Genomic DNA, 72,089 nt, shown 5'->3' on the forward strand with positions numbered 1-72,089 from the left:
AGCGTTTGATAGCCCCTAAGTAGGTCGATCCACATCTAGAATACATGCGACAATCTCAGGTCTAAGGACAAAGCGTATATGTTGTTTAAAGAGAGAACTACTTCTCGTGTTGGGTCAGTCCTAGCACATGTCTCCACATGTGTCCACATTATTAGTTCAACATCTCCATGTCCATGACTTGTGAAACATAGTCATCAACTAATACATGTGCTAGTCTAATATTCATGTGTGTCATCACATGAACTCCGACTAGGGACAACTTTAGAATAACCATACAAGTAAATAGTTTCACATACAATTCACATAATTGCAAATCAATTCAAGTAGCCTTCAATGGATATTCAATGAACACAACATACAAATCATGGATACAAATGGAATATCATCATCTCTATGATTGCCTCTAGGGCATACCTTCAACAGTCTCCCACTTGCACTAGAGTCAATCTAGAAGGTACCTAATACCCATAGCTCTTACATGCGCATCATGCTTAGCCTGCGGGAGTTGTTTTGTCAACGGATCAGAAATGTTCAGATCCGTGTGTATTTTGCATATCTTGATCTCACCCCGGTTAACGAAGTCTCGAATGAGATGAAATCGCCGCATTACGTGTTTGTTCTTCTGGTGGTTCCTTGGCTCCTTTGCTTGCACAATTGCCCCATTGTTATCACAGTAGAGATTCAATGGGCTGGACGCATTCGGGAACACACCAAGCTCAATGAGGAAATTCCTTATCCAAACACCTTCCTTCGCGGCTTCCAAAGCCGCGATGTACTCGGCTTCTGTCGTAGAATCGGCCACCGTCTCCTGCTTGGAACTCTTCCAACTAACAGCACCACCATTCAGCGTGAACACAAATCCTGATTGTGACTTTGAATCATCTCTGTCAGTTTGGAAACTAGCATCGGTGTAACCTGTTACAATGAGCTCCTCCTCACCTCCATAGACGAGGAACATATCTTTAGTCCTTCTCAAGTACTTAAGAATGTTTTTCACCGCTGTCCAGTGACTCTCACCTGGATCAGATTGGTGTCTGCTTGTCATACTTAGCGCATATGAAACATCTGGGCGAGTACTTATCATTGCATACATGATAGATCCAATAGCCGAGGCATATGGCACTCTACTCATGCGATCCCGCTCATCAGCAGTCGAAGGACACTGAGTCTTGCTGAGATGTATGCCATGTGACATAGGCAAGAACCCTTTCTTTGCCTCTTCCATGCTGAACCGCTTCAACACTTTGTCAATGTAAGTATCTTGGCTTAAACCTATAAGCCTTCTCGATCTATCTCTATAGATCTTAATGCCCAGAATATATGCCGATTCCCCTAAGTCCTTCATCGAAAAACTATTTTTCAGTGAAGTCTTTACGGACTCAAGCATAGGAATGTTATTTCCAATCAGTAATATGTCATCCACATATAAGATTAGAAATACTACAGAGCTCCCACTAACCTTCTTGTAAACACAAGACTCTTCTTCGTTCTTGGTGAAGTCAAACCCTTTGACCACTTCATCAAAACGAATGTTCCAACTCCTAGATGCTTGCTTCAATCCATAAATGGATCTCTGAAGCTTGCATACCTTTCCAGCATTTTTCGGATCGACAAAACCCTCGGGCTGTATCATATACACGTCCTCAGCTAGGTTTCCATTCAGGAAAGCTGTCTTGACATCCATCTTCCATATCTCATAATCGAAATATGCAGCTATAGCTAGAATAATCCAAATGGACTTAAGCATCACTACGGGCGAGAAGGTCTCGTCGTAGTCAACTCCTTGAACTTGTCGAAAACCTTTTGCGACAAGTCGTGCTTTATAGATGTGAACATTTCCATCCATGTCCTTTTTCTTCTTATAGATCCACTTGCACTCTATGGCTTTAACACCATCAGGCGGGTCAACCAAGTTCCAAACTTGATTGTCTCCCATGGACTCTATTTTGGATTGCATGGCATTCTGCCATTTTTTGGAGTCTGGGTCCATCATTGCTTCTGCATATGTCGCAGGCTCATCATTGTCCAACAATAATATTTCCCGCATTTCGCGGAGCCTTGCCGACCTTCGTGGTTGTGGCGGTGCTTCTCTTGCCATGGGTATCTCAACTTGTTCTGCTACGTTAGCATCACTCATTGATTCTTGCCTGATCGGCTCATCTTGAACTTCTTCAAGATGCACTGTCTTTCCACTCTTTTCTCCTTTGAGAAACTCTTTCTCTAGGAAACCCCGTTCCGAGCGACAAACACTTTGCCTTCTGATCGGTTGTAGAAATAATATCCCAAAGTTTCCTTTGGATATCCCACGAAAATGCACTTATCCGACTTGGGTGTGATCTTGTCCGACTGAAGTCGCTTGACAAACACTTCACATCCCCAAATCTTTAGAAAAGACAAACTAGGAACCTTTCCAGTCCATATCTCATATGGTGTCTTAACTACGGATTTAGATGGTACCCTATTAAGTGTGAAAGCTGCTGTTTGTAGAGCGTATCCCCAAAATGACAACAGTAGGTCCGACTGGCTCATCATTGATCGAACTATGTCTAACAAAGTTCGATTACGTCGCTCGGACACACCGTTTCTCTGAGGTGTTCCAGGCGGCGTAAGTTGTGGAACAATTCCGCAACTCTTTAGATGATTGCTAAACTCGTGGCTCAAATACTCGCCTCCACGATCAGATCGTAAGGCCTTAATTTTCTTGCCACGCTGATTTTCAACTTCATTCTAAAATTCCTTGAACTTTTCAAAGGTTTCAGACTTGTGCCTCATCAAGTAGACATAGCCATATCTACTAAAATCATCAGTGAAAGTTATGAAGTATTGGAATCCTCCTCTAGCCGTCGTGCTCATTGGTCCGCATACATCACTATGTACGAGTTCCAACAAGTCTACTGCTCTCTCAGGAAATCCTGTGAAAGGCGTCTTGGTCATCTTGCCTAGCAAGCAAGCCTCGCATGTCTCGTATGATTCAAAATCAAACGAAGTTAGAAGTCCATCAGAATGGAGCTTCTTCATGCGCTTTTCACTTATATGACCCAAACGACAATGCCACAAGTAGGTAGGACTCAAATCATTAGGCCGAGGCCTTTTAGCACTTACATTACAGACAGGTGAACCATCTAGATTTAAAACAAATAATCCATTCACAATGGGTGCAAAAGCCATAAACATATTATTCTTAGAGATCACACAACCATTATTTTCACTCGCAAATGAATAACCATCCTTCATCAAGCATGAAGGAGATAAAATGTTTCGACTTAAACTAGGAACAAAATTACAATTATTCAACTCCATAATAAATCCTGACGGGAGGTGGAGTTGCATCGTCCCGACGGTCAAAGCAGCAACTCTTGCATTATTGCCCACGCGGAAATCAACTTCTCCTCTTTCCACGCTTCTACTTCTTATCATTCCCTGCATCGAATTGCAAATATGAGCAACCGATCCGGTATCAAATACCCAAGAATTAATAATTGTATCAGCGAGAAATATGTTGTCTATAACATTAACAACAAGCGTACCTGAGGTAGAAGTACTCTTACTTCCGCCATTCTTCAACGAAGCTAGGTACTGCTTGCAGTTTCACTTCCAGTGACCAAGTTCATGACAGTAAAAGCACTCTTTATCTGGAGCAGGTCCAGCTTTAGCCTTGGGCGCTGGGTTTGGCTTGGACACTCCAGCCTTGCCCTTCTTCTTCCAAGAATTGCCCTTCTTCTTAAAGGTAGGCTTGTTCTGTACAGCCATCACATGGCTGGTACTAGCGATTTTCTTAATGTCTACCTCTGCTGTCTTGAGCATACCACACAGTTCATTCAGACCCTTCTCCGTCCCATGCATATGGTAGTTCGAGATGAAGTTCCCATAGCTAGGCGGAAGAGATGAAAGAATGAAGTCAGTGGCCAACTCTTTGCCCATTGGGAAGCCCAGCTTCTCCAATCGCTGAGTGTAACCAACCATCTTGATTACATGTGGTCCTACTGCTGCGCCTTCTGCTAACTTGCACTCCAGAAAGGCTTTGGACACATTGAACCTTTCAGTCCTAGCCTGTGTCTGGAACATGTCCTTGAGCACCACGATCATATCGTGTGCCTCATGATTTGTTTCGAACTGCATCGGCAGCTCGGGTTCCATGCAAGCAAGCATAAGGCAACTTACCTCAAGATTAGCATCAAATGCCTTCTTGTAAGCAGCCTTAACGGCAGCAGATGCATCATTAGCAGGTACTGGTGGTAGTGGGGTGTCTAGAACATCTTCCTTTTTCTCAGCCCTGAGAACAATTCTCAGGTTACGGATCCAATCCGAGTAGTTTGTTCCATTCAATTTGTCCTTCTCAAGGACCGAACGCAAAGCAAACGATGCGGTGGTGTTGCTAGGTGCCATTTAATCTACAACAAAAGTAATGCAAAATACACTAAGACAAACGTATCCATGATAGAGCAAATTACATTAAACTATTTTAACAGAATCTACTCCCACTAAAATCAATATCCCTCTATTGAAACTTAGTGATTCAGGATCCACAACTAACAAGTCTACTAGTGAGCTTTAGCATCACCGCTAGCAAACGAGGTAGATCGGTAAGCAACTTTTGCTAATCATATCACATATGACTCCTGTTGTTGGGTGACATCTCTATGTCTCGGCGCCCAACCTTTATGCCCCAAGGTCCTTAACCGTTAAGATAACCTTATTAAGCAAACCAACCCTTATGCGTGTAAGTGTCTGACACAAACCCGTCTAGTCAAGGAAAACTAGTGGCACCCTAATTTCATAGACCCACCACTAATTGTACAAGACATGGGACGGTGCAAGTTTTAGTTGGGAGGGCATACTAACTTAAACTTTGTGAGGGATCGTTCTACTTCTAACATTACAGCATGCAGAAAGTAAAACATAAACAGAATAGCATTCACACAGCTTGTGACACAGTATGGCCCGTTTTCATATGGTGATCTCCATCTCCATAGAACCTGTTCACCATGGTGATCTCCATCTCCATGTTCCATGTGCGCCATCCTCCTGGTGATGAGTCCTCCAAGAACTAGAGCATGCTATTACGCCTAATAGCTAGTAAAGAATCTAGTAATGAAGATTACATAGTTGCTTGGATCATCACAGATTGGTACGCAGACCATTAAATACAATAAAGTGTCAACACATATGGCTCCTGCCGTGTTGCCGTACGCGTGACACGCAGGTCACGAATGAGTTACACACATGCATCACATACACAAGGGGGCCATACTGATCACAAGATACATACATTCATCCTGCAAAACAGAGTTAGGCGTCCTAACGTTCCAAACTTCGGAGGCCCGAAATTCCATCTTCCAAGCCGAATTTGGGAAATCTAATCTTGCCGAAAACGGCAAAGCGATTGAAATTCATGTGTAACTTTTTCTGTAGATCAATTTTCGTAGAAAAATCGCCCCGATCCGAGATCGTACCGAAAAGTTACGGCTGATTTACCGAAGCATACGCATACGGCAAAATCCCGACCCCGGCAGTAGATCCCATCTACTATTGCACATCTAATGCGCCTGGCGTGTGACCCTGGATCTCGATTCGACCAATCATATTGATCTTCGCTCACTGCAACTGGATTTACGTGTATCACTTAACTCTGATGGCGGAAACCGACCGGTAGGAGTATGTCGTTACACTACCATTGCAGCAAGGGCACGAGACCAGGACATAGATCAAACAGAAAACTCGCATATCTCCATATGCACACATCCCGAATCCAAGACTAAGAAGCTACGGCTCTGATACTACTGTTGGGATACGAGGTAGGCTACACTAGCGCAATTCAAAATTTCTACCGCGTATAACCAGGAAGAACTACCGTATAAGGATCATGGGATTACCACTCGACGCACTACTGGTGCGGAAGATGTAGATATGCGTCGATGCAGTGAAGTTGATCATGTAGTCGTACGTAGTCGATCAACGTAGTCGTACGTAGTCGATCACGTCTAGCAGCTCCTCAGCAGCTCGTCCACGTGCAGCAAGATCGCCTCCGGTGCCGCGGCTCGTCGTCGGCTCGTCGTGGCTCGTCGGCGGCTCGTCCAAGTGCTGCAGGCGCAACACCTCCAAGGTATCCACATGTGCAGGGAGGAAGCGTCGCAAGCCGGACTGCTAGATCCGCGAGTTGCAACAGGCGAGGGCGTGGGAGGTGCGGCAGGTGTGTTTCGCCAAAAAGGTGTAAACCCTAGGGCGCCCCCACCCCTCTATTTATAGAGGTTCCTGACGGGCCTCTGGGTCCGACGCCCATTAGTACTTCTAAACCTAATCCAACTCGGATCTGATCCGAATTGGGCTTCCAGCCCCTTAAGTGTGTGACCCTATGGGTTCGGATACGTATAGACATGGCCCGAGTACTCCTACTCGGCCCAATAGTCGGTAGCGGCCTCTAGCAAGACGTGCCAACTCCTATACACACACGAAGATCATATCAGACGAACCATCACAACATAATATACATGCTATTCCCTTCGCCTCACGATATTTGATCTAGCTTCAAGCCGACCGCTCTTTCTCGATCCTGTGATTTGGAATCCCTTTGTAGGTTAACTCTTAACCGTATGTAGCATGGCCATGCATTTTCGGATCCGATCACTCGAGGGGCCCAGAGATATCACTCTCAATCAGAGAGGGGCAAATCCCATCTTGACTGACCATGTCTCATAGCATGCTTCTTGATAAACCCGAAAGCTACCTTTATAACTACCCTGTTACGGCGTAGCGTTTGATAGCCCCTAAGTAGGTCGATCCACATCTAGAATACATGCGACAATCTCAGGTCTAAGGACAAAGCGTATATGTTGTTTAAAGAGAGAACTACTTCTCGTGTTGGGTCAGTCCTAGCACATGTCTCCACATATGTCCACATTATTAGTTCAACATCTCCATGTCCATGACTTCTGAAACATAGTCATCAACTAATACATGTGCTAGTCTAATATTCATGTGTGTCCTCACATGAACTCCGACTAGGGACAACTTTAGAATAACCATACAAGTAAAGAGTTTCACATACAATTCACATAATTGCAAATCAATTCAAGTAGCCTTCAATGGATATTCAATGAACACAACATACAAATCATGGATACAAATGGAATATCATCATCTCTATGATTGCCTCTAGGGCATACCTTCAACACTCCTACTCGGCCCAATAGTCGGTAGCGGCCTCTAGCAAGACGTGCCAACTCCTATACGCACACGAAGATCATATCAGACGAACCATCACAACATAATAGACATGCTATTCCCTTTGCCTCACGATATTTGGTCTAGCTTCAAGCCGACCGCTCTTTCTCGATCCTGTGATTCTGAATCCCTTTGTAGGTTAACTCTTAACCGTACGTAGCATGGCCATGCATTTTCGGATCCGATCACTCGAGGGGCCCAGAGATATCACTCTCAATCAGAGAGGGGCAAATCCCATCTTGATTGACCATGTCTCATAGCATGCTTCTTGACAAACCCGAAAGCTACCTTTATAACTACCCTGTTACGGCGTAGCGTTTGATAGCCCCTAAGTAGGTCGATCCACATCTAGAATACATGCGACAATCTCAGGTCTAAGGACAAAGCGTATATGTTGTTTAAATAGAGAACAACTTCTCGTGTTGGGTCAGTCCTAGCACATGTTTCCACATGTGTCTACATTATTAGTTCAACATCTCCATGTCTATGACTTGTGAAACATAGTCATCAACTAATACATGTGCTAGTCTATTATTCATGTGTGTCCTCACATGAACTCCAACTAGGGACAACTTTAGAATAATCATACAAGTAAAGAGTTTCACTAACAATTCACATAATTGCAAATCAATTCAAGTAGCCTTCAATGGATATTCAATGAACACAACATACAAATCATGGATACAAATGGAATATCATCATCTCTATGATTGCCTCTAGGGCATACCTCCAACATCACCTGCTCGGATAAAACCACATTAGCAAATTTTGATTCAAAGGTGAAATAATTCTTTATCAAGATTGTATTTGATACATTTGATGAATTTGATGATCCACCATGATGTGTGTTCGTTGTCATTTTCATAAATACAGACGTGGATCAAAAAGAGTATTAAACACACATTGAAGGCATGAAGGACCAAAGAAGTTGATTAGGGGCCAAGTCAAGTATTCCCAACATCCTCCACCAGGCCACCACGTCACGTTTGACCCAAGGAACGAAACAGATCAAATCCAACATGTTTTGGGGCTGGATTCGAACTGCAACACTGTGCCAACTTGCAATGGTCGCCACGACCTCATCTAGACTCCGTTTTGGGTGTTCAAGTACTCTTTGGAATCTTTATGAAGTCTATTTTTATATGGATCTAGACTCATATTCATATATTTTCTGAGGTGGCCGCAATGATCAAATTATTACTGAGAGGTTTTTCTGTCAAAGGTGCCGCGTCGCCTTATTTTGGCCCAATGGGCCTTTTATCAAGTTGGGTCCAATAAGGACGTGTCCTAGGGTTGGAGCAAGACACCAGGACCCCCCTGGTCATCCTCCTAGGTATTAATAAGGATTAGAACCACCACAAACAGATGGGGTTTTGTTTTGTTGAAAGTTTAGCCATTGCTACTTCCTTGTAGACGCGTGTGTCGACTAGACCATCCGTTCTACTCGATTCAAAACCCTAACTTTGTGAGTTCAGATTGGTTTTTCTCTCCATATTTGCAATTGAGTTGCTTGTTCTACTTGTTCTTGCTTGTTCCTCGATTGCTTGCAGGAATTACCCTAGTGGTTGGTTGATCGTGCTCCACAAGATCACGACAACCATTGGAGGTGGTGTATCGGTTGCCAAGGCGCAGCATCCTTGGATGTTTGTAGTCGGGCCATGAACATCATCTTCATCCCCAAATCGAGCATCCACCTTCTCTCATCGAAAGATCGGGATTCTACCCTAATGGGTTCCTATCAGTCTATCCTACTTATTTGCAAGCTCTCATCTCTCAAAGGTCACTCAATTATATGGTGGAGCTTGGGTATGGCTAGCTAGAATCAACACTTATATTATCGAATTAAGAAAACTCTCTAATGATTGCCTACCTTCCGAGCCAATGATCATAAGAATATCGATATAATGTGAGGTTTTCAAGGATGAGAAGATATAGAACAGTGGACATGTGCAAAGGCAAACATGGTTGGAATGAAAATCCATTCCAAAAATAAGTTCATCTTTTCTTTGCACCTATCTTGATCTTCATGACAATAAAAACTCCTCCTTTATGTCTTTCTCTCTTTTCCTATTATTTCTTTTTATTTTTCTTAATACTTTTCTTTCCTTCCTTCCTTCCTTCTTTCTTTCTTTCTTTATTTATTTTTAATCTATTCTCCGAACCTCCTTTGAACACCACACCATAAAAATTAGTTTTAGATCCTTCCATAGGCCTTCCAAAAATTAGCTCCGCGAAAACAGAGGCAAAGGAGCCCTAGGCCAATCGGTCTGGAGGGGACCAGGCCGATTGGCTTGGTGTCTCCCTTCCTCCCTTCTGGCTCTTCTTTCTGGTGAAGCTTCCTTATCTTGTATGTTTCCTTATTTTTCATACTACTTGACTAGAAATGGAACATATATGTGTAAATTGGGTCATGTCCAAGGAATAGGTAATAAAATTGAGAGATATTTGGTTCGGGTTTAGGAATTTAGTAGAGCACATGATTGTTCCATTGAAGAACTCTCATTATTGAATATTAACAAGGCTAGCAATCAGATATGGTAAAAGGATATGATCAATGATCAGAATTAAAGCAAACCAAGAGAGAGCGATCCTAACTCAATTCAAAGCATCAACTCTACTTATGGTAGTACGAACAAATCTTTTCAGGCATTGGGTAGGATAAATAATAACTCTCAACCTAGTTAAAGAACATGATCAATCTTATTTGTAGAGATTTTAGATAAGTAATAAAATTTTAAATCACCTCCAAATCAAGCCTTACTCATAGAGCATAATCAAAACCAAAGCACTAGATCATCATGAAGCATGGGTATTGCATAAATCAATTACTAAACTCCACAACTAAGATTTAGAATTCAAGATAATGCTCATGATCCAAAGTTGCAAAGATGAAAGACTAGCAAGCTAAGGTAGACACTAAAAACACTAGCACGATCCTCAAATTTTATTCATGCTTCTTTCACAAAGACGCTAAAGACGCTCGTAAGTCTTCCCAAAAGCTTAAGACTACTACTTTATCTACTTTTGATTAAAATAAAAATAGTAATTTAGATTCTCACATGACTCTACTCCATCAAACTAGATCCAAAAACTCTTTACAAGTGGCTTCACCCCCTCTCTCCCATGCTTAAAATCTACGACGTCCTTGTCGTAACCACATGAAGTACAAAGAGAAAGACGCTCATAAATGCACTAGTGATGCTGCCCGCACTGCTTGCACACGAGATGGTTGCTGCTTCCTTCTCCATGCGCCTTGTTTTTCCTCATGTTGCCGTACATCCCGAAGAGCTTCCTCACATTCCTTTGCAAGAACTTGGAGTCACCCTTCTGATGACAATCATTATCTTCTACTCTTTGATCCAGAGCTTGCAAGGCTTGCATGATGTTGTCGACAGCGTCGAAGAGGTAGTGGATGTTCTTTCTACAAGTGGTGCAACACGTACGATCATGCTCCTCCGGTTCCATCCCGTCGTCTTCTAGATCCTTCTCTTTGCCCCTGTCTTGACGGCGGTCCTTTTGCTCCTTGCTTTTCTTCATCTCATCAGCCCAATCCCAGTACATGTTGGCATCATCTTCGTCATCATGGCCTGCAGCACCTCATGATCCGGGGCTCCTATCGTCCTTCCAATCGCTATCACCTCCATAGTCAACTGGCGAGTAGTCGGGCATCTTCTCCATGTAGCTCTTGCACTTGATCCCGAGGAGCCGTGCTAAACGCCTTGTGGGAGCAACGACGGCCTCCTTCTTCTTCTTTGTTGCTTCATCATCACTCGAGAGGATGATGAACTCGTGATCCGTGAGCTTTCGAGATGGTGCCTTGCCTTCAACGCTGATGCAAGCGTTACGAGTGGTTTTTGGCGGAGTTTTGGGACCCCACTCGCACCTCTTGGTTTCCATGTGAAGGGCGACAGTGGCGGTGGCCAAGCTCCAGGACGTCGCCATTGCACTTTTTTTCTAGTTTGGTGGATCTGAATTGCTTGTGTAGATGCGAAACTCGAGCTCCAATTGGCCTCATTATATAAATACACACATTTCTAAAATCTTTCTCGCCCCTTCTCACAAAAAATCACTTCCATATTCTGTCATTACCAAAGATGGGAAAGGGGGAACCGAATCAGAGTCAAAAACACCCCAGGCCGATTAGCCTGGGGTCACTGGGCTGATCAGCCCAGAGGGTTTTTGGCCCTCTGACCTCCGCTCTTTCTTGGCAACACGTTCTTATAAAAATACATCTAATTTTTCAAGTCCCACAAAAAATTTGAAAGAAAAATAACAGAATTTAAGATAGAGTATGTATAAGGTACCTATTTTAGTGTCATCAGGCTTGACGTGGTCGTTCTTCCTCCATGGTCTAGACGTCAACATAATTGATAGGCACAACGTTTGGTTCCAAGAATACCTTTAGCCGCTGTCCATTTACAATATATCGATCTCACTTGATGTCCATGATTGTTACTGCTCAGGTAGGTGACACAGAATGAACCACGTATGGTCTGTCCCACTTGCTCATCAATTTTCCCTTACCCAAAAAGTTTAAACCTGGAGTTGAACAATAACACTTTATCCCCTTCTTTCAATTACTTCTTGTGAAGCCTTTTATCGAACCATCTCTTTATTCTTTTCTTGTAAATGCTTGCACTATGATAAGCTTTAAGCCTCATCTCTTCCAATTCACTTATTTGAATCCTTCTTTTTACTCTCGCAGCATCAACATTCATCTCTTTTATGGCCCAATAAGCTTTACATTCAAGTTCAATGGAAAGATGACATGTTTTTCCAAAGATGAATTGATATGGGGTCATACCTATAGGTGTTTTATGAGCTGTCTTGTCTGCCCATAGTGCTCTATCTAGTTTCTTTGACAAGCATTCCCTCCTTTGACTATGGTCTTTTTCAATATATCTTTGAGCTGCTTATTCGAATTTTTTGCTTGGCCGTTTGTTTGAGGATGATAAGCTGTAGACACTTTATTGTCAATCCCCAATTTCTTCAAACATTTGCCAAAATCATTTCCTGTGAAATGCGATGCTCTATCACTTATCAATATTCTAGGCACTCCATACGCAGGAAATATCATCGTCTTGATCATGTGAATTGATTCCTATGTTGATGCCTTACGACATGGAATAACTTCCCCATTTAGACACATAATCAACCATAACCAGGATGTGTTCATACCCATGTGAATTTAAGAATGGTCCCATGAAGTCTATACCCCAAATATCGAATAGATCCACTTGCAAATTATAGTTCAAAGGCATAGAGTTTCTAGATGAAATATCGCCTGTTCTTTAGCATTCTGGGCAAGTAGCAACGAATCTCTTTGCATCTTCATGCATCTCTAGCCAATAAAATCTGCTTGCCCATACTTTTTCTTGAGTCCTGAAGTGTCCACAATGTCCTCCATATTCTGGTGAATAATATTTTCTAAGTACCGTTTCTCTTTCTTCTCTAGGAATGCATCTTCTCAATACTCCGTCTACTCCATACCTATATAGAAATGGTGCAGACCAATAGTATTTCTTACTTTCAGCTATAATTTTTCTTCTTTCATTCTATCCAAGTGATGCAAAGGCGCCCTTTTGATCGCTCTGATAATCCCATGCATCCAATCATCCTTGTCAAGTATTCTGTATAAATGGTCATCTCTCATTTGATCTTCAATTGGCTACTTCCCATCATCTTGTTGGTACATCCTTAACAAAGTGGTCAGCTACCACATTTTCTGATCCCTTTTTATCTCTGATTTTGACATCAAACTCTTATAGTAACAATATCCAACGAATTAGACGTGGTTTAGCATCTTTCTTAGTCAAAAGATATTTAATTGCAGCATGGTTGGTGTACAAAATCACCTTAGAGTTCACAATATATGATCCGAATTTCTCAAAAGCAAATACTACAACAAGCAATTCCTTCTCAGTAGTTGCATAGTAAATTGTGTGTACCTTTCCTTCTTTTCTTTGTCCAAGGACTGCTCCAACAGCATGATCACTCGCATTGTACATTATCTCAAAAGGTAGATTCCAATCCAGAGGTTGAATTATGGGCACGCTAATAAGCGATTACTTTAAGGTTCTGAAAGCATGGAGACAGTCTTCATTAAATTCAAAGCTCATGTCTTTAATGGTTTTGTTATCTTCGAGAAATCCTTAATAAATCTTCTGTAGAATCCGGCATGTCCGAGAAAGCTTCTTAATGACTAGATGTCTGTTGGAGGAGGTAACTGCTCCATAATTTCAATCTTTACTTTATCAACTTTTATCCCTCTCTCTGAGATGACATGCCCCAGCACTATTCCTTATTTCACCATAAAGTGGCACTTCTCCCAGTTCGGGACTAGATCAATTTCTCCACATCGTGTAAGAACTTTATCAAGATTCTCCAAGCAATTATCGAAGCAAGTGCCATGTACTGAGAAGTCATCCATAAATACCTCCATAATGTTTTCAATAAAATCTGAGAATATAGCCATCATGTAGCATTGAAATGATGCGAGCGCATTGCATAGACAAAAAAGGCATTCTTCTATAAGTGAAAGTTTCATAGGGACAGGTGAACGTGATCTTGTGTTGATCATCCGAATGTATAGGAATTTGAAAGAACCTAGAATATCTGTCAAGATAGCAAAAGTGAGAGTGCTTTGCTAACCTTTCAAACATTTCATCAATGACAGGCAAAGGGAAGTGATCCTTCCTAGTTTCCTTGTTCAACTTTTGATAGTCAATACACATCCTCCATCCTATCATTGTCCTCTGGGGAATTAACTCATTCTTCTCATTTGTCACAACAGCCAATCCTCCTTTCTTTGGCACGCAATGCACTGGGCTCACCCATTCACTGTGTGGTACTGGATAGATTATTCCAGTGTTAAGCAATTTGATCACCTCCTTCTTTACTACATTGTGTGTAGCATGGCTCAATCTTCTCTGGTTCTCCACAACTAGCTTGTATTGATCTTCTAATTATATTTGATTAGTATAGAAGGTTGGACTGATTCCTTTCAAGTCTTTGATCGTATATCCAATCACTTTCTGATGTTTTCTTAATAAATTTAGCACCTTCCTAGTTTCTTCTTTGCTCAACTCATCGCTGACAATGACTGGATACGTCTTGTTGTTCCCTAGATATTCATATTTTAATCCCTTGGGTATTGGCTTTTGCTCAACATTTGGTTCTTGAGACTCTTATTGCTCTAATTCTCCAATGTCTTTGAATTTTTCTGCTTCCAAATTTCCATATTGCGGTGATAATGCTTCAGTTGCTTCTCCCAATTCATCATCTTGTCCATCCTCATTGTTTTCCATTGCCCTTAGTAGAGGATCCCTAAAATTTTCATCAAAGCATACACTCTCTACTTCCTCATTATCAGGAAGCAGAGGTAGGATTTGTCAAGAAGCAGGCAGAAAATTATAAGTGTATTTAGCACTGTTAAGATTAATCATTACTTTGCCCTTCCCCACATCAAGTACAGCATTAACCAACTTAAGAAAAGGTCTATCAATGATTACATCATCATATTCATCATGGCAAGAATCAATAACAAAGAAGTTGGTTGGTATAACTTAACCCAAGATAGCAACATCTAGATCTCTAAGCACACCTAAAGGTTTGGTTGTTCTACCATCTCCCATGATTAAATTTATCGGGGTCTGTAAAGTTTTACTATAAAACTCATGATAAAGTTTCAAAGACATAACACTTATATGTGCTTCGATATCTCAAAGCGCTTTGTAGATGATCTCCCCATTAATCATGCAATTGATACGTGGTGTAGGCAAAGATTCTCCTTCACTTGATCATCCCCAGTCGCATATACTTTTCCCAATCTAGCAAATGGTGATGCCTTAGGCTTCACTGCCATGATTCTCTTCACTTCTGTGACATAGTCTGGGTCTACTTCTTCTTCACTAAAGAGTTTTTGAATTATCACTCTAGTTGTCTCCTTGTCAAGCACATAGCCAATGTTCTTCTCTGGTGGAAAATCTATCTCAACAGCTCTAGCCAACCCTTTTTGATTTGGATGTGGTCTATGCTTATCAAATATTTCACTGAAGTCAATAGGAATCCAATCGATTTGTTCAAACTCTCGCAGGGGCTTTGCATTCTCCAAGCTTTGAGCTTCTGATATTTTGTGTTTGTCATATTTGATGCATCGAGTAGGTTCCTCTTTTATGTGTGCTATTTCTTCCTCTTTTTGCACCACAGGTTCTTCTCTTGCATCCTCCTAGAGTTCTTTTCTAAATATGCCAGCAAGCTTATGTTCTTGATTTTCTTACTCTTGCGCTATGGATTGATAACTATCCCATTCTCTGTTTATGGCTGCTCCTCTACTGATCTTCTGCAATAATTGAGCGGCCTCCCTGAGTGTTTTCTCCATAAGATCTCCTCCTGCACACATTTGAACAAACTTTCGGCATTTTTGAGTTAGTGAAAAATAGAATGTATGCAACAACACATCTGTAGAGAAGTAGATGGGAAAAATCACACACCCCAATGAGGGGGATGACTCTGTATATATATTGCCAATATGGCTTGGAGTACAAGGAAAAGATAAATACATCCTAATATACACATATACTTCCTAATACCCGCCTGCAGTTGAAGCAAGAGGATCACGGACGCACAGACTGGACCTAAACTTAGTGAACAAAGGAGTCGGCAGGCCCTTCATCATGATGTCCGCGAACTGATGAGAGAATGGCACATGAAGAACCTGGACCTCACCCAACGCCACCTTCTCATGGACGAAGTGAATATCAATCTCGATGTGCTTCGTACGTCGATGATGCACTGGGTTGGCTGTCATATAGGTAGCGCTCATGTTGTCACAATAGACAACATTGGGCGAAGCAAGCGGGACATGAAGCTCTTGAAGAAGTTGACGTAGCCAGCAACACTCTGCCACAGCATGAGCCACAGCACGGTACTCCGCCTCAGCACTGGAATGAGACACCGTGGTCTGGCGCTTGGAGGACCAAGACACCAGGTTGTCACCGAGGTAGACGCAGAAGCTGGAGGTGGATCATCAAGAGTCCGGGCAGCCAGGGCAGTCGGCGTCATTGTAGCTAGTCAGATATTGAACAGAGCTGATGTTGATGTGAAGCTCGGAGGAGAGCGTGCCCTTCACATAGTGCAGGATGTGCTTGATTAGGGCCATGTGGGGTTCACGCAGGTCATGCATGAAGAGGCACACCTGCTGAACCGCATACGCCAGGTCAAGTCGAGTCGGAGTGAGGTAATAAAGAGCCCCAGCAAGACTCTAATACTCAGAGCCATCCTGGAGCTTGGCGCCGTCGTGTGCCAAAAGTTTGGCATGAGTGTCAACGGGAGTCGCGGTAGAATAACACTCAGCCATGCCGGCACGTTGAAGAAGATCCAGGGTGTACTGTTACTGAGACAGGAACAGGCCCTGGGAGGAACACGTGACAGAGATGCCGAGGAAGTGGTGCAGGTCACCAAGATCCGTCATGGCAAACTCGGAGTGAAGACACCCCATGATGTGCTGAAGAAGAGTCGAGGACAAGGCGGTCAGGACAATGTCGTCGACGTAAAGCAGCAGGTAAGTGAGCCTCGGTCCCACTTTGTAGATAAAAAGGGAGGTGTCAGAGGTGGAGGCGACGAAGCCAAGCTAACAAAGGAAGGAGTGAACCTCTGGTACCACGCCCGCGGGGCCTGTTTGAGTCCATACAAGGACTTATGCAGGAGATAGACATTATCGAGGGTGGCGGGGTCGACGAAGCTGGGAGGCTGCTGGTAGTAGATAGTCTTTGTGGGGTGTCCATGATGGAACGCATTCTTCATGTCCAGTTGGTGGATCGGCCAAGCACGAGAAGTGGCGATGCTGGGGATGGTTCATATCGTCGCCGGTTTGACAACCGGACTGAAGGTCTTGTCGTAGTCGATGCCATGAACCATCCAGCGCACCTTGTGCTGAGCGAGGGACCCAGCAACATGGAACTTATGCCAGAAGATCCACTTGCCCGACATGACATTGGCACCGAGCGGCTGCGGGACGAGGTGCCAGGTGTTGTTGTCGATGAGGGCCTGGAACTCGTCAACCATGGCTGCACGCCAATTGGCGTTAGCCAGAGCACTGTGATAGTTCGCTGGAATCGGAGAGGGTGGAGAAGAAGTCGAGGCTGTCATGCCCTAGTAGTGGACCTGCTTGATTGCCTCAGTCACAGACCGAGTGACAGGGAGCAGAGGGGCAGGTGGCGACGAGGAGGGCGCAGGAGGCGCTAGGGCCTCGGGCACGAGGTACGGGGGGGGAGGGGGAGGGGGACCGTGGGCGCTCGCTCGACCAGTCGGAGCGCTCACCAGTGCGGTCGGGGCGCTCACCCGACTAGTCGGAGCTCTTGCCAGTGCGGTCGAGGCGCTTGTCTGTGCGGTCGGGGTGCTCGCCGGGACGGTCGGGGTGCTCACCCGACCGGTCGAAGCATTCACCGGTGAAGGATAGAGCGACGTCTCGTCCGCAAACGGAGCGGGGTACACGATCGATCCACATACCAAGATGGTGGGGTCGTTGTCAGTGAGTTCCTACAAAACAACAGGTGAGGGCTGCGGCTGCTCGACATCCGAGGATGGAGCGACTGAGGTGGGAGTAGGAGCATTGGAGGGTCTGGACAATAGGAAGCAAAGCTGCGATAGGTGAGTGGGGTGGGAGGAGAAGGGGAAAATGGACTGTAGAAGACAACATGGCAAGAAATGATGACTCGATGAGTGGACAAGTCAAGGCAACGGTACCCCTTGTGAGAGGAGGGATAACTGAGGAAGACACGGGCTGTGGAACGAGCAGCAAGCTTGTGGCATGCCGTGGCTAAGAGGTTAGGGTAGCAAAGACAATCGAATACATGTAAGTGAGAGTGCTCGGGAGGCTAGAAATAGAGGAGGCGGTAGGGAATGTCATTCTGAACGGTAGAGCAGGGGCGCCAGTTCAGAAGATAGGTGGCGGTGGCGAGCACCTCGACCCAGTATGGGGTGGCCATGGAGGCGTGAATGAGCAAGGTGCGAGTCATGTTATTAAGGGTGCGTAGGACACGCTCGGCTTTCCCATTTTTGGGAAGTATAGGGACATGAGAGGTGCAAGTGGATACCTTGAGAAGTTAAAAAAGATGTGAGAGGCTTATTGACAAACTCGGTCCCATTGTCAGATTGGACGCTTCGAACGGGAAGACTAAACTACGTATGAGCATAGGCACAAAAGGTAATGATGGGTGAGGTGACTTCAGACTTGTGAACTAGAGGAAACGTCCAACAAAAATGCGTGAAGTCGTCCAAAATGACTAGGTAGTAGCGATAACCAGAAACGCTAGCAACGGGAGAAGTCCAAACATCACAGTGAATTAACTCAAAAGGAGTAGAGCCGTGAGAGCTAGAATGTGAGAAAGGTAACCGCACATGTTTCCCTAACTGACATGAATGACATAGAGTGTGATTGTCTTTATTATAGGCAATAGATGAAGTCTATCTAAGCGTAGCTATGGTGGCAGGATCAGGATGACCAAGATGGAGATGCCACAAACAGGAGGAGATGGCGAGGCCGGCGTGGGGGCGCTGCAAAGCTGGCTGCTGGAGGCATGGTGTAAAGGTCGCCGGCGCTATTGCAGCGAAGGATCACGCATGTGGTCAAAAAATCCTTGACAGAAACCAAAAGCATCAAACTCTATGGTGCATTTATTGTGCTTAGTAAACTGACGAACAAAAATCAGATTACGAATTAAAGAAGGGACAATAAGGACATTGTTAAGACAAAAGTGGGAGGTGGGGGTGGTGAGGGTGGAATTGCCTTGGCACGTGATGGGAAGGGTGTGACCGTTATCGATAGTAATGGAGGAGTGAGAGGAAGGAAGGTGGGAAAGAAGAATACCGTCCAAAGATGACATGTGGCCGAAAGCTTCTGAGTCAACGACCCAGCTGCCGTTCTGTAGTGCCATCTGTTTCAAGATGGCAACCACACCCACCTGGTCCCAGGTTGGCGCCTGAGGGAGCGCCTGAATGGGGGCATAGGCGACGTGGGCCTGCGGAGGGGCGTCGAGGAGGCCAGGGGCACCGGCGCGCCAACCCCTACCGCCCTGACTACCGGCTTGCTAGAAGCCCATAGCGTCGTAGGAGCCAGCCCTCGGACTGAAGCAGAACCACAGGCCGGTGGGCCATGGGGGCCCGCCGTCGTGAGAGCTGCCGCCCTTCTTCTGCTGCCACTTCTTCTTGCTGCCGACGCTAGGCTGGACAGAACCGAATGACGGGCGACACCCGCCCGTACAGCCAGAGGAGGAAGACGATGAGGAGTTCCCAGCGAGGAGGATGGTGGAGTTGGAGATCTTCTCCTCTTTGGTGAGGCGAAGTTCCTTCAAGGTGAGCATGTCGTGCGCCTGGGAGAAGGACGGGAAGCCAGCGGTGGAAGGTGCGATGTCATCAGCGGTGTTGGAGAAGCATGGGTTGTGGCCGTGGAGGAGGTTCAGGACAAGCTGAGAGTTCTGAATGAGATGGCCAACATCATGAAGGGCGTCGGCGAGAGTCTTCATGTGGCTGCAGTATTCGGCGATGGAGTAGTTTCCTTGCGTCATGGAGTGGAAGTCGTGGCTGAGGAAGATCGCCCGGGACTGCTTGTTGGCGCGAAATAGTCCCTCGATGGCGAGCCAGAGTTCCCAGGCGGCTTGGGCATCGTCGATCATGGTGAGGTCGAGGATGGAATCGTTGGCGGGGCTGAAGAACCAGGAGCGGACGCAGAATCCGCTTGATCTTAATCGGGGTCCTAGGGACGAGGAGCCACCATGCCGTCGATGTGCGATCGGAGGCCGAACTTGCTGCACATAGACTTGAAGAAGGACGCCCATCTGGAGTAGACGTTGGACTTCATCGTCAGTGTCATGGGAACGTGAGACTTGACGGAGATGGTGGCGTAGGGGTGGACGGCGGGCGGTGGTGCCGGGTACAGGATGAAGCCGCCACCGCTGTTTTCGGGTGCGTTGCCGACAGGAAGAGCTTGGGGTGCGCCGCCAGAGGAGCCGCCGGTGCCAGGTGGAGGCACGGAAGCACTGCCGTTGGCAACAAGAGACGGAACAGGACGCGGCACAAGGGGAGCAGAAGGAGCTGTAGTGTTGTTGAACATAGAGGAGTCGGCGGAGGAGAGGGTGGCCATGGCGCAAGACACGGAGGGGGCACGCCAGTCAGGAAGGTGCAGTAGAGGGGGGTGGCGGCAGCATAGCAGGGGGCGTCACCTAGGGTTTTGCATGGGGCAGGAGGAGGCGTAGGGAGAGGAGAGGAGGCCCACGATCTAATCTCATGATACCATGTAGAGAAGTAGATGGGAAACACCACACACACCAATGAGGGGGGTTACCTCTATATATATTGCCAATATAGCTTGGAGTACAAGGAAAGGATAAATACATCCTAATATACAAATATACTTCATAATAACATCACCTGAGAATCCAAGCTTAGGTCCTTATTCGAGTAGTCTGTTAAATCTTTTCTAAGCTTGATCTATTCCTTCATCTTCTCCTTGCACGAACATGATCACTTCCTTCCGAAGGTTTTGAACTTTGCTCATAGAGAAAAATCTCCCACAAAACTTTGTCATTAGTGTCTCCCAATTCCTCTTCGCATCGAAAGAAGCTTCTACATACCATCGTTTTGCTTCACCTGCAAGTGAAAATAGGAACAGATTCCAGCTGAACCAAGTTAATGGAATTCGTCTTGTTGTAGCGTGTTGCAAAGCATCGTGAATCACTCAATGTCTCTGTATGGATTATCAGTCTCCACTCCTTGGAAAGGATTGCTCTTAGCCATGTTGATTATTCCTTTATTCAGATTGTACTCCTTGGCTGCAAGCACTAAGTCAGATTTCTGCATGTCGAATTGATTGGTTAATGGGATTGCATAGTCCGTCAGCGACTTTTCTCCTTCCTCCTTGTAGTGATTGATTACAGCCCTTCGTGGCCCTTCTGGTCCTCTCCTTCCTTGTGCTGGCTTCCCTCGACGACCGATGTCCAAATATCCATTAAGCTCTTTATACAAACCCCCTTGATTATGTCGTATTTCCTGCCAAAATACAATATGATCCAAAATACAACACATGCAATAATGGGGTTATTTCAGGTTTCAAGTGGCGGGTTAGTATAGGAATAAGCATGAAAACACTAGTTAAAGGGCACTAAAAGTGTGTGAATAATGAGCGTCAATAGCCCCATAGGAGTAAGGTAAAAGGTAAGATCAATGCTAACTTATTCAATTTTTGGTAGAATATTTTCTTGTAAGCTTGCATAAGTTAGGAATACAACATAGTAGCAACTCCAGATCAACCAACCTAAGTCTTAGCATTTTCTCGACGAGCAAAGGGCCAGCTTGGGGGAGTTGTTGATGATCGTTAAGTACCAAATATGACCATCAATATACTAAAGAAAAAAAGAGGATTGGCATTTCTTACATGTATATTTGGTTTCGAATAATGTAATTCCACTTGTCCTTGGAGAATATTTGGTTGCAGGTGAAATAATACAAAGGAAGGAGAAAGCACACTCTATGGAGCAAAGAAACACACTTATAACCAATGGGAAGTTGCCACGTGTGCATCCCATGGATTCAAAGGCTCACAAACTACCACAACAGCCTCAATCCATCGGATAACGCACACAACCACCATTGGGACCCACCAGGCAGTCACGTGGAGAAACGCAGTTGCGAGGCGGGCTCACAAGGGGTTGGCCAAACCACCCTTGCCTCCTCTCATCTCCAGCTTCCGCCCTTGCCCCTCCATCGGTTATGGGATATTCCCCGAAGATTCCCTAGCAGAACTACCTCTTGGAGCCTATAAATAGAGAGGCACCCCCTCCATTCTTAGACAGACCACAAGTTGAATCACTCCCTCCCTCTTAGTTTCCAAGTGTGAAGTTAGGCTAGAGTAGCTCTACTTCAGGTTCCAGATCTTTTTGGAGTCTAGGGTATGGCTCTTGTATCTTACATTCCTAGGTATCCTTTATTCTATTCAAGGTATTCATCTTCTTTATATAGTGTTGTGCTTGGTTCTTATATGCATAAGTTAGATATATACCCTTGCTATGCTAATGTTCTAGGCTTATATGCTCGTATGCTAGTCATATACCCTCGCTATCATAGTATAGGATTATATACTCTCATGTACACCTTGAGACCATGCTTCAGTACATAATCTGTGTGCATATATACCTTGTATAGCTTAGTTGATCTATGCTACGGCTTCGGTTCAATGGCCATGTTTATGGTGGCTTCAGCCATTGATACAATAGCCCGGTGGAGTGTTGTTAACAACACAATCATGGTGCTTTGATTGTTTAACTTCATTGGATATGAGTTTATCCTCATAGGTTGCTAGGGGTAGGCGACAGGTGGTGATAGTCCTGTCCGTCGTTTGTAATCCTTCACGTTCGGGTATGCTATAGGAATTCGTAAATTAGCAGTAACTTTCACTACAAGAAAAGTGTTGATCCATGACGAAAATTTTATGACACATTTGTTCTCCTCATAGATCTATGACGTTTCTAGCTGAAAACATCATGACGTTTCACATCCGAGCAAATTTTGTGATAAAGTTACGGAACATTGTAAAAGTTGCTACTGTAGCTAAAAAAATCATCACTCGATGTTACATGGTGGTTTTGTGACGATACAAGGTATGCGAAAACGTCATAAATCATCCAAAGTCCCACATTTAAGTTGGATAAGTACAACTAGCCTACTTGTAACTTAGTGGTTTCTCGTTTATTCTAAAAAGCAAGAGGTTAAGGTATCATTTTAGTTGTTATGTTGCTCATTTTCTTTCCCTCTAGCAGGTCGGCTAAATCATTTTTGCTTGCAGGTGATCACTGCTTGTTGAGTTAAAATTCTGTACTCTTTAACGCTTGTGACGTACCGTTCGTACCCTCAGATACATCAGGTACTACCTGTCAGCTGGTTTCTTTAGCTTCTACGGATCTCGACTGCAACCACTATTGGCCCATGTGGGTCAGGTTGCACTAATGAACTAGCTAATAAAAAAGATCACGCTCCCCATCGTAGGTTCAAGCTAATCACTTGCAATGAAGCAAGTTATATAGCATGCACGTGACAAGTGATCAAACAATGTTTTTATATTGTTTTTTAAATGCGTTGATAATATTAGTAAATATAATAGGCGATAATATTGGTAAATAAAATAATTTGAATAGGTTATACGTATAATCCATAGCACAATTAATTTTCCTTGCATTTACATTATTTTTTCCTTTTCCTTTTTCTTTTTTTTTCCTTTTGGGTCTGCACCCACTCTTAACTGGCCCGAGCCCATATTTTCCCAACCCTCTCTAAGGCTCTCTCAAGTTTGGGCCGTCAACCTTGCAGCCCAGCTCGCAGTCGCATGCCGTAACCCAGCTAATAGTGCTGACGTCGAAGGCGCCTCAACAAAATCCACCTCCCACTTCCTTGCCGTTGACAGCCCGACCCCACCTGTCACATGGCTCGTACCTCTTTCCTTGGATGCTCTGGTTCACGGAGCTCGAACAGAAGCAGAGCTACACGGTTATGGTGCGGTGGGCTGGCGAGCGGAACGGTCGCCGGCACCGACAGCAACCTGAAGTCAGTCTCCAACAATTACATCACGAGCCCCCTTGTCATTCGAGCAAAAGGGCAGGTAGGCAGTAGCGCAAAGGCAGCAGGTCTTTCTTCGCTCGCGTTCAAAGGCAGGCTGCTAATTTTGCAACCATGATGCAGAGTATGTATAGCATCTCTCTAGGCTAGTTGACTTGTATGGCTCATTTGTATAGGCTGCGAATTGGAGTTTTCTCTGATGACGTTTGCTACCTCAGCTGCAATTTGTTGTGTAAATGGCAGAGATCAATAAAGCTGTGAAAATGGAATATCACCCGCGTTTGGATTTGGGAGCCAAGTTCTTGCAAGCGATGTACTAGTCCATTTTTTCGGAGCTCTGAACCTGAAATGCTGTCGTTACATCTCTGAAACTCCAAAAATGTAGCCTACATTTCATGGTACATGATCACATGGTCGATCATGCCCGACCAAGATACTAAATAGCGTTTAGCAGTATGGTAATGGATTAGTGCCGGTGTAGCGAATCGTGGATAGTGGATGCTATAGCGGACACTAAATCTAAATAGCGGAATTCAAAAAATAGTCACAAATTTAGAGCATATATGAATATTAACATGTAGTTTACTTAAAAAAGTTAAAGTATTTAAGGTAGCCATTACATTTCATTGGTAAGAATCACAAATAAATAGATATATTAAGATGTATGGATATATATTAACATTAAATTCTCATATTAATGAATAAAAAATTCATTTGTCCTCCCATAAATCTTCATCATTACCTAAATAATCATTTTAAACATTATTATTACCATTTGATTCATATTCATATGTCACTTGAACCATAAATTTAACGAATAGCGACTTAAGATTAAGCAATAGCGGTCATAGCGGACAATAGCGGCCGCTAAGTCTAAACATGTTATCTTGGATCCAGTGGTAGACTATCGCTACCGCTATAGTGGTCGCTATTGGGGCGCTACGAATACTATTTCCCTACACTCAGAGCTCCTAGCTGACCTACAATGTGTTCAGCACCACAAAGAAGTACGAGCTTTAGATTTTTTTTCACATTTTAATTTTCCTATATCATAGCTACTGTACTACGCGAAAAACAAGATGCAGCGCTGCTAGGTGTACCAGTACCAGGTCTGGCTAAATCTAAGGGTGCTTCCCTGAATGGACGCTAAGGTTAAACAGTGTACCTGAACTTGATGAAAAACTGATGATAGAGGGTTTGTATTTTTTGGCTTTCACAGGAATCACCGCCTAGGTCTCTGTGTTCAGAAACTCGGTGGTTTTGATGTGTTGTGGAAATGTAAACTCAAGGTGGACCAATAGTTGTACAAGTCCTTCTTCCTGTCTCTGAAAGTAACCATATTTTCGATGCTCAGTTTCTGGAGCTTCTCCACCTTTGTAATTTCGTGGTATGCTGATGAATAGAACAGAGAAAAGACATGGCAGCTGAAAGAATTTCAGAATCGGGAAATAATCGTGCAGCCTCTTCCTGTCAGCAGGCTCCAGCTGCTGGATTTGAATGGCACGATTAGAAAACACAGTGTACGCCGGACAACACCAGAAAAACAATATTCAGAACATCCTTCGAACAAAAACACACGCAGCAGACGCAAAATGTCAAAACTTCCGTGGACAACCATAGCAAAAAAAAAAAGTAGCAGCTGACTCATGCATAGAAAATTTTCAAGCTTTAAATACAATCAGAGAGGATGATATGATGTTTTATCCTGTTAGTATATTTTTCACTCACAGGATTATATGGTGTTTTTCACTTCGTATTTTTGACATAATGTTTCACTCTAGACGTCGATTCTGATGGTATTAGACTCCATGGCTTATGATGAAGAGCAATAACAGATTATATAAAAATCCATCACATGTAATTATTAATATTTCAAAAAAAAAATTAACATCACCGGCGCGTTGAACTGCATATGCTTGGCTCAGCTTAGCGGGTTTTCTATATACATAATTTTACTATGCATCTAGACATAGTATATATCTAGGTGCATATAAAAACTATGTATTTAGAAAAGACAAAATAAATAGTAATTTGAAACGGAGGGAGTACCATTAAGACATATTGATTGCACTAAATTGTTTCTCCGATAAATTTTACTCTTTTAAAGCATGTGAAAGTATGGACCATATAAAAGAAGGAAATAATTAGGCTCCACACTAGTGTACTGATTAAACAAAAGATTGGTGCTGTTGCTACTACTACCTTCTACCTAGCTGCGTAGGAATCAAATCAGCTGCAACTGCAGGGCTGCCAAGCTACTAGCTGATGAACATAACTGAGAAAATACAGGGCGTCTGAGATAACTTCAGAATAGAGAGATGCCAGCTGAGAATTTCACTATCGCATGAAAGCAAAGCAAATACCTGAAACTTAAAATCGATGGCGTGGCGACCAATACCAAAGCAGAGAGAGGAAACGCTCACATAAAGGTCCAGCCGCTGCCGCTGTCGCCAGCCCTTGTTGCATTCGGACCAAGCCGCAGCAGCTCTAGCCTGTCCGCATGGTTCCGCAGGCTATTTCTTCAACGTAGCGTGGAAGAGCCATGGCCAAACACACACATCTGTGCCAGCTGCACGTCCAGCCGCTGCCGCTGCTGGCCTGCCGCTGGGTACTGCGTCAACACAGCGCGCCAGCGCCCAAGTCCCTGCCCTAGTGGCTGGTGCACGAGGGCGCGCCACCAGCCTGCTTGCTGTCCGTCCATAGGACTGCCGCACCCGCACCTCTCCGGTACCAGGACAATCCTCTCATATATGTTTTTTGACATAGGATAGTCCGGTGTTTGGAATTTTTGGAATTATTGCAAGGCAGGATCTTCCGACGTTTGTTTTCAGTAACATAGGAGCTTTCTGTGATAAGTGTCTATATATGGGATGCAATATAACTATTTTTAATCATACCAAAATACCTTCTAAAAACATTATGAAATTAGCTTAGGGACCGAATTACATTCTTATAAGGTTCAAAAAACATTCACTAATAAAATCGAACTATGCTAATGATGTGCTTTATTCGGCCCTCATTTCGGAGCACAAGTTCATAGTCTTCCCTCTCATCAGTCATCACTAACAAGATTCTATAAGTGACTAATAGTCATCACTAACAAGATTCTACAAATTCATAGTCTTCCCTCTCATCTGTCAAGCATAAGTATAGAGTAGTACTCTAATGGTGCGTTTGGATGGGAGACAATGTAGGACAGGACGGTCCTGTCCTAATTTTCTGGGATAGGATGATCGTATTTCATGTTTGGTTAGATGGACAGGGGTGTCCCTGTTTTTTATTTGGTTTGAGGGATAAACGTGGGATGGGATGATCCTGTTTTCTGTTTGAATCGAGGGATAGCTAGTTATGATAACCTTCTGCAAAAGCACGGTGACATTACCTCCTTCCTCTCATACCTTCCTTCTTTCTAAGGATAATTGCAGCTTTCCTTTTAATACAAATACAACTTTCAATTTTTTTTGTATAATCTACTTCAATTTTTTTGTATATTCTAGATGGAGTGAACTTTACCATCAAATGGCATTCATATACAGATAGCATTCATATACAACTATCAAGTTGTGTTATCAGGTTACACAATATATAGTCTGAAACATATATAATTCATTTACCATCAAATAGCATTCATATATACAGATGCATTTACCAGACTACCATTACATCAAATTCAATGCTTACACAATATAGAAAGTTCAAGGCATACTATATGATAGGTCACAGTTAGCAAAAGAGATATGACTGACAAAAGAGATCTGTTACAAATATCAGGTGTAACAAACATGGTCTAGTTAGCAAAAGAGAAAGCTTTACCATACTAGTTGTATGTTCCAAAGCGCCCTACTGTCCAGGGAACTTCTTACTAACAAATATGGCCATCCAATGTAACTGGTGCTCAAATGGCAAGCCATAGAAAGCTTTACCAATGAGAGGATTGGCCACCAGATGAGCATAGTACGTGGATATCTGAAGATCATTAAAGCCTAAAACTGAAAGGCTATTCACTTTGGCAAAGAGATCTTTTGGCAGCTCATTGTTTGATTTAGCAACTTGTGTTATAGCCATGGCAAGCTTGTCACCAACTCTGTTGAACGCACCAATCAGCCCATCCTCTGCACTTTCAACAATCTTGTCCCTCTTGTTAGGTCTTGCATTAGATGTTGCCCCTTCCTCAAAAACACTGCTAGGATCCTCTTCTGTACCATTTGCAGCCCCATCTTCAGTGTCACCATCTTTTGTACCAAGAGGAGCACTTGAATCCTTTGCAAACTTGCCTGTAGCCATATCCTTCCCAAAGATTGTTTCCATCTCAGCATAGTTCTCAAGAGGCTTGTTTAAATACTCGGCATCAACCTTGTGATCCTATAATGCAATAGAAATCAATATGAAAAATATGATAAGAACAAGACCACAAAACGATAGAAACTAGATTACGTGCACATGGCCATTGTAGTGCTCCTCATCAAGGGTGATGATGTAGTTATCTTCATCGAATCCAGATGCACTCAAGCTCTTGAGTCGTGTTATCTTTGCCCACTTTCTTTGCCATGTCTTCAGATGGTTCTTAATCTGCTCACCATTGAGCGTAGTGTTGAATTTTTCATTGACAGCTCTAGCACATGCATTGAAATAGACCTTTTTGAAGCCCTTTCCTATTTTAACACCACTGGCAACCACATTGGCAACATTTTTTAGCATGAAATTGGACATTGGCGATGTCCAGGTAGCCACACCAGTACCTCTCCCAAGTCCCTCAACATGACCATCCATTGCCTGCCATGTAACAAAAAAAACATCTAGCATTGGATGTTAGTTAACTGGATTTCGGCACCAAATACAACAAGGATTGTATGTCATTTAACTGGATTTCAGCACCAAATAAGTCCTTGCAAATGAAATATAGCAACAATAAGTACATACAACTGAAATATAGCAACAATATATTCATACAACTGAAATATAGCAATAAATATGTCCATACAACACAAACACATCTAGAAAAATACTTGCAAAACTGAAATACATCAACAAACTAGTGGGTACTAATTAATATTGTTGTCTTGATGGTCTGCCCACATCTGATCAGCAATGCTTTGCCTGAAATTAACCATCTCGGTATGCTCATTTGCTTGTCCACTGTATGTTGTAGCATAGTTATAACTTGACAAATTATTATCTTCTATGAAGAACTCATCAATTCCATCTTGTATAACCCAATTGTGAATGATGCAGCAAGTAACAACAATGTCTACTTGAGTTGGAAAAGGAAAGAAAGGAGTGGCATCATCGAGAATTTTGAATCTTCTCTTTAGACACCCAAATGCACGCTCTACTGTGATACGAAGAGATGAGTGCCTAAGGTTGAATAGCTCCTTCTCATTTTGTACAGGATTATTCCCCCACTCATTCAAGTGGTAATGAACACCACGAAAAGGGGGCAAGAATCCTGGTTTTGCTCCATATCCGGCATCAACTAGGTAGAATTTGCCTAAAATGTGATGGAAAGTAGATCATATTTCTATTATATTAACGATTCATACGGAGAATCTGATATGGTATTAGTGTATTACCTTGTGGCACTCGAAGTCCATTCTCACGCTCCAAAGCATCTCGTAACACTAGTGCATCATGTGCTGTCCCCTCCCAACCAGCCAATACATAGGTGAACCGGAGATCAAAATCTACGGCAGCCATTACATTTTGAGAGGCATATGACTTCCTACCACGAAAGGATAACTCCATATCCTTAGGAACAGAGGCTCTTACATGTGTACCATCGATGGCTCCATTACAATCCTTAAAGTAAGGATCCCATTTGTGGTTCCCTTGTATTTTGGTAGGAGTTTCCAATGGCGGTGGCCTAATTAATTCCCCTCGTAGCTCACCAACAGCACGAAGAACCCTATTAAAATAACGACTGACTGTTTCTCCGGATCTATCAAAATTAGTCCCAACTACTCTGTTCCTAAGGTTGTGCCCCACGGTATTTAGAAACATTACCACTTGCTGCTCGACACAACAATGGATGGTATCTTCAAGCAAACCACGATCCCTGAATAGGTTGCAAAACCGAAAGAACTTGGCTCTATTTAGTCTTAGTATGTTCACACAAACTGTATCATCCTTCCAAATTTTGTTGTTTAGGTACTCAAGTCTCATCCTATCCTTTTCATCGATAGGTCCATAAGTAATACCTTCTCTCCTTGCAGGTTGCTTACGTTTTCTAGACTCAATACTAGCCATGGCCATCATTGACAACAACATATATGCAGCAGCAGTACAAGCAACAACTTTGGTTTTTTGATCCATCTATAACACAAAAGACCAAAAAATTCAGGACTATATACCACCAACTACTACTAGGAGAACCATGTGCAAGCACATCACAAAAATACCTTGAATCCTACTGCACACATGCATGTAAGCAATACCAAGATTATTGCACAAATGTATTCATTCAGAAAATATGGTGGCATAATAGATGCAAAACCAATCCTACAGCTGCTTCATGGATAATATCGAGCACACATACATACACATGGGTCAGTGCGCTAGGGTTTTCCATACCTTGGGGAAAGGAAGCCAAGATCCTGTTGGAGGACACGAACGGGGAGGGGGACAACACTAGGGCTCCTTCTTCCTGTGGACCGAGAGGGAGAAACATGGTGAGGATCTGGGAAGGAGAGAATGGAAGGGCATGGAAGGGATGGAGGAAGGACAAGGACGGATGATGCGTACCTGGGAGGGAGAACGTGGCCGGCGACACCTCCTGACGAGGAGCGGCACCCAGGTCGACGGGATCCAGGGATGGGCACCCCAATCGTCGGGATCCAGGGACGGCGGCGGATCGGGCAGCTCTATTACGCGTGGTACCTCCGCACCGCCGAGCCGCGGTCACTCGTCGGGGCCTACGTCTTCTACGAGGACATCTACAGCCGGCGTGGAGGCGGCGGCGGCGGCCGGCACCGGGCGCTGCGGCGGGCGCGGAAGGCGGCGGCAGCGGCCGGCACCAGGCGCTACGCTGCTGTTTTTTTTTCGCGCAGGGGGAAGAGAGGAACGGGGAGCGCCAGCCTGTTTTCTTTTTACCGCAGGGGGAAGAGCGGTGCGCGGTGGCCTTTGGGCAGCACGCGCGCCTCACGTGACGGGCGAAGCGGAACTGGGATGCCCCCGTTCGCTCGTTTTTCCCGGATGGGGGCATCCCGAATTTTTGGGGTATATTCCCAATTCGGGACGTCCCTATCCCCTATGACTAAGAACCAAACACTGAACTATCCATGGACCATCCCGTCCCGTCCGGTCCCGTCCCGTCCTTAAAACCAAACGCACCCTAAGCAACCAAGCAATCATTATCGTGTCAAATGAAGGTGTAACAAAAAAAAGTTGGACGACGAGCTACTGAGCTGCTGCTTCTGCACAGGTACGGTTTAAGTAAATGATTCAACGGAATGTCCGTATATTCCCTTCTCGTTAGCAGCAAGGCAAGCATGGCTGGCCATGCTACGCGAAGAACAGTGAATTGGACCTTTCACATAACATTTCACTCCGGACAACAATTTTCATGATCTTGAAATCTACGAAGCATGTGAAGAGATCTACAAGATTGCATAAAAAATCTCTCATTTGGTCATGAGTTGAAGGTTAGATCCAATTTATTCCTCCTTTTCCCCTTTTAAACTATATAGAGATGAATGAGTTGGAGTTGTTCCATAAATGTTGGTGATAAAATGAGATGAATTATGTATGATCACGTAGACCTCTTCCATAAGTTTTCAGTAAAATCCAAAATCGTAAAATTCGGAGTTCGGAGTTGAAAGTTATGCCAAAAATCTAAAGTGCTGAAAAAACGCGCTCGAAGGATAATCCGAAGTGCTGAAAAATATATATAGAGGATAATCCTGTATGCTGAGAAGTACACTAAGAGGATCATCCGGAGTGCTGAGAAGTATGATAATCCGCTGATTATTCTTTTAAGTGTATTTTTCGCGTACCATATATTTGGCATAACTTTTCAACTGAGACTTCAATTTTTTTGATAAAATTCGGGGAAAGCTCGTAAAGAGCTCTACAAGAATGTAAAGTCTTGTAAAGACTTCAATTTTCACAAGAATGATGAAAAGTCTGATTCTCATTTCTCCTTTTCCACTTTAAATTACAAGGGAAGAATAGAAAAATTGGACTTTTCTTATAACTTTTAACTCTAGACATCGTCTTTTCACGAGTTACCACAGTTACGCTAGCTAAAAAGGAACACTAATAAATATGCTTCAGCGCTCAAGTGCTCATGATAGTGCTATGGCTGGAGTTCTAATTGAGACAAAATCAAAAGACTCATGGCGGCCAACACGTGCACAAGATCAACATAGACAAGGCAACACATCAGGCAAAAGGATTAAACTAAAACTCCAAACATTAACTAATCACATTGCTAAACTCTTACTGCACAGAGTAACGTGAAAACCGAGCCGAGCTGTTGATACGTGATGCTGAAACATCCGAACAAAAAAAAATGCAGCTGGACGTAATGTGAATAGAGAGAAAAGGCAGCTCAGTAGGGTGTTTGGATTCCACCCGCTAAAGTTTAGCACCTGTCACATTGGATGTTTGAATACTAATTAGAAGTATTAAACATAGGCTAATTATAAAACTAATTGCACAGATAGAGTCTAATTCGTGAGACGAATCTATTAAGCCTAATTAGTAAATGATTTGATAATGTGGTGCTACAATAACCATTGCTAATGATGAATTAATTAGGCTTAATAGATTCATCTCGCGAATTAGCCTAGGGATTCTGCAGTTAGTTTTATAATTAGCTCATATTTAATCCTCCTAATTAGCATCCGAACATCTGAGGTGACAGCACGTATCATCCAAACACCCCGTAGGAGGTGTTTGATACACCCTCCTAAACTTTAGTACCTGTCACATCGGATGTTGGGATACTAATTAGAAGTATTAAATATAGTCTAATTACAAAACTAATTGCACAGATGGAGTCTAATTCGCGAGACGAATCTATTAAGCCTAATTAGTCAATGATTTGACAATGTGGTGCTACAGTAACTATTTGCTAATGATGGATTAATTAGGCTCAATAGATTCGTCTCGCAAATTAGTATAGGAGTTATGCAGTTAGTTTTATAATTAACTTATATTTAATCCTGCTAATTAGCATTCAAATATCTGATGTGACCCTACTAAAATTTAACGTCTCGTATCTAAACACCCACGTGGTCTGCCATCGTCATCCAAAATTTTGGGCTCCCTGCAGACCGCCCACAACCTCATCTCCAAAATAAAACCTAGCCTTTCCCCGTTGCCCCTCCCTCAGCAAACAGTCAGCACTCAGCACCCTCAGTCGCTCACGGCCTCACCTCACTCCGCCGCCGCCGCCGCCGCCGCCATCCCTCAATCTAGCGTCCTAGCTGCCACCACGCTCATCCCTCTCCTTCCCCGTCGACCAGCTTGAGCCCGTCCTCCTGTAGCCCTCCCATTTTGTTCCCCACAACCTTCTCTCCATCGTTCCTCAGTCCTGGTGCCGCTCGTAGCCGCCGTCGCGGCTATGACCAAGGGCTGGGTCCAAAGGGTGCAGCAGGATGAGGAGGAGGAGGAGACGACTCGCTTGAATCGTACAGCTTCAGCTTCAATGAAGATTGGCAAGCGTGACTGGAGAAAATGGGTACTCAAAGATATACTTCTTTGCTTGCCTTTTTAGGTCCAATAGAAGTTGTTTATGCTCCTTTTTCTTGGATCTAGTTGGTGGTAATCTTCACAAATAAATCCACAAGCAATCATTGATTATTTTTTTCTGATTTATAATACTTCTTTGCATGCTCACCAAGTGCTCGACAGAATGCTTCTGAGACATGAACTTTATTTTTCCACATCGATGCATTGTTCTTCCAACAACCGTTGAAACAGTGCTAGAAAAATTAAAGCACCCATTTTTTTATGGTCGTTGTCTAAGACTGGTGCTTGATTAGATCTCATCATCGAGTGGATGGGCACAAATGCTTTAGTAATTTTTGAAATGCTAATCCTATCAATTGTGCTGGTGTCATATCTGACTGGTTGTCGCAGACTCGCAGGTCATCAGATGCATACTTTCTTGGAGCAATCAATTGAGTTTTGGATGAGCAAGTAAAGCTTACTTGGTATCTTGAAAAAAAGAGTAAGCTTTCTTGTTTCTGGTTCAACCTGCAAGGTAGTTGACAAACTAGCAATGATTTTGTCTATTTCAACTATTTGTGATGATAAATCACCTCTGCCCATCTTGTATGTTAAATTTTGCCTTGACAGATCCTATCTGAAGATCACTTATGATTTTGCATCTTCGATATTTGTGATAATAACATGTTAGCTGTGCAGTTTGCTGGTGGAGACATAAGTATTGCTCTCACGCTCTCAGCTGTAGTCCATATATTTCAGTTGTAGTACACATTTACTTACTATTCCATACTTCTGAAGTTCAGTAACTACAGCCAATTATTTGTCATATTTGCAGCTACTGTAATTATGTGTTAGGCTATCTTAGGAATGTAAGATGCATGGTTGAGGAATCGATTAGTTATGCCCAGATGAAACACAAGAATAATAATTTTAATGCATAGCTCTTTTTATCTCAACAGAAACAATGGACTGACAGCTAAATATTTTGGTTGCAGGTTGCAAGACGCTCCAAAGCAAGAGGGACTATGATCTACTGAAGAGCTTGAAGACCTTTTCATCTTATGGCTCAGGAGCAAGAAATGAGGCCTATGAGCATTGTGTGATATTTCCACTGAATTCTGTGGTGTCATTAGAGCCTATGCTGAGTAATTTGTAGTCTTCGTTGTAAGATTTATTTTGAATTCAAATATAAAATAAAAAATAATTCATTTGTTGGGCTGCAAGCCTAGAATGGGCAAAATTCAATGCGTATTCAGAAATTTCAATATTGGGTATCTGCTATGGGTCGACAAATGTAGTTAGGCTGCAGTAGTAATCTTTAGCGTAGATGTGGTGTATAGGCTAAGGGTTTTCCTTCATTTGCCTTATATCCCATGGGCTGCACAATCATAAGCATCAATAACTTGCATAAATTTAAAACAGGGAATTCATGCACTGGAGCTTGCCTTCATCAATAACTTGTATAAATTTAAAATAGGGAATTCATGCACCGGAGCTTGCCTTCAGGAAAAGTTAGCGGTTCCTCGGGGTCTTGATCTAGTTCGGGCTTGACTTCCAAGTGATGAAGCTCCGCAGCAGGTTCGTCCTTCGGCGTAGGGTGGAGCTTGTAGGTTCCGTCGGTGAGATTTGCTTCTACACGGCATGCTCATGTAAGAGTTCAGTTTTATTCATGCGTGTACACCAACGATGCAAGGCATGTCTTATTGGTAGAAAGAAAGTTGCATACAGGCCACATTCACCTAAACAAGGTTGTAACTTTCTTTAACTTCATAAAGCAAGGTGGTTGTGGCTTATTGGTAGAAAGAAAGTTGCATACAGGCCACATTCATCTAAACAAGGTTGTAACTTTCTTTAACTTCATAAAGCAAGGTGGTTGGTTTAAACTTGAGGTTGACTTTGATGGTGATTGTGTACACATTAGGTTCTCGCAACTTAGAGTTGCACAAAGAAGGTGGGAGGTCATTCAAGTGCATTTGGAGAATTATTCACTTCTGAATGTTTTTTTTATCTCTTCCAAAATTACTTATTTAGCTTATAGGATTTTTATTTATTTTTATTCCTTTAAGTCGATTACTTAGCCAAAAATGGTTCCACAGTCAAACAGCAACCATAGGCACTGAGAAAATTACAGCACCTTAATTAAGTCATTACTAAGTTACTGTAAAATTTTGGGAGCCATTGGATTACCACAAAAAGAATTAAACGCATATCATCATTAAAGGTAGCATGCACTTAACTATTTCTATCTCCAAACCTACAGCGAATCTGAGGGTGAAAATTTACCAGTATGTTGAAGGTGTGTTACAGAAATTTTGGTAAATTTTTCATGATTTTTGGAGGAGGACAACCATTTCCCCTATTTATCTTCTATTTACCAGTATGTTGAAGGTGTGTTACAGAAGTTTTGGTAAATTTTTCATGATTTTTGGAGGAGGACAACCATTTCCCCTATTTATCTTCTATTTAAACATGCTTTACAAGGAAGGTGGGTCTCTTTCTGATTCTGACCACAACCCATATTTTTCCTGTAAACTACCTCTCAAAACTGAGTTACTCCAAGTGGTTTCATATTTTTCTCTACTCTGGATTAAAACTTATGCAAAAAGAAAGATTTAACCCTAGATTTCAAATATCAGGTTAAAACAGTAACTTCAGGTTCTACTCCAGGGCCCTAAGTATTTTTCTTGGCTTCTACTCATCGAAACATTCACAACAGAGTTGGATTTACCCTTTTAGCATTTTTCTTCTATTTACTATGATTTAAAAGGCCTAAACAAGGAATAAAACCATAGGATATTATTTACAACAGTAACATAAGCAACTTATTTTTGAAGAAACTAGACAGAACAAGGATTTCAACAAAAGTGATTTGGCATTTTTCTGATTTTTCTACGATTTACTGGGCATTTACAAAGTTTAAACCTTTTTCTGCTGATTTTAAACTAAAAACCGTGGCAAACTTGCACTCTACCCGCTACGTCTACGCTTTATTTGCGTAGGGGTCCTTGAGTTTTGTGCCTAGGCCCCTGGAAAGATTGGGGAAGACGCAATGTCGTCCCCAGGGGTGCGCATGGCGGCGGCGGTGAAATCCCCGACGATTCGCCGGCGGGGATCGGGCAACAAGTGGTCGGGGAGGCGCAGGGGTTCACCTGAGCTCGACTTGGCAGAGTTGGGGCGACGGAGATGGCTGGCGAGGGTCGGAATGCGGCGCGGCGACTTGGCTTGGCGGGTGGCGGTGCAGACGGTGTTCCGGCACATTGGCGGCGTCGGGAGCGCAACGAGCGGCTCGGGGACGTGTGCGGAGGGGTGGCAAAGCGGACGGAGAGGTCATCTGAGCGCGGGGCGGCACGGAGGTGGGAGCTCCACAGGAGCCTTAGCGGCGGCGCAGTGGAAAAATAGGGGTGCGGCGTACGGGAGGTGGCGAAGGGTGGCGGTAATGGTGTGCTTGGCCCTTTTATAGGGGAGAGGTGGAGTAGAGGGTCGAGGCGGGGCTTCGGGTACAGGAGGATAAGGCTGGGGAGAGCGGGTGCACGGGCGAGGCGGGCATTGGCCGGAGGAGTGGAGCTCTGGGGATAGGATCCCCAGTGCATTGGTTGAGGGACATAGGGTTGGGCAAGCGCGGTTTTGCCGGGCGGGAGGATTGGCGAGGACAGGTGTGTGTCTGGTCGCGCTAAGCGCTGGATTGGGGGCGGCAGCACGGTCGGTGCCTGGCGGTGGCGTGGCGTGCTTTGGGGAGGGGGGGGAGACGGCACTGGCGCTGGTTGGGCGGAGCAGATCGCGTGCAGGGGGAGGGAGATGGCCTCGGCGACGATTGGCCAGCACGGCGCTCGTCCCGTCTTGTCGTGGGCGCGGGTAGGGCAACGACGAGCTCGCCGGTGGACGGCGGCCATGCGGCAGGTGGCGCGCGGGCGAACATGCCCGGGCGCGCTGGCGTCGAGGCAACGCCGGCCAGCAAACAAGACCGGCTTTTGGGGCTCTCCACTCAAGATTTTCAAACTAAACGTTCGAAAATCCCTTTAGCAAACTTGTAGACCGGTCGGAGTTCAAACTTTACTAAAGGTGTTTGTCCATATTTTGAAAGGATTTGGAGATAACTCAAGCCAAAGTTTGCCAAAAACCAGAGGTTTCAGACTTAGACATTTCAGCCGATTTGGTGGAATTTCAGGAGTTTGACCGTCTTTGACTTGAATTTTGGACAGCTTCTGAGTTGAATTAGACCAAGGTGCTATTGAAGGAACCAACTCAAGGGACTACAACTTTTATTAAAGGCCTGACTTGAGGTTAGATGTGAAATGGTGAGATAACATGTTGCAAAGTTGAAGAAAAACATGAATTCCAGGACTGTTTGTAGGGTTTTATTATATTCCTATTTTGATTTTTGTTTTTGACCTTCTCCCACTCCGAATTAGCCAAAGTGTTATTAACAAAAGTTGTTTGAAATTAAAAATTTTACAACTCTTATTTGGGCAAAATGTCAAGTTTGTCTATAAAAACTCAAGTTTAATATTTAACTCCAAAAAGAGCTTTTTAGGGTCAAAATGGACATTTCACCTCTTTTGCTTAGTGACTAATGACTTATTTAGGTTTAATTACACTTAATTAAGGTAGAGTTGTTACACGTGCACAGGACCCCAAGAAATCTAGTCGGAGCGGGGGCAAAACCCTCAGAAGGAGCAGCGGCGTTAGGGATGCCGCTTGCCAGAGGACCATCCACGCGCGCCCGCTTGTAGGCATCATCATCAATCACGATCTGCAGTCCATGCTTCCGGGTAGAGAACTCGGGTGGTAAGTGGGTGCTGTCAGCCGTGCCTTGGGAGGCAACAATGACTCATCATCAGAAGAGAAGTCAGGATCCTCTAGTTCCTGCTCCCCCACGGCTCGACACCTTCGGCGCAACGCCTTGAAATCGCTCTTCTTCTTCTTCTTGGCATCCTTCTTTCGCTTCGCTTCCATAGTGGCCGCGGTCCTAGCAACCCTTTTCTCTTGGTCCTCTAGGAGCCACCACTCAAGTAGAAGGTTTAGTAAGCCTTGAAGCAAAGGAAGGACAAACGTCAGCCATGAGAGAGTGCCAAGGATGAACGCAGGGAGAGAAAAGAAGATCGCTGAAGAGGATGGGTCTCAGTCAGGAGAATAACAAAGTTGGAAGGGTTGTCAGCACGAAAGGCCATGGGGTGGCCCCTCAGCACGACGTCAGTACCCCCCACCAGGCAGGACCTAACACGAGCACGGATCTCCAAGTTGGGAAGCTCTTCGGGCCTTTCCCTAGTTGGGTCCTGAGGGCCTGAATACTGGAACATGCTGTGGGCCCGCTGCTAGCTTCACGGGTTGGATGCGTCGGCTGAAGAACTCCCACATCAACCCGGCCCCGGTAATCCTTTGCGAAGCATGCTCGTGGATGATGGGGAGAATCTGGTCTAGCCTCCTCTTGTCTGGCATCAGCATGCCCCAAGTACACAAGTCCTACACGACGGGGATGCCACCCGTGTATGGAGGAAGACCCAGGGAAGGGTTGCTGCCATAAAACCATTCGTTGTGCCATCCTTTGTTGGAGGTGATGGAGGGGAGATTGAAGTAGTCCCTTCCCTTCCTGCTCCGCAGCTGAATCCCCACACCGTCGATGGGGGCACCGCCTCCGCCGCGCAATCCAGAACAGGACTCGATACGCACAGTGAAGAAGTATGTCCACAGCTGGAAGTTCACCTGCACGCCGAGGAAGCACTTGCAGAAGGTGATGAAGGCCGCAATGTGGAGAAGCCCATTGGGGTTAAGATGTTGTATCTCTAGTTGGTAGTAATGCAAGAACGCCTGTAGGAATGGGTGCGCTAGCAACCCGAAGCCCCACTCGTAGAACGGAGTGAAGACCACAATCTTATCCGACCAAGGCTTGGGGAAGGACTCCCCCTGCAGCAGGCACCATCCAGACTCCTTCTGCAGAGGGAGGAAGCCCTTGTTCATGAGCCCGCGGGTCCAGGCGGAGGTGATCTCTAAATGATGCTAGGAACCCATGACGCGGTGGTGTCAGTGATGGCAAAGTTGACGAAGACGGCGGAGCAGCAAGCTCGAGAGCGCGTGGCGGTGAGAGGAGACGCCCTGGCAGAATGCGAAGCAAGAAGGAAGGAAAGAAAGGAGCAAACCCTACCATCCCCAGACGATTAATAAATGGGGCAGGAGGAACTGATAGGACGCACGTAGGCATGGCGAGGGCCTACCACTTCCCACATGGAGGCATGGGAAGGGGAACCGCTAGCGGCAAGAGCACCGCAAGCCCTAGTGGTAGGGCACGATGGAGCATCCCTTCAGCTTCCAATGAAAGATTAATACTGAGGGGCCACTGGTGCGTCACGAAGCAACGCCTCCTAGTCGACAGGTCGCTGGCCCAATGGGTCGGGGATAAGGAAAACTGCCAGCCCATGAAACAGTTGCGTGGTTCGAAGGCCGGTTGCGCAAGGGACTCTAAGGCCGCCGCACACCAACCGACTGAGGGGCAGTAGGGGATAGGCCCAAGAGCGACACAAAGGAGTCAAAAATAGCATTCGACTGAAGGAGGCCCCCGACTGCATTCAAAAGCCATGGTAACAACCCCACCCGCGGGCTGGCCCCACGAGGGATGGACAACGAAGTCCCTTGAATCGGTCGAACGACTTGGGAGCCAAAATGGAAGAGGTCCCGAGGCAGCGTGAGATGCTCCAAGATGAGCCAAGCTAGGGTTCCCACCTAAGGAAAACTGGATCTCACCTGAACTGACCTGTTGAGGCTTAAAGTGAGCATGCCATGTGGCCATCGAGGAATTTGCCGTTCAAGCTCGAAAACCTACCCTCACTGAGGGAAACATGGGTCGATTAGAAAAAAACTTAGGGTAAACAAGAATCATCCACACAACAGAAATAAAGAAAGGAAGAAAGGATCCCAAAGAGACATTCATTCAACAAGGGGCTGGAGCCATTTACAACAAACATGGTCGTCGCTGCCCATTAGGCCGACGAGGCAGGAAAACAGGTGCTGGTGCTACAACTGCGGCGGAACAAGGTAGCAAAGCTCCTCACTGACCTTCTGCTAGTATCAGCAACCTGCTTGAAAGACCAGGGAAGCTTCTTTCGAACAGACTCGAAACAAAGCATTTACCCTAACCACTGCAGAGGGGGCGATCGAAGGCTGGAAGAAGATCCAGGTAAGACCCCCATCGCTAAACAAGGCCCCCAGTGGGAAGAGCAGGATGAATATGGGGAGCCATCTCGGATGGTACCAGGATGAGCGCCGACACCCGTGAGAGTGACATCCATGGTCGACCGAACGACCATGGACCGGCCACTGACATCAGCACAACCAGCCATCTCACCGATGAAATGGCCAATAGTCCTGATGAGATGGCCAACAGTATCATGGGCAACATGGAAGCTGTCCTGACACTGGCCGCTCCGCTGCCTCCACACGCCTTCGTCATGCCCCTCCGCTCGTTGATAATCTCGTAGCACTTGGGGCTGAACTCATTCAGTTCAAGGAAGAATCCTTAGTTGTACACATAGTACATGGAAGAAATAAGGCATTGTAGCAACTCCTGATCAACAACCTAAGTCTTAGCTTTTGCTCAGTATGAGCAAAGGGCAACCTAAGTCTCACGCAAAAAGGAGTTCAAATTAAATTTCACCAAAAAAATTCCACACACGTGCACTTCTTTATCAGATTGTTTTACTTGCACCTCCTTAGATTCGCTCTTTGAATTTGCAAAATTATGTGATGCAAGGATGCCTCATTTCATATCCTACCCAAAACCCCACAAAAAGCCTTTTTAGTAGTATGATGAAAAAGAGGCAATTCATGACATGGTGAGGACTATACACATTGAGCGATCGAGAGCATCATATGAGGAACTTGTTTTCATTTCAAAAACTTATCAAAAACCCTCTGGAAAGATAGTTGGACAAGGAGTAGCAGAATGGTGACTTTATATAACCATTCTATCTTGCAACCGCCCAAGACAAGGAAAAAGCCAAATGCCCCATGATACTATGGTAAAAAGGGTGGACAATGCCAACTCATTCAATTCAAGGAAGAATCATTTATTGTAACACATGGTACATGGAAAAAAGAAGGCATTGTAGCAACTCTTGATCAACAACCTAAGTCTTAGCTTTTGCTCAGGACGAGCAAAGGGCAAGCTTGGGGGAGTTGGCTGACGGTCCTTATGACAAGAATTCGACTGTCACACGACTCAAAGAATAAAGAAAAACTAACCTTTCTTACTCACATAATTATTATTAGTAAGTTATTTTAGGGATACAAGTATGTACAAGAGAGGAAACATGTGCAAACGTAGACCAAACACACTGAAGAACACTTGACGTGTACATGATAGATTAGAGATCCCACATGCTAGGACAAACTAGCCCAATCCAATAGGGGTCCACAAGGAAAAGGACCAAGGCCTACTGGGGAAGCCCACCATGCAAAGACGGTGGAGAATCGACCCAGCCCAGGGTCAACCGAACCCCTGGTTTGGCCAAACCTAGACAAGCGATTCCCTTCCCCATCCTCCACATGGCAAGCGCTGGTTGACTCCCCAAGGCGGTGGCAAAGGATCCCCTAGAATATTCGCCCTAGAACCACCCTCTACCATCTATAAGAAGAGGAGGAGACCCCCCTCTACACACACACCACACTTGAAGCCTCTCTCCCTCTCTCTAGTCACTCTTGTAATCCTTAGGCTAGTGGAGCTAGGCTAGAGCTGAATTCTTGTAGTGCTAAGCTAGTCTTTGGGTTGATTGGGGACGTAATCTCCTGCTCTCAGTATGATATTGTACTCGACTTGTCGGTATTATATCTATAAAGAGTATGGTTGTTATGCTGTTTCGGTAGTATGCTATGCCATGACTTCTATTTTATAAAGTTATACTCATATGCTTAGGCTAAATCTTTGTAACCGCATCGGTTCATTATGCCTTTGTGCTTGCTCTAGTTCTATGCTTGTCGATCATCATGGTCGGGGTTCCGAAGGGGCTAGAGTAGTGATCACGTATACGAGCTTGGTGCTCGGGCTTGTTGGGATCCATCGAATATGACTGTGCCCCACGGTCTGAGGAGTAGGTGGCAAGTGGTGATAGCCCTGTCCGTCCCTTGTAGTCCCCACATTTGGGTATGGTGTAGGAGTTCTGAAAGATATCTTGCCCTGCCAGACCAGGGAGGGATATTCTCCTCATAATGTTTCATGCCTAGAGTTAGCTCTAATCATGTGCTTGTATGACCCTTGGTAGTATAGATAGATGCCACTAGGACCTCTTGTATGCCTTGCTCCCGCTAACCTTATGCTTATTCTTTCATTCTTTCATTCTTGAGATTGGCTCTGTGTGTGTCACATTACCCTCATATATTTATCATGGCTTACCAACTGTAAGAACTTTGGTCTATTACTTAAGCATATCGTCCTGAAGATGTACTCAATAAATCCTTTTACACTAGTGCCATCCTTTGGGAAAAATATAAATAACGATACCCTGAATACTCTTTGGGTGAAATGCTACAACGGTATACCCGTGCGTGTGCGGATTTATTCGTAATGTTAAGAAATACCAACAAGCATTTATGACGTTGTTGCTGGGGATGGCACTGATTAAAAGATTTATCAATACATGTTCTTGACTTTATGACTAAGGAATAGCCATTGCTTATACAGGCTAACTTGTCTTTGTTTTCTCCAAATGGATGAAAATAGGGTAGTGTATGACTGGTTTTGACTTGCCAACCAACTTCGTCGAGAATCCAGAACGTCTTGTGAGAATCTGGAACTTCGCCAAGCACCATCCACCCCTAAGGCTATGGCTGAGAAGACTCTTCGTGAGTTCTCCATCCCCTCCACTGACAACGTGTCACCGGCCCCGCTGTTGACTTGGGGGATGTGAAGTTCGAACTGAAGACGAACCTCATCAACATGGTGCAGGCTAGCCCCTTCTGTGGCAAGCTGAACAAGGATGCAAATACTCATCTCTAACACTTCCTTAGCCTGTGTGACACGGTCACAATGAGGGGAGTCACTCAAGATGCCATCGGACTCCGCTTGTTTCTATTTTCACTCCTCGGGAGGGAGAAATAGTGGTTCTACAGGGACAAGGATACTGTCAACACGTGGGCAAAATGCTCCACGGCGTTCCTCACAAAATTCTTCCTGTTCAGCAAAACAAATGCCCTACGTGGAAAGATTTCCAGCTTCCAGCTGTCAAGCACGAAAATGATCCCAAAGGCATAGGAAAGGCTGAGAGAATACATTCTTGCTTGCCCACACCACAGGATGGGCGACTAGCTCATCCTCTGAGGCTTCTACAATGGGCTAACCACATTAGTCCAAGCCCACCTTGATGCTCCTATTGGAGCAGCCTTCCTCGACCATACTATTACCAGAGCTATGGCTCTAGTCGAGCTAGTTGAGAAAATGGTCTCCAATCAGGGGTGGAGCGAAGAATGACTCTAACCTCGTATGCGGGGCATGCACACCATCAAGGAGATGGACATGAAAGTCACTAAGTTAGATCTCCTACTCAAACGCATGGACGAACGGGAGAAGCCCCAAGAATTGATGCTCAAACCCGTCCAAGCCTTGGACTCGCACATCATGTGCAAAGTCTACAGAAATGGAGGATACTCGGGGAACGACTACCCCAAGACCCGTGAAGATGTTGCCTACATGAACAACAACAACAACAGGTACCGTCCTCAAGGATGTCAAAGGTGGAACTAGTGATGTCCACCATACTAGGGAGAAAATGTGAGTGCCGTCACCGTTAGATGGGGCAACCCATCTTGGAACCTACCCACTACTAACCATGCAGGAAGACCCAAGCATCAGCGAAGAAACTCATGGGAGGAACCAGCAGTTAAGAACAAAGATCTAGGGTACCTGGCGATCAGCTGCTCAATGTGGGACTTCCACATTAACCGAGCCCTCTGTGACCTCGGTGCCAATGTCAACATCATGCCTAAGGTTATGTTCGACACAATAAACTACCCCACTCTTTCTCCTACCATGATATGCTTGCAGCTAGCCGACTCGATGATTTGCTACCCCGAAGGAATAGTAGAGAACCTCCCAGTGAAATTCGAGGTACTATTGTCCCCGTGGACTTTGTGGTCCTCGACACAGCTGGAGATTTGCGAATGCCGCTCATTCTTGGGCGACCATTCCTGCAATCGGGCAAAGCAAGGATCAATGTCAAGTCCGGAGTAATTCGGCTCTACATTGGATGGAAGGATAAGTGTAACGCCTTGGGATTAAATCAGCCCCGACACCTGACACTTCGCAAACCGCAGTTTTTCTCTAAGTCCCGAAACCAGTGTTCTTCTGAGCTTTGGAGCTTTGGATCCCCAAATACATTGCGTTTTTGGGCTCGGTCCAATTACAAGAGTTGGGCTTTGGCTTGAGATCTACAACTTTTGTTAAGGCAGCAGAAGTGGTGCAGTTTGGATTTTGGGAGAGCCAGAGACTAGAAGATGGACCCAGAAGAAGGATCCCATAGATCTATTGGGCCAAGCACACCAGAGAGCGCGTGCGCCCTGTCTTAGAGCCTCGTCGTCATGTGGCAGGACCTCCCCGAGGAGCGCCGCCTCGCCCAGTCGCCGGCCGCGACACGATGGATCAGCGCGCCTCCTTCCCAATCGCGCGCGGAAGCGCCCTGCAACCCTTTTCCGCCCCGTCTCGTCTCGCCCGAGTCTCACTGGCCGCGCCAGGCGCCCTGTCGCCACTGCGACCAAGGATTGGCCACTGCCATGCCCGTCCGCCTCGTCTCCTGCACACATCTCCTCACCCAGATCCCCGGCCGCGCACCCCAACGCTGCCCGGCTTTTCCGTCGCCCCTCAGTCAAGGTGCCCACGCGCACGCCCCGCGAAGATACTGCCTCCGCCAACCACTATGCCGACAGTGACAAATCCTTCCCCCCACCTCGCCAGTAGCGTGCCACGGCAAAGCCGCTGGTTCTATGCCTACTAGCGTCGCCGCTTGCCCGATCACCTCGCCTGCAGCGCCCTCGCCTGTCGTGCCCTTCCTTCCTTCCTGCCACACGCTGGCCGAGCCGCCGCACCCAATCCGGCGCTTGACGCGACCAGACCCCGCGCTCGCTCCTGCCAATCCTTCCACTCGGCAAAACCGCGCCTGCATAGCTCTATCTTCAGTGCCCAATGACCGAAGACCCTTTCCTCGAAGCTCTGCTTCGCCGACCAATGGAGGTGTCGACCAATCGCTGCCAATGCAGAGCACTCCATCCTCTTCGACCTTATCCTCGCGCTGCCCGAACCCCTTCTCTTCCGCGCAGCTATAAAAGGGAGTACCAGAGCCTCTACCGAAGTTCCCTTCGCCATCGTTGCCTTGCCGCATCTTCCTCTGTTTCGTCCTCAAGCGCTACCGCATAAGCTCTTTGAGGAACTCTCCCCCTCCGCTTAACACCCGCCTTTCCAAACTCACCAGCCACTTGCTTCCTCCCCGCTGTGCTAGAGCTTACTTGTTTTCACAAGGAGCACCGCCGCCGCCGGAGCACCGCTGGACCTCGCCACCGCCCAAGCCTTAGCGCCTTAGTCGTTCCGCCTGAGCTTGCTCCTTCCCAACCCCAAGACTTCGTTTGTAGGCCCAAAGGTAACCTGTTGACCCCTCTCCGTTTTGCCCGACCCATTTTTCCGTCTCGCCCGACCCTATCTGTTTCGCCGACCCTTGTCCGCTTTGTCGAGGGCTCGGCTGTATCCTTTTCTTTTGACCAAGGGTATCTGTGTCAAATTTCGGGGACTTCTCTGTGTTAAGTCTGAAGACCCCGGTAAAGTTATTCCTTAGGTCTGAGGGTCAGATCATAAGTTTTTCCTAATCCGACTCTTTTACCTTGTTCTCTATCAACAGAAGCTTGGGATTCCATACCTTTCCTGTAGTTTTGCTACAGTTTCTGAGCTAAAGCTTGCAAGTGTTGTTGAAATAACCGTCTAAGTGTTTAACACCTGCATTTGCATTCCGTGTAGGACTAAACCTCGCCAACAGCACGTACGAGCTGCACCCGGTGCCAGAAGACGGAGCGGTAGCTGAGCTGCCGACTGCAGGAGCTGAAGACAAGTGCGTCGAAGATTAGTTTGCCTTTGCCCCGCTCGAAGGCAAGCCCCAGAGCATAACCCAACCTTTCTAAACTTGCGCATGCCTTCTTTTGTATGTATGTGCATTTACGTTATAGGAGTTGCTTGAAACCATAGATGGATGACTCAGTTCCCTTGATGTGAATACTAGTATGATAAGTCCGAATAGTTGCAGTGCTTAACACGACTCGGTAAAGTTCGAGTGATTCCTTGTCACTCGTGAGTTATAGGAGTTGCTTGTTTTCCTTCTGGTTACAACTAAAAGGACGGTGGATGGGGCAGGGCCTTGTGAACTCTTTTGGTGGTCGGTAGATTGCCCCGTCTGTCTACTTGAAATTGTACTAAGGTCGAGATGTGATAGTGTTCGTGATCAAGTGTTTGAAAGTACTAATCTCATACCTAGTATGGGATGGGGAAGCCTAGTACCTGATTGAACCTAGACGTGAGCGGTTCGATCCACTGTCTCTGGAACGGAGTTTTCCCTTGCGGCCGCATGTGGTGGCAAGTGTGGTCACAGAATGGCAGAGGCCGGGTCTGTGGAACATTGCACCAAGAGAAGTGGGCCCGACATGGGTTAGGGGATTGATGGGGACGGCTGACACAGAAAGCGACCCTCTGTGGTGTGCGGACGTCGTGAGATTAGGTTTGCCATGCATGGTTAAGAAATTTGAATCGATTCATCTGCCTCTCACAGTTTGAGACTGCTTGATCACTATGCTACACTGAGTAAAAATGGAACATGATGATGATGTGAACCTAGATGCTTGCTCTTTTAATTGTTTGGAAACTATGTTTGTTTAGCATAAGTTGCCAATATAGACTGGTTAATGAACTTAGAATCTGAGATAAAATATTGAAAGTAAGGACTACTGTAGTTGCTTTTAGCAAAACAAATCCCTTAGCCAAAGAGCCTTGCATGTCTAGAAGTTGGTGGAGTAGTTTTCCCACCGGTGGGTTAAGTCTTGTTGAGCTTAGTAGCTCAGCTTTGCTTGTGGCACATCTTTTAGGTGAATTTGAAGCTCCTGAGTTCGCTGTTCTTGGAACTTGGCCTCCCCAACTTCCTCCTGGGTGGACGGTCGAGTGGGATCCCTCCTCGAACGGCGAGGAGAGTGATCATTGATGTCCTGATAGGCCTCATCAGGGACATCCGACCCCGGCGCTAGCTTCCGCTATTGTATCTTTCCGCTGCTCATGAACTCTGTAAAACTCTAATTTCCGAACCAGTGTTGAAGAACTTAATGTACTTGTTTAAGTGAATGATCTGTTGTATTCTCTGGAACCACTCACCTTCGTGTGAGCTATGCTAACTCGGTCCTGTATAGTGGTTTATCGGATGAAATCAGACGGATTGCCGAGTTAACTTGATTAAAGTATAAGATCGCGTGTTAGGCGACTTAGTTGTGCTTTAGCCAAGTTAATCTGAGCGGTTCCGCCATAGCTGGTACCAGAGCAGGTTTAGCAGGACAGAGAAGACAATAGGTCCTAAACACCTTTTCTACAAATAAAACTTGCAAGAAACGCGTTTGAAAAATCTCGTACGATCATTAAGGATGAACTTAGTACGAGAGGCCCTAGGGAAATTTTGGGGTTAATTCAGGTGGCTACTATCTATTGGTTATTTTGCTAACCCCCAGCACTTCGCCACGTGTATCATACGTGTGCCGATTTCCGCATCACGAGTATGCGAGGGTTTATAGGGAGTTCCATTCAAAGGACCCTATCATCGCGGTTGTTTTCACCCACGTTTATTATACGTGCGCAGGTTCCGTATGTTAACTCATGCGAAGGGTGGTATGGTTCGATTCCAACGAGCCTATCATCACGATTGTTCGCTCACGTCTATTATACGTGCACAGATTCCGCATCACGAGTGTGTGAAGGGTTACATGGTCCTATTCAAGGGGGACCTATTTCCACGGTTGTGCGCTGTCCATGCAACGTTAAATGCATGGGTGCCGTTTCTATAGTGAACGGTAATGCTTGGGGATGCTTTTGTGTGTGCTGGCATGAAAGGTTCATGTGGTTGTGTTTTTCCTCAAGTACACTAACCGCGTTCACATAAGAGAAACGATATTAGAAACTGACTAGATACTATAGGGAGTGACGTAATTGTTGCCTTGCCACCAGCACTAACTACGTAAGACCAAGGCTTTTGGCAGTTATTTTTGGTTGAGAGGACGATGTAGGTCGTGCATGCATCATGAATTAAAATCTGTAAAACTGCATCCTTGAAACAACCTTGCCCTGGTTTAAGCTCTCCTTCACTTTAAGGATTTCTAGCTACCTTCTCAGCTTGCGCTCTGGTCAGAAATACGAGTGTCTTCCCCTGTCCGATCTGTTCTCTTTTGGGGTCTCTATCTCATGCTTCTTTCAGTTTTTGGTTCCAGATGACTGCTCCTGGACATGTGTTTCGTGGCGCTGATTTCACCTCCCTCTCCATATGCCTACACTTCAAGGGTTTTCCTGCTATTTTGTGGGACACCTTGAGGTGGTTCGGGTACCAGTCGCCGCCTCTTTATGCGGGACGTGAGTACTAAGAGCACGGAGTACAACAGTGCAACGTGCAAGTAGTTGTACCTCCACCCCCTGTGCAGCCCGAGTGGCCCCAGCTTGAGGTTTCGACCTACGGTCACACTCTTGAGGACACTTGGGAGTCAGCTGCCTTACAGGCTCTCACTCAGTTTTGCCGGCTACACCCGTTTGAGGTCCTTTTGGACCCGATTGGCTTGTTCCCTGCCAGGGATCGGATGGACCTAGCTTGGCTTGACCGAGTAAACAACATGGAGGTGTTGGCAGCCTCACACTCACTGGTCACCGTTTATACCACGACAAGGTGCATTTCAGCTTTATACCGACTAGTTGAGCTTCAAGGACGGGCTATGGCTGCCTTGGCTCGGATAGCTGTGGACGCCTAGGAGCATTTCAACACCGCCAAGAGAGATTTGGTGGAACAGTCATATCAGCTTATCCAGAGGGGCATACAGGTCTCCAACATGCAGACCAGGATTACAAAGCTAGAGGAAGAAGTGACGGACATGGAGCATGATGTGGTGCTGCTCACAGAGGAAAAGCTAGGGGTTGAGATGGAGCTCGTGGTGGCAAATGCACACTTAGCCGAGCACCATGCTGAGCTCGATGCTATCCATGCCTTGGAAATGTAGATGGATGAGCAAATGGCCCAGGAGGAGGAGGAAGACCCTGAGGAAATAGAGGGAGTCTCAAGTATGGACATTGAAGATGGTGACGCCCCTTCTCCGACGCACAGTGTTTCCTCCGTAGGCAACCTGGATGACTTTTAGGTTGAAGGCTGTAGGAAGTTGGTCTTTTGTTGTACTCCTCGGCAACCTATAATTTTGGATAGTGATGTAATAGGTTAGCTTTGAGTTGAGTACTTCTCCTGTGTTAAGAGATCAGTAATGAAATGATCTTGGCAAAATCAGTTCCTGTTGTCCACCTCGCTCTTGACTCAACTTCTGACCCTTTGGGACACGCCTTGAATGTCAAAGAGGTGTGAAAATTTGCGCTGTGACCGCATGCAAGTTTTCGTTCTTGGGTCTGTCAATACTTGGCCGACCCAAGGTCACAGGGTCGGATGCGCCGACCCCTCGCGGCTGGTCTTCGCCTTGCCTGACCCCTTGTTGGAAGGCTCCACCTCGCTTGACCTGGGCACTAAGGGTCGGACATAGCGGGACCCACGGGATAAGTTTTGACTCGCCCGAGGATGTGTGCGGACCAGCCGATGAGAACACGGATCTTGTGGGCCCTACCGAGCATGGATCATAATACCCTTCCGTTCGATTAGTAAGAGTAAAACGACAGTAGCTGGGTGCAGAAGCGAATGAGTTGCTAACTAAGATGGCAAAGGGAGATGTGAGCCTCCTTAGTAAAAGATATGTTGTTGTGTTGCACTATCAGCAAGAGTAGCATTTAAGGATTCAGCACATAAGTTCCCTCATGATTGGAAAACTTCTGGGATTATGTAACTAATGGAACGCTGACTCTTGCAGATGGCGCACCGCACCCTCTCCGGCTCTGTTCCCAATGGCAGTGAGCAGAGGTAGGATCTTCCCCCGCCTCCGCCTCCACCTTCACTAGAGGCGATCTTGGCTGTTCAAACTAAGCTGCTGAGGCATATTGCCCAAGGGCAACAGCAGCAGCCCCATGGAGGGAGGGCTCATCAGCAACCTCACGTTGCTCTCTATGAAGACTTTCTGGGCACGCAGCTCCCGACCTTTCACAAGATAGAGGACGCCGATGCATGGGTTCGTACAATCGAATCCAAATTCAAGCTCCTCACCGCCCCGTGCCCCGACCAGAACAAGGCCCGGTTCACAGCTCAGCAACTGCATGGTTCCGCCTAGCTTTGGTGGGACCACTATCATGCCATGCTGCCGACCGACCATGTTGTCAGCTGGAACGAGTTAAAGACCGCCTTCAGGGGTCACCATATCCCAGAAGGTCTACTGGAGCATAAACTCAATGAGTTCCTGGCTCTTACCCAGGGAAGTCGTGATGTTCTGCATTACGCGCAGGCCTTCAACGACCTGTGCCTCTACGCCGGCTATCACGCGGATACCGACAAGAAGAAGAGGGATAGGTTCCGCAGGGGTTTAAGCCTGGAGCTCAAGGAGAGGTTGAACCCTATCAAGGTGGATACCTATAATGAGTTGGTCAATCTGGTCATTTCTCAAGAAGACTGCATGCAGACTGTGACGACCGACCCCCAAATCTTCCAAGTTAATCCTAATCCGAGCCCCTGATCACCTGCCTTAGCTTTCAAGCCCAAGTGATCAACCTACAGACCGGTCCCGACCCCTGAGACCCGACCCCTCTCCGCTGGTCTCCAGTTCCAACCCCGCCGACCCCAACTCACCGTCGGATCCTTCTAAGTCTTTCCCAACACCTCCCTTCAGTCTGACCGATGGACCCACGAGATCTTTTCTCCCAGATCCCCCGCGACAGGCACACTCGAGTTGCATGCCCGCTTCAGAGTTTCCCCGCCGCGTGGCTCAACTTCTCCGACGCTCGCCGCTCCGCCTCATCTCTGGCCCGCGACCGAATGGATTCTCGCGCCCCTTCCCCAATCGCAGCAGAAGCCCCTCTAAAACCTTTCTGCAGTACCTCGCCACCCGCGCCCATCATCACATCGCCAGATCCCGACCGCAGAGCCTGATGTCGCTCGTCTTTTCCGTCACTTCGACACAGTCGCGCTGCCTGGTCTTCACTACCCGACGATTCCTCCTCCGCCAACCCTGACCACGGCAGCGATAGCTCCTTTCCCCGCCCTGTCAGAAGCCGCCCGACAATCTATTGCTCCGCGCTCGCCCGCGCGCCCGCGGCCGCCCGTCTTCTCACCTGTGCGCCCTCGATTCTGGCGCCGTTAGCCCGATCACTTCCATCAACTCTACCGCACGACGACACCCGCCTCCGCCAAATCTCAACCACCGACATACCCGCTCCTGCGCCGCCCTGACGCCAGAGCCCAATGACCGTTGGCGTCATCCCCGAAGTCCTGCTCCACCGCCCTCGTCGCTCAATCGTCACCCAGGCAGAGCACTCCATTGCTTCTTCCCCGGCCTTCGCGCCGCTCCCCTTCTCACTCCCGCGCCGCTTCCCTTCTCACTTCCCAGCCGTTATAAAAGGGAATGCGCGACCCCCACCGGAGTCCCGTTCGCCATTGCTGCCTTTCCGCCATTTCTCTTGCTCCCTGCTCGAACTCCCAGCGCCACCCACTAAGTCCCTGAGGAACTCTCCTCTCCGCTCCACTCCGTTTTCCCCAAGCCACCCAGCCGCTTGCTCCTCCGCGCTGCGTAAGAGCTTACTTGTGACCCACAAGAAGCACCGCCGCCGCCGGAGCACTGTCGGACCTAGCCGCTGCTCAAAGCCTTAGCCCCTCCGCCCAAGTCTGCTTCTTTCCGACCCCAAGCTTTCCTTGTAGGAAGAAGGTAAGCTGCCGACCCCTGGTCCGCCTCGTCCGACCCCTGTCCGCTTCGCCCGACCCCTCTTATTCGCCCGACCCCGGTTCCGTCTCGCCCGACCCTGTCTGTTCCACCGACCCTTCTCCGCCTCGCCCGAGGGCTCGGCTGTAACCTTTTTCTTCAAACCGAGGGTGTATGTGTAAAACTTGGGGACCCTTCAGCGTTGAGTCTGAGGATCCCTAGCACACAAAATCCTCTAGTTTAAGGGTCAGATCATAAGTGCCTTTCCTCCGACCCTTACCTCTTGATCTCCACCAGCTCCCTTGAACCTTCCCACCCTCCTGCTTTGTGTCGCGAGTTTTTGGGCTCAGACTTGCAAGTGTTGCTGTTGAAATAACCATCTATGCTAACTAATGCATTGCATTCGTGTAGAGCTGAGCCTCGCCGACGGCTTCTACGAGCTGCACCCGGTGCGAGAAGACGACGGTGTAGCTGAGCTCCTGCCCTCAGAAGCCGAAGCTGCCCCAGAAGTCAAGCAGTTATCTTCCTCCTTGCTCGAAGGCAAGCCCCGGTTGCATGAAAACCCTGTGTTGTTTTACCAAACTTGCGCATGCCTTCTTTAGCATGCTTGTGCATTTACGTATAGGAGTTGTTTGGAACCCTAGATGCATAACGTAGCTCCCCTGATCTGAACACTAGCTGTTGGACCGAGTAGCTGCTTGCTTAAATAGGAAGCGGTAAAAGTTGAGTGATTTCCTGTCACTCGCGAGTTGTAGGAGTAGGTTGTCACCCTGAGTAAATGAGGAATCTAATGATGACATGGTTTTGTTGATATATGCATACCTTGGTTGGTTCTATGATTGCTTAGAATAGGTTGCAAAACTTAGATCGGATAATAAACTTAGAACCGGAGCTAAAACTTGAAAATAGGGTTTTACTTAGTGCTTTTGGCAAACAAACCCCTCAGCCAAAAAGCCTTGCATGTCTAGAAGTGTGGAGTAGCTTTACTCCTATCGGTTAAGTCTTGTTGAGCTTAGTAGCTCAGCCCTGTTGTGGCTCCTGTTTTCAGGTGAAGTTGCTGCTCCCAACCTTTCTTCTGCTGGCACTTGGCCGCCCCAGCTCCCTCCGGGTTGGACGGTCGAGTGGGATCCCTCCTCGGACGGCAAGGAGAGGGATCAGTGATGTCCCGGCTGGCCTCACCAGGGATGTCCGACCCCGACGCTTTGCTTCCGCTACTGGTTTTACCTTCTGTTGTTTTTCTTGAAACCTTGTAAAACTCTGATGTTTATTTCATAACCAAACTAAGTGGTTAAGTTGTTAACTCAGTGGACTTGTTGTATTCTCTGGAACCGCTCACCTTCGTGTGGGTCTGCTAAAATGGTCCTGTTTAAGTGGTTAAATCGGAAGAAATCCGACGGCACTTCGTGTTTACTCGGCTTAGGCATGAACGTCGCGTATCATGCGGCTCAATCATGTTTAATCAAGTAGATCCGAAGTGGATCCGCCACAGCTGGTACCAGAGCAGGTTTAGCGATACAGAGAACACAACAAGCCCTAACACTTCTTTGAAAAGATAAAAGTTGCAAGAAACTCTTTGAAAAATCTCGTACGATCGTTAAGGATGACTTTAGTGCGAGAGGCCCTAGGGGATTTTGGGGTCGTTTTAGGTGGCTAGTACTTTATTTGGTTATCTTGCTAACCCTTCCAGCACTTCGCCACGTTTATCATACGTGTGCCGAGTTCCGCATCACGAGTATGCGAGGGTTGATAGGGAGTTCTGTTCAAAGGACCCTATCATCGTGGTTGTTTTCTCCCACGTCTATCATACGTGCGCAGGTTCCGTATGTAATCCATACGAAGGTTGGTACGGTTCGATTCCAACGAGCCTATCATCACGGTTGTTCGCCACGTCTATTATACGTGTGCTGATTCCGCATTGCAAGTATGCGAAGGGTTATATGGTTCCATTCAAAGGGAACCTATTTCCATGGTTGAGTGCTGTCCATGCAGCCTTAAACGCATGGGTGCCGTTCCTATAGTGAGCGGTAATGTTTGGGAACGCTTTTGTGGGTGCTGGCATGAAAGGTTCGTGTGTTGGAGGTATGCCCTAGAGGCAATCATAGAGATGATGATATTCCATTTGTATCCATGATTTGTATATTGTGTTCATTGAATATCCATTAACGACTACTTGAATTGATTTGCAATTATGTGAATTGTATGTGAAACTCTTTACTTGTATGGTTATTCTAAAGTTGTCCCTAGTCGGAGTTCATGCGAGGACACACATGAATATTAGACTAGCACATGTATTAGTTGATGACTATGTTTCACAAGTCATGGACATGGAGATGTTGAACTAAAAGTGTGGACACATGTGGAGACATGTGCTAGGACTGACCCAACACGAGAAGTAGTTCTCTCTTTAAACAACATATACGCTTTGTCCTTAGACCTGAGATTGTCACATGTATTCTAGATGTGGATCGACCTACTTAGGGGCTATCAAACGCTACGCCGTAACAGGGTAGTTATAAAGGTAGCTTTCGGGTTTGTCAAGAAGCATGCTATAAGACATGGTCAATCAAGATGGGATTTGCCCCTCTCTGATTGAGAGAGATATCTCTAGGCCCCTCGAGTGATCGGATCCGAAAATGCATGGCCATGCTACGTACGGTTAAGAGTTAACCTACAAAGGGATTCCGAATCACAGGATCGAGAAAGAGCAGTCGGCTTGAAGCTAGACCAAATATCGTGAGGCAAAGGGAATATCATGTATATTATGTTGTGATGGTTCGTCTGATATGATCTTCGTGTGCGTATAGGAGTTGGCACATCTTGCTAGAGGCTGCTACCGACTATTGGGCCGAGTAGGAGTACTCGGGCCATGTCTATACGTATCCGAACCCATAGGGTCACACACTTAAGGGGCTGGAAGCCCAATTCGGATCTGATCCGAGTTGGATTAGGTTTAGAAGTACTAATGGGCCTCCGACCCAGAGGCCCGTCAGGAACCTCTATAAATAGAGGGGCGGGGGCGCCCTAGGGTTTACACCTTTAGGCGAAACACACCTGCCGCGCCTCCCACGCCCTCGCCTGTTGCAACTCGCGGATCTAGCAGTCCGGCTTGCGACGCTTCCTCCCTGCACGTGTCGATACCTTGGAGGTGTTGCGCCTGCAGCACTTGGACGAGCCGCCGACGAGCCACGACGAGCCGACGACGAGCCGCGGCACCGGAGGCGATCTTGCTGCATGTGGACGAGCTGCTGAGGAGCTGCTGGACGTGACGTGATCGACTACGTACGACTACGTTGATCGACTACGTATGACTACGTGATCGTCTTCACTGCATCGACGCATATCTACATCTTCCGCACCAGTAGTGCGTCGAGTGGTAATCCCGTGATCCTTATACGGCAGCTCTTCCTGGTTTTACGCGGTAGAAATTTTGATTTGCGCTAGTGTAGCCTACCTCGTATCCCAACAGTGGTATCAGAGCCGTAGCTGCTTAGTTTTGGATTCGGGATGTGTGCATATGGAGATATGCGAGTTTTCCGTTTGATCTATGTCCTGGTTTCGTGCCCTTGCTGCAATGGTAGTGTAACGACATACTCCTACCGGTCGGTTTCCACCATCGGAGTTAAGTGATACACGTAATTCCAGTTGCAGTGAGCAAAGATCAATGTGATTGGTCGAATCGAAATCCAGGTTCATACGCCAGTCGCATGAGATGTGCAATAGTAGATGGGATCTACTACCGGGATCGGAATTTTGCCGTGTGCATGTGCTTCGGTAAAACAGCCGTAACTTTTCGGTACGATCTCGGATCGAGGCGAATTGTATATGAAAATTGATCTACAGGAAAAGTTTCGGCGAAATTAGATTTCCCAAATTCAGCCTCTAAGATGGAGTTTCGGGCCTCTGAAGTTTGGAACGTTAGAACGCCTAACTCTGTTTTGCAGGATGTATGTATCTTGTGATCAGTATGACCCCTTTGTGTATGTGATGCATGTGTGTAACTCATTCGTGACCTGCGTGTCGCGCGTACGGCAACACGGCAGGAGCCATAAGTGTTGTCACCTTAATGTATTTAATGGTCTGCGTACCAATCTGTGATGATCCAAGCAACTATGTAATCTTCATTACTAGCTTCCTTACTAGCTATTAGGCGTAATAGCATGTTCTAGTTCTTGGAGGACTCATCACCAGAAGGATGGCGCACATGGAACATGGAGATGGAGATCACCATGGTGAACAGATTCTATGGAGATGGAGATCGCCATATGAAAATGGGCCATACTGTGTCACAACTGTGTGAATGCTATTCTATTTATGTTTTACTTTCTGCATGCTGTGATGTTAGAAGTAGAACGATCCCTCACAAAGTTTAAGTTCGTATGCGCTCCCAACTAAAACTTGCACCGTCCTATGTCTTGTACAATTAGTGGTGGGTCTATGAAATTAGGGTGCCACTAGTTTTCCTTGACTAGACGGGTTTGTGTCGGACACTTACACGCATAAGGGTTGGTTTGCTTAACAAGGTTATCTTAGCGGTTAAGGACCTTGGGGCATAAAGGTTGGGCGCCGAGACATAGAGATGTCACCCAACAACAGGAGTCATATATGATATGATTAGCAAAAGTTGCTTACCGATCTACCTCGTTTGCTAGCGGTGATGCTAAAGCTCACTAGTAGACTTATTAGTTGTGGATCCTGAATCACTAAGTTTCAATAGAGGGATATTGATTTTAGTGGGAGTAGATTCTGTTAAAATAGTTTAATATGATTTACTCTATCATGGATACATTTGTCTTAGTGTATTTTGCATTACTTTGTTGTAGATTAAATGACACCTAGCAGCACTACACCGTTTGCTTTGCGTTCGGTCCTTGAGAAGGACAAGTTGAATGGAACAAATTACTCGGATTGGATCCATAACCTGAGAATTGTTCTCAGGGCTGAGAAAAAGGAAGATGTTCTAGACAACCCACTACCAGAAGAACCTGCTGATGATGCACCCGCTGCTGCTAAGAATGCTTACAAGAAAGCATGTGATGCTAACCTCGAAGTAAGCTGCCTTATGCTTGCTTGCATGGAACCCGAGCTGCAGATGCAGTTTGAAACAAACCATGAGGCTCACGATATGATCGTGGTGCTTAGAGACATGTTCCAAACACAGGCCAGGACTGAAAGGTTCAATGTGTCTAAGGCCTTTGTTGAGAGCAAGCTAGCAGAAGGCGCAGCAGTAGGACCACACGTAATCAAGATGGTTGGTTACACTCAACGGTTGGAGAAGCTGGGCTTCCCACTGGGCCAAGAGTTGGCCACTGATTTCATTCTTTCGTCTCTTCCGCCTAGCTATGGGAACTTCATCTCAAACTATCATATGCATGGGACGGAGAAGGGTTTGAATGAGCTGTGTGGCATGCTTAAAACAGCAGAGGCTGACATCAAGAAAAGCGCTAGTACCAGCCATGTGATGGCTATACAGAACAAGCCTAGCTTTAAGAAGAAGGGCAATTCTTGGAAGAAGAAGGGCAAGGCTGGAACGTCTAAGCCAAACCCAGCGCCCAAGGTTAAAGCTGGATCTGGACCTGCTCCAGACAAAGAGTGCTTTTACTGTCATGAACTTGGTCACTGGAAGAGAAACTGCAAGCAGTACCTAGCTTCCTTGAAGAATGGCGGAAGTAAGAGTACTTCTACCGCAGGTACGCTTGTTGTTAATGTTATAGACAACATTTTTCTCGCTGATACAATTATTAATTCTTGGGTATTTGATACCGGATCGGTTGCTCATATTTGCAATTCGATGCAGGGAATGATAAGAAGTAGAAGCGTGGAAAAAGGAGAAGTTGATTTCCGCGTGGGCAATAATGCAAGAGTTGCTGCGTTGACCGTCGGGACGATGCAACTTCACCTCCCGTCAGGATTTATTATGGAGTTGAATAATTGTTATTTCGTTCCTAGTTTAAGTCAAAACATTTTGTCTCCTTCATGCTTGATGAAGGATGGTTATTCATTTGCGAGTGAAAACAATGGTTGTGTGATCTCTAAGAATGATATGTTTATGGCTTTTGCACCCATTGTGAATGGATTATTTATTTTAAATCTTGATGGTTCACCTGTCTGTAACGTAAGTGCTAAAAGGTCTCGGCCTAATGATTTGAGTCCTACCTACTTGTGGCATTGTCGTTTGGGTCATATAAGTGAAAAGCGTATGAAGAAGCTCCATTCTGATGGACTTCTAACTTCGTTTGATTTTGAATCATACGAGACATGTGAGGCTTGCTTGCTAGGCAAGATGACCAAGACGCCTTTCACAGGATTTCATGAGAGAGCAGTAGACTTGTTGGAACTCGTACATAGTGATGTATGCGGACCAATGAGCACGACGGCTAGAGGAGGATTCCAATACTTCATAACTTTCACTGATGATTTTAGTAGATATGGCTATGTCTACTTGATGAGGCACAAGTCTGAAACCTTTGAAAAGTTCAAGGAATTTCAGAATGAAGTTGAAAATCAGCGTGGCAAGAAAATTAAGGCCTTACGATCTGATCGTGGAGGCGAGTATTTGAGCCACGAGTTTAGCAATCATCTAAAGAGTTGCGAAATTGTTCCACAACTTACGCCGCCTGGAACACCTCAGAGAAACGGTGTATCTGAGCGACGTAATCGAACTTTGTTAGACATGGTTCGATCAATGATGAGCCAGTCGGACCTACCGTTGTCATTTTGGGGATACGCTCTAGAAACAGCAGCTTTCACACTTAATAGGGTACCATCTAAATCCGTAGTTAAGACACCATATGAGATATGGACTGGAAAGGTTCCTAGTTTGTCTTTTCTAAAGATTTGGGGATGTGAAGTCTTTGTCAAGCGACTTCAGTCGGACAAGATCACACCCAAGTCGGATAAGTGCATTTTCGTGGGATATCCAAAGGAAACTTTGGGATATTATTTCTACAACCGATCAGAAGGCAAAGTGTTTGTCGCTCGGAACGGGGTTTTCCTAGAGAAAGAGTTTCTCAAAGGAGAAAAGAGTGGAAAGACAGTGCATCTTGAAGAAGTTCAAGATGAGCCGATCGGGCAAGAATCAATGAGTGATGCTAACGTAGCAGAACAAGTTGAGATACCCATGGCAAGAGAAGCACCGCCACAACCACGAAGGTCGGCAAGGCTCCACGAAATGCGGGAAATATTATTGTTGGACAATGATGAGCCTGCGACATATGCAGAAGCAATGATGGACCCAGACTCTGAAAAATGGCAGAGTGCCATGCAGTCCGAAATAGAGTCCATGGGAGACAATCAAGTTTGGAACTTGGTTGACCCGCCTGATGGTGTTAAAGCCATAGAGTGCAAGTGGATCTATAAGAAGAAAAAGGACATGGATGGAAATGTTCACATCTATAAAGCACGACTTGTCACAGAAGGTTTTCGACAAGTTCAAGGAGTTGACTACGACGAGACCTTCTCGCCCGTAGTGATGCTTAAGTCCATTCGGATTATTCTAGCTATAGCTGCATATTTCGATTATGAGATATGGCAGATGGATGTCAAGACAGCTTTCCTGAATGGAAACCTAGCTGAGGACGTGTATATGATACAGCCCGAGGGTTTTGTCGATCCGAAAAATGCTGGAAAGGTATGCAAGCTTCAGAGATCCATTTATGGATTGAAGCAAGCATCTAGGAGTTGGAACATTCATTTTGATGAAGTGGTCAAAGGGTTTGATTTCACCAAGAACGAAGAAGAGTCTTGTGTATACAAGAAGGTTAGTGGGAGCTCTGTAGTATTTCTAATCTTATATGTGGATGACATATTACTGATTGGAAATAACATTCCTATGCTTGAGTCCGTAAAGACTTCACTGAAAAATAGTTTTTCGATGAAGGACTTAGGGGAAGCGGCATATATTCTGGGCATTAAGATCTATAGAGATAGATCGAGAAGGCTTATAGGTTTAAGCCAAGATACTTACATTGACAAAGTGTTGAAGCGGTTCAGCATGGAAGAGGCAAAGAAAGGGTTCTTGCCTATGTCACATGGCATACATCTCAGCAAGACTTAGTGTCCTTCGACTGCTGATGAGCGGGATCGCATGAGTAGAGTGCCATATGCCTCTGCTATTGGATCTATCATGTATGCAATGATAAGTACTCTCCAAGATGTTTCATATGCGCTAAGTATGACAAGCAGACACCGATCTGATCCAGGTGAGAGTCACTGGACAGCGGTGAAAAACATTCTTAAGTACTTGAGAAGGACTAAAGATATGTTCCTCGTCTATGGAGGTGAGGAGGAGCTCGTTGTAACAGGTTACACCGATGCTAGTTTCCAAACCGACAGAGATGATTCAAAGTCACAATCAGGATTTGTGTTCACGCTAAATGGTGGTGCTGTTAGTTGGAAGAGTTCCAAGCAGGAGACGGTGGCCGATTCTACGACAGAAGCCGAGTACATCGTGGCTTCGGAAGTCGCGAAGGAAGGTGTTTGGATAAGGAATTTCCTCATTGAGCTTGGTGTGTTCCCGAATGCGTCCAGCCCATTGAATCTCTACTGTGATAATAATGGTGCAATTGCACAAGCAAAGGAGCCAAGGAACCACCAGAAGAACAAACACGTAATGCGGCGATTTCATCTCATTCGAGACTTCGTTAACCGGGTGAGATCAAGATATGCAAAATACACACGGATCTGAACATTTCTGATCCGTTGACAAAACCATTCCCGCAGGCGAAGCATGATGCGCATGTAAGAGCTATGGGTATTAGGTACCTTCTAGATTGACTCTAGTGCAAGTGGGAGACTGTTGGAGGTATGCCCTAGAGGCAATCATAGAGATGATGATATTCCATTTGTATCCATGATTTGTATATTGTGTTCATTGAATATCCATTAAAGGCTACTTGAATTGATTTGCAATTATGTGAATTGTATGTGAAACTCTTTACTTGTATGGTTATTCTAAAGTTGTCCCTAGTCGGAGTTCATGCGAGGACACACATGAATATTAGACTAGCGCATGTATTAGTTGATGACTATGTTTCACAAGTCATGGACATGGAGATGTTGAACTAATAGTGTGGACACATGTGGAGACATGTGTTAGGACTGACCCAACACGAGAAGTAGTTCTCTCTTTAAACAACATATACGCTTTGTCCTTAGACCTGAGATTGTCGCATGTATTCTAGATGTGGATCGACCTACTTAGGGGCTATCAAACGCTACGCCGTAACAGGGTAGTTATAAAGGTAGCTTTCGGGTTTGTCAAGAAGCATGCTATAAGACATGGTCAATCAAGATGGGATTTGCCCCTCTCTGATTGAGAGAGATATCTCTGGGCCCCTCGAGTGATCGGATCCGAAAATGCATGGCCATGCTACGTACGGTTAAGAGTTAACCTACAAAGGGATTCCAAATCACAAGATCGAGAAAGAGCAGTCGGCTTGAAGCTAGACCAAATATCGTGAGGCAAAGGGAATAGCATGTATATTATGTTGTGATGGTTCGTCTGATATGATCTTCGTGTGCGTATAGGAGTTGGCACATCTTGCTAGAGGCTGCTACCGACTATTGGGCCGAGTAGGAGTACTCGGGCCATGTCTATACGTATCCGAACCCATAGGGTCACACACTTAAGGGGCTGGAAGCCCAATTCGGATCTGATCCGAGTTGGATTAGGTTTAGAAGTACTAGCTTGTTGCAACTTGCGGATCTGACCCAGAGGCCCTCGCCTGTTGCAACTTGCGGATCTAGCAGTCCGGCTTGCGACGCTTCCTCCCTGCACGTGTGGATACCTTGGAGGTGTTGCGCCTGCAGCACTTGGACGAGCCGCCGACGAGCCACGATGAGCCGACGACGAGCCGCGGCACCGGAGGCGATCTTGCTGCACGTGGACGAGCTGCTGAGGAGCTGCTGGACGTGACGTGATCGACTACGTACGACTACGTTGATCGACTACGTACGACTACGTGATCGTCTTCACTGCATCGACGCATATCTACATCTTCCGCACCAGTAGTGCGTCGAGTGGTAATCCCGTGATCCTTATACGGCAGCTCTTCCTGGTTTTACGCGGTAGAAATTTTGATTTGCGCTAGTGTAGCCTACCTCGTATCCCAACATCGTGTGGTGGTGTTTTCTGTAGGTACACTAACCGCGTTCGCTTAGGAGGCGTTGCTAGAACCAACTAGCTATTATAGGGAGAGACGTACTTGTTGCCTTGCCACCGGCACTGACCGCGTAAGACCCAAGTTTTGGGCAGTTGTTTTGGTTAAGAGTGAGGTAGGCCGTGCATGCGTCATAAGCTAAAATCTGTAAAGTCTTTCTCCTCAAAAGTAACCTTGCTCGGAAAAGCTCTTCTTCGGTTTTAAGGATTTCTAGTTTCTTCCAGTTGCTCTCGGTTACAACCGAATGCTTCTCTATCCGACCCCTGACCTTTGGAGTCTATCTCACGTGGTTTTGGTTTCTTGGTTCCAGATGGCCGTCCCCGGACATGTTCTGTTTGGAGCGGATGGTACCTTCCAGTCAACTTGTCTACACTTCGAGGGCTTCCCCACGATTTTGTGGGACACCTTGAAATGGTTCGGGTACCAGTCCCCACCATTATACGCAGGACGACTGTACCTGGAGCAGGGCATCCAGACGTGCAACGTACAGGCGGTGGTACCTCCTCCTCCTGTGCGGCCCGACTGGCCCTCCTTCGGGATATCAGCCTATGGTCTTGCTCCGGAGGACACCTGGGAGTCCGCCGCTCTCCAGCTCCTTACCCAGTTTTGTCAGCTGCACCCCCTGGAGGTCACACTAGACCCTATCGGCCTGTTCCCCGCTAGGAACCTGTTGGATCCGGCGTGGCTCGACCGCGTCGGAAATATCGAGGTGCTAGCCACTACCTACTCCATGGTCACCATCTCCACCAACGTCAGATGTATGACAGCCCTCTATCGGCTGATCGAGCTCCAAGGAAGAGCCATGACCATCCTTGCCCAGACCGCAGTGGATGCTCAAGGACACCTCCAGGCAGCTAGGAGAGACATGGTAGGCCAAACCTACCAGCTTATCCAACGAGGCGTTTAGGTACATGACATGCAAGACAGGATCTCCGAGCTCGAAGGAGAAGTAGCCGACCTGGTGGACGGCATGATCGAGCTGTCAGAGGAGAAAATGGAAATAGAAATGGAGCTGGCGGTTGCCAATGCTCACCTGGACGAGCATCAAGTTGAGCTCGACGATATGCACGCCCTCCATATGCAACTAGAAGCTCAAGAGGACCCTGAGGAGGATGAGGGAGCGTCCAGTATGGACATCGAAGAAGACGGCGCCCCTTCTCCTACTCATAGTGTTCATTTGTAGATGAAGAGTGCAAGGGACTCATTCTTTTGTTGTACTCCTCGGCAGCTTAAATTTTGGAAAGAATTGTAATAGGTTAGCCTTGAGTCGAGTACTCCCTGCGTTGGAATACCTCTGTAAAGATCCCAATGAAGTCAATTCCCGAGCCTGACCTTTAACTCTTGCAAAGTGTTGGAGTGTTAGACTAAGTGAGTTGTGCCGCGACCACACACGCTATTTTCTGTGGGTCTGTTCAAGTTGGCCGACCCCGGTTCGCGAGATCGGATGCGCCGACCCCTCGAGGCCGACCTTTCGAGGCAGTCTCCGCCTCGCCCGACCCCTTTTTAGTGTGGATCGTTGCCGACCCTTTTTCTCGGGAGGATCGGCTCGCCCGACCCCTTTTTAGTGTGGATCGTTGCCGACCCTTTTTCTCGGGAGGATCGCCTAGCCCGACCCCGTGGCTTAAGATCGGATTCTAGGAGTCTGGGTAGGGTGTGGTTCGTCCGAAGTTGAGTACAAGGCTAAGATAAACGCTAACTAACCTGATGATGAGAAGAGTGTATCTCCCTTATGAGGACGTGTGTTGCATTATCAGCAAGAGTTGTATTGGAGAAATTGACTTATGCGTTCCATCTGTTGGAGTACTTCTAAGATTATAAAATTAATGGAACGTTAACTCTTGCAGATGGCACATTGCACCAGATCTGGTTCTGTGCCCGGCAGCAGCGAACAGAGATAGGATCTTCCCCCACCCCGCCCTCGTCTCCACTAGAGGCAATCCTAGCGGCTTAAACCGAGCTGCTGAGGCATCTTGTACAAGGACAACAGCAGCAGCCCCATGGTGGAAGGGCTCAGCAGCAGCCACATGTTGCTCGCTATGAGGACTTTTTGGGGACGTAGCCCCCTTTGTTTTAGAAGACACAAGAACCGCTCGACGCCGACGCCTGGGTTCGTACGATTGAATCCAAGTTCGAGCTTCTCACCGCCCCGTGCCCCGACCATAACAAGGCTCGGTTCGCAGCTCAATAGCTGCGTGGCTCCGCACGGCTCTGGTGGGACCACTACCATGCCATGTTGCCGGCTGGCCATGTGGTCAGCTGGAACGAGTTCAAGACTGTGTTTAAAGCGCATCACATCCCGGAAGGTCTCCTGGAGTGCAAGCTCAACGAGTTCCTGGCTCTTACCCAGGGAACTCGAGATGTCCTGCACTACGCCCAAGCTTTCAACGATCTGTGCCATTATGCCGGCTATCATGCGGACACAGACGAGAAGAAGCGGGACAGATTCCACCGAGGACTGAGCTTGGAGCTCAGAGAAAGGTTGAACCCCATCAAGGTGGACACCTACAACAAGTTGGTCAATCTGGCCATCTCTCAAGAGGATTGCATGCAGGCTCTCAAAGCCGACCAGAAGAGGAAGGCCTCCGTGGCATTTCCGAGCCAGCTAACCCGAAGGTTCAGGATGGTTCCTCCACAAGCGCGCAGCCGACCCCAGCAGTCGGGAAGGTGGATTGCCCGACCCCTACCAGTAGCAGTGCCCCGTTTTTCCGGCTTCCAACCACAGGCGCCCCGGCCGACCTCACCAGCACCACCCCGCCCTGCAACTAGTAGCCGCTGCTTCACCTGCGGCAATGAAGGGCATTTTGCTAAGGACTGCCCCAGGAACAAGAATCAGCAGCAAGGCCAGAACCCCATGGCGAACAGAGGAAGAAGGCCCAAGGTGCAAGTTCGACAAGGCTGGCTCAACTACACCAGCTTGACCGAACTCCCCGAAGGTGCGCCAGTAATGACGGGTACTTTCCTTGTCTTAAATCAAGCTGTTGTTGTGTTGTTTGATTCGGGAGCCTCTCATAGCTTTATCGGGAGTAGGGCTAGAGAAAGATGTGAGCTGGATGTCGGTCACACTAAGGAATCCTATGTGATCGCCACTCCGGGAGGGAAGATAGCCTCGGATCAGATCGTTACTCTTGTACCTCTCCAGCTAGGCCCAACTCTTTTCAAGGAGAATCTTATCATCCTCGACCTGGAAGGAATAGATATCATCCTCGGGATGGATTGGATGACCCGGCACCAAGTGGTCTTAAACCCAGCCGCTCGAACTCTCCACATCAACTCACCCTTCCATGGTAGTTCTACCCTATCCTTGAAACATCCTGAGTCCGCACTCCCTTGTGCGTACCCTCTATCGGAAGCCCGACTAGAAAGCCTCCCTGTTGTCTGTGAGTACCCTGATGTGTTCCCCGAAGACTTGCCTGGCATGCCACCTGATAGAGAGGTGGAGTTTTCCATAGAGTTGATCCCCGGCACCGCACCGATATCCAAGAGACCCTATCGGATGCCACCTGCTGAATTGGCCGAGTTGAAGACCCAGTTGCATGATCTGTTGGAAAAAGGCTTCATCCAACCCAGCACATCACCTTGGGGTTGCTCGCCCTGTTTGTGAAGAAGAAGGATGGCAGTCTCCGCATGTGTGTGGACTACCGACCCCTCAATGCTGTGACCGTCAAGAACAAGTACCCACTGCCACGCATTGATGTCTTGTTTAATCAGTTAGCTGGAGCAAAGGTGTTCTCCAAGATCGATCTTCGTTCAGGTTATCACCAGATCAAGATCCGACCCTGCGACATACCCAAAACAGCCTTCTCCACAAGATATGGACTATACGAGTACCTGGTCATGTCTTTTGGACTCACCAATGCACCCGCCTATTTCATGTACCTCATGAACTCGGTGTTCATGCCCGAGCTGGACAAGTTTGTTGTGGTGTTCATTGATGATATCCTCGTGTACTCGAAGAGCGAAGAAGAACATGCCGATCATCTTCATGTAGTTCTCCAATGGCTGAGAGATCACCAACTCTATGCCAAGTTCTCCAAGTGTGCGTTTTGGTTAGATAGTGTCAAGTTTTTGGGACACACTATCTCCAAGGATGGTATAGCCGTCGACCCCAGTAAGGTACAGGAAGTTATGGACTGGAAGCCTCCTACCTCAGTGCACCAGATCAGAAGTTTCCTTAGACTGGCTGGCTACTATCGGCGCTTCATACCGGATTTCTCCAAGATAGCTAAGCCGATGACAGAGTTGTTGAAGAAAGAGGTTAGGTTCGCATGGAGCGACAAGTGTGAAGAAGCCTTCAAGACTCTGAAGCACTTGCTGACCACAGCCCCAGTTTTGGCACAGCCCGACCCTTCTAGGCCGTTTGACGTGTACTGTGACGCCTCTGGCACTGGACTTGGGTGTGTTCTTATGCAAGACAACCGAGTCATTGCCTATGCCTCACGGGCATTACGACCTCATGAGCTGAACTACCCGACCCATGATCTTGAGTTGGCAGCAGTGATCCATGCCTTAAAGATATGGAGACACTATCTGATGGGCACCCACTGCAACATCTACACCGACCACAAGAGCCTCAAGTACATCTTCACTCAAGCCGACCTCAACATGCGCCAAAGAAGATGGTTAGAGTTGATAAAAGACTATGACTTGGAAGTTCACTATCGTCCCGGCAAGGCCAACGTGGTGGCCGATGCTCTTAGTCGCAAGAACTGTTGCAAGTGCTTGTTGGCAACAACCTTCACCGAGACTTTGTGTCACGAGATGGGAAAACTTAGTTTGGAAATTGTTCCCCATGGAACCCTCAAACACATCACCCTTGACTCAGATTTGGAAGACCAAATACGGTCAGCACAAGTGGAGGATGAGGAAGTAAAGCGGATCATCAGGAATATCTCATTGAAGGATGAAGGGTATAGGCATTTTCGACAAGATGAGACTGGGAAGGTGTATTATGGAAACCGACTGGTTGTACCAGCTAACCCCAACCTTAAGAAGCAAATCTTAGATGAAGCTCACCTCTCCAAGTTCTCAATCCATCCTAGCAGCAATAAGATGTACCATGATCTCCGCCAAACCTTTTGGTGGAGTGGAATGAAGTCGGAAATTGCCCGTTATGTTTCAGAATGTGATACCTGTCAACGTGTCAAAGCCAGCCATCTAAAGGTAGCAGGTACCCTGCAGCCCCTACCTATTCCCTCTTGGAAATGGGAAGACATCAGCATGGACTTCATAGTTGGACTGCCCCATACATCACAGCGACATGACTCCATCTGGGTTATAGTGGACCGCCTGACCAAGACCGCCCACTTCCTTCCTGTCCGCACCACCCACACAGTCAAGCAGTATGCAGAGTTGTACCTCGACCGCATAGTTTCCCTACACGGTGTACCGAAGACCATCATCTCGGATCGAGGAGTTCAGTTTGTGGCACGCTTTTGGGAACAGCTACAAGCATCCATGGGCACCAAGCTCATCCGTAGCTCAACATATCATCCTCAAACCGATGGTCAAACCGAAAAAGTTAATTAGATCCTTGAAGACATGTTGAGAGCTTGTGTCATCCATTATGACAAAAATTGGGACAAGTGCTTGCCCTTGGCAGAGTTCTCCTACAACAACAGCTACCAGACCAGTTTGAAGATGGCACCGTTTGAAGCTTTATATGGCCAGAGATGTCGGACACCATTGAACTGGTCCCAAGCAGGAGAAAGACAGATCTATGGCCCTAACTTAGTGGCAGAAGCCGAAGAGCAAGTAAGGGTAATTCAAGCAAATCTCAAGGCTGCCCAATCTTGACAAAAGAGTTATTCCGACAGGCGAAGAAGGCCCCTACAGTTCAACATTGGTGATCATGTGTATCTTCGAGTTTCCCCGACCAAAGGAGTGCAATGGTTTGGAGTGAAAGGAAAATTGGCTCCCCGCTACATTGGCCCTTATGAGATTGTGGAGATCTGTGGACCCGTTGCTTACCGGATCCAACTCCCAGAACGGCTATCGGCCATACACGATGTTTTCCATGTGTCTCAACAGAAGAAATGTGTCCAAGTTCCAACCGAGATCTTAGAGCCAGAGCAGCTACAGATCGAGCCCGACCTAACCTACGTCGAGTACCCAGACCGAGTTCTTGACCAGAAAGAGAGGCATACCCGGCGCCAAATGGTCAAAATGTACAAGATCCTCTGGAGAAACCACACGGAGGATGAAGCAACATGGGAAACAGACGAGTATCTGAACAAGCACTTTCCAGGTTTTCTGTCTCGTCAAGGAGGTAAGAACGGCACACCCTACTTTTATACCTGAATCTCGGGACGAGATTCTTTTTAAGAGGGGTAGGCTGTGACGACCGACCCCAAATCTTCCAAGTTAATGCTAATCCGAGCCCCTGATCACCTGCCTTAGCTTTCAAGCCCAAGTGATCAACCTACAGACCGGTCCCGACCCCTGAGACCCGACCCCTCCGCTGGTCTCCAGTTCCGACCCCGCCGACCCCAACTCACCGTCGGATCCTTCTAAGTCTTTCCCAACACCTCCCTTCAGTCTGACCGGTGGACCCACGAGATCTTTTCTCCCAGATCCCCCGTGACAAGCGCACTCGAGTTGCATGCCCGCTTCAGAGTTTCCCCGCCGCGTGGCTCAACTTCTCCGATGCCCGCCGCTCCGCCTCGTCTCTGGCCCATGACCGAATGGATTCTCACGCCCCCTTCCCCAATCACAGCGGAAGCCCCTTTGCAACCTTTTTGCAGTACCTCGCCACCCGCGCCCATCATCACATCGCCAGATCCTGGCTGCAGAGCCCGATGTCGCGCGTCTTTTCCGTCACTTCGACACAGTCGCGCCGCCTGGTCTTCGCTACCCGACGATTCCTCCTCCGCCAACCCTGACCACGGCAGCGACAGCTCCTTTCCCCGCCCTGTCAGAAGCCGCCCGACAATCTGTTGCTCCGCGCTCGCCCGCGCGCACGCGGCTGCCCGTCTTCTCACCTGTGCGCCCTCGATTCTGGCGTCGTTAACCCGGTCACTTCCATCAACACCGCACGACGACACCCGCCTCCGCCAAATCTCAACCACCGGCATACCCGCTCCTGCGCCGCCCTGACGCTAGAGCCCAATGACCGTTGGCGTCATCCCCGAAGTCTTGCTCCACCGCCCTCATCGCTCAATCGCCGCCCAGGCAGAGCACTCCATTGCTTCTTCCCCGGCCTTCGCGCTGCTCCCCTTCTCACTCCCGCGCCGCTTTCCTTCTCACTTCCCAGCCACTATAAAAGGGAATGCGCGAGCCCCACTGGAGTCCCCTTCGCCATTGCTGCCTTTCCGCCATTTCTCTTGCTCCCTGCTCGAACTCCCAGCGCCACCCACTAAGTCCCTGAGGAACTCTCCTCTCCGCTCCACTCCGTTTTCCCCAAGCCACCCAGCCGCTTGCTCCTCCGCGCTGCGTAAGAGCTTACTTGTGACCCACAAGAAGCACCGCCGCCGCCGGAGCACTGCCGGACCTAGCCGCTGCTCAAAGCCTTAGCCCCTCCGCCCAAGTCTGCTTCTTCCCGACCCCAAGCTTTCCTTGTAGGAAGAAGGTAAGCTGCCGACCCCTGGTCCGCCTCGTCCGACCCCTGTCCGCTTCGCCCGACCCCTCTTATCCGCCCGACCCCGGTTCCATCTCGCCCGACCCTGTCTGTTCCGCCGACCCTTCTCCGCCTCGCCCGAGGGCTCGGCTGTAACCTTTTTCTTCAAACCGAGGGTGTATGTGTAAAACTTGGGGACCCTTCAGCGTTGAGTCTGAGGATCCCTAGCACACCAAATCCTCTATTTTAAGGGTCAGATCATAAGTGCCTTTCCTCCGACCCTTACCTCTTGATCTCCACCAGCTCCCTTGAACATTCCCACCCTCCTACTTTGTGTCGCGAGTTTCTGGGCTCAGACTTGCAAGTGTTGCTGTTGAAATAACCGTCTATGCTAACTAATGCATTGCATTCGTGTAGAGCTGAGCCTCGCCGACGGCTTCTACGAGCTACACCCGGTGCCAGAAGACGACGGTGTAGCTGAGCTCCTGCCCTCAGAAGCCGAAGCCGCCCCAGAAGTCGAGCAGTTCTCTTCCTCCTTGCTCGAAGGCAAGCCCCGGTTGCATGAAAACCCTGTGTTGTTTTACCAAACTTGCGCATGCCTTCTTTAGCATGCTTGTGCATTTACGTGTAGAAGTTGTTTGGAACCCTAGATGCATAACGTAGCTCCCCTGATCTGAACACTAGCTATTGGACCGAGTAGCTGCTTGCTTAAATAGGAAGTGGTAAAAGTTGAGTAATTTCCTGTCACTCGCGAGTTGTAGGAGTTGGTTGTCTACCTTTTGTTACAACTGTAAGGATGATGGATGGGGCAGGGTTTTGGGTAACTCTTTGGTGGTCAGTTGATCGCCCCGTCTATCTATGAAACTTGACTAAGGCTCGATAGTGGTGGTGTTCATGATCAAGTGTTTGAAAGTACTAACCTCATACTTAGTATGGGATGAGGAAGCCTAGTACCGGATTGAACCTAGACGTGAGCGGTCGCCCCATTGTTCTTGGAACGGAGTTTCCCCTGCTGGATGTCGCACGTGGTGGCATGCGTGGTCACAGAACGACACAGGCCGGGTCTGTGGAACCTTGCACCAAAGGAAATGGGCCCGACACGGGTTAGGGGATTGATGGGGAAGGCCGACACGGGAAGCGAGCTCCGGGTGCGCGGATGTCGTGAGGTTTGGTTCACCATGCATGGTTAAAGAACTCGAATCGATTCGTCTGCCTCTCACAGTTTGATACTGCTTGATCGCTATGTCACCCTGAGTAAATGAGGAATCTAATGATGACATGGTTTTGTTGATATATGCATACCTTGGTTGGTTCTATGATTGCTTAGAATAGGTTGCAAAACTTAGATCGGATAATAAACTTAGAACCGGAGCTAAAACTTGAAAATAGGGTTTTACTTAGTGCTTTTGGCAAACAAACCCCTCAGCCAAAAAGCCTTGCATGTCTAGAAGTGTGGAGTAGCTTTACTCCTATCGGTTAAGTCTTGTTGAGCTTAGTAGCTCAGCCCTGTTGTGGCTCCTGTTTTCAGGTGAAGTTGCTGCTCCCAACCTTTCTTCCGCTGGCACTTGGCCGCCCCAGCTCCCTCCGGGTTGGACGGTCGAGTGGGATCCCTCCTCGGACGGCGAGGAGAGGGATCAGTGATGTCCCGGCTGGCCTCACCAGGGATGTTCGACCCCGACGCTTTGCTTCCGCTAGTGGTTTTACCTTCTGTTGTTTTTCTTGAAACCTTGTAAAACTCTGATGTTTATTTCATAACCAAACTAAGTGGTTAAGTTGTTAACTCGGTGGACTTGTTGTATTCTCTGGAACCGCTCACCTTCGTGTGGGTCTGCTAAAATGGTCCTGTTTAAGAAGTT

General features: G+C 46.7%; 2 protein-coding genes and 1 long non-coding RNA gene across 3 annotated transcripts; 1 reads left to right on the plus strand and 2 right to left on the minus strand.

Moving 5' to 3' along the window:
• Positions 1-27,666: 27,666 nt before the first annotated feature.
• On the minus strand, positions 27,667-28,596 carry LOC117834347 (uncharacterized). The gene is made up of 2 exons (XM_034713947.2): positions 28,261-28,596; positions 27,667-28,188 (listed from the first exon to the last, which is right to left on the minus strand). Exons 1-2 carry the CDS (start codon positions 28,594-28,596, stop codon positions 27,667-27,669), a joined length of 858 nt encoding a protein of 285 aa, XP_034569838.2.
• A 272-nt stretch (positions 28,597-28,868) lies between these two features.
• Positions 28,869-30,135, minus strand: LOC140223669 (protein ALP1-like). The gene is made up of 2 exons (XM_072295749.1): positions 29,397-30,135; positions 28,869-29,314 (listed from the first exon to the last, which is right to left on the minus strand). The coding sequence occupies exons 1-2, from the start codon at positions 30,133-30,135 to the stop codon at positions 28,869-28,871; spliced, it is 1,185 nt and encodes a 394-aa protein (XP_072151850.1).
• A 2,996-nt stretch (positions 30,136-33,131) lies between these two features.
• LOC117866395 (uncharacterized) lies at positions 33,132-34,735 on the plus strand. The gene is made up of 3 exons (XR_004642865.2): positions 33,132-33,505; positions 33,907-33,997; positions 34,491-34,735. It is a non-coding gene; the product is annotated as an uncharacterized lncRNA (long non-coding RNA).
• The last annotated feature ends 37,354 nt before the right edge of the window (positions 34,736-72,089 follow it).

This window comes from Setaria viridis, chromosome 8, assembly GCF_005286985.2.
Source record: "Setaria viridis chromosome 8, Setaria_viridis_v4.0, whole genome shotgun sequence".
Lineage (NCBI taxonomy): Eukaryota > Viridiplantae > Streptophyta > Magnoliopsida > Poales > Poaceae > Setaria > Setaria viridis.

Bases quoted from the DNA above. Each gene is read 5' to 3' on its own strand.
- LOC117834347 (XM_034713947.2), bottom strand. From the start codon at position 28,596: ATGGATGGTCATGTTGAGGGACTTGGGAGAGGTACTGGTGTGGCTACC. The intron at 28,189-28,260 runs GTAATCTAGTTT...ATTGCATTATAG, and splicing joins ACTACAATGGCCATGTGCAC to GATCACAAGGTTGATGCCGA.
- LOC140223669 (XM_072295749.1), bottom strand. From the start codon at position 30,135: ATGGATCAAAAAACCAAAGTTGTTGCTTGTACTGCTGCTGCATATATG. The intron at 29,315-29,396 runs GTAATACACTAA...ATCACATTTTAG, and splicing joins TGGACTTCGAGTGCCACAAG to GCAAATTCTACCTAGTTGAT.